General features: G+C 41.7%; 2 protein-coding genes across 3 annotated transcripts; one reads left to right on the top strand and one right to left on the bottom strand.

Moving 5' to 3' along the window:
- The first annotated feature begins 16,080 nt into the window (after positions 1–16,080).
- CYP7B1 (cytochrome P450 family 7 subfamily B member 1) lies at positions 16,081–52,606 on the top strand. 2 transcript variants are annotated; one of them, XM_082280473.1, is made up of 6 exons: positions 16,081–16,229; positions 30,499–30,635; positions 36,916–37,512; positions 37,956–38,162; positions 44,180–44,358; positions 48,361–52,606. In XM_082280473.1, the coding sequence occupies exons 3-6, from the start codon at positions 36,936–36,938 to the stop codon at positions 48,655–48,657; spliced, it is 1,260 nt and encodes a 419-aa protein (XP_082136599.1). In that variant the 5' UTR covers positions 16,081–16,229; positions 30,499–30,635; positions 36,916–36,935; the 3' UTR covers positions 48,658–52,606. The 2 variants fall into 2 exon arrangements, with proteins under 2 accessions (XP_082136599.1, XP_082136600.1); XM_082280474.1 differs by having other exon boundaries at positions 16,081–16,320.
- Positions 52,607–58,922: 6,316 nt separating this feature from the next.
- Positions 58,923–61,191, bottom strand: BHLHE22 (basic helix-loop-helix family member e22). The gene has a single exon (XM_082277094.1). It carries the CDS (start codon positions 61,173–61,175, stop codon positions 60,276–60,278), a length of 900 nt encoding a protein of 299 aa, XP_082133220.1. The 5' UTR covers positions 61,176–61,191; the 3' UTR covers positions 58,923–60,275.
- Between the last annotated feature and the right edge of the window lie 10,349 nt (positions 61,192–71,540).

Raw genomic sequence — 71,540 nt, 5'->3', positions numbered from 1 at the left:
GGAGCACACTGCTCAGCTTTAGCCCCATTTTGACCCTCCTTGAGCATGGAGTGGTAGGTGTGTGCATCCCTCTGGCTTTAGGGAGGAAGGAAGGGAGGCTGGCAGCACAACAGTTTGTAAGGCTAGGGCCACTGGTGCCACACAGGCTCCAGTTGGTGCCACAGGGGCTCCAGTGCACGTTTCACTGCGCTTTCCCCCAAATACTAACAGGCAGTCAAATGGATTTTGGTAAAGCGGTGAGTGATGTTCTCTCTCTTCCTTTTCCTGGTGAGATCAGGAGGGGAGGCTGAGCATACCTTTAAATCACTGTCCTTTTTCTTCAAAAGGACCCCCAAATAATTTCAAAATATGCAAAGGCTTTATTGTAAAATCGACATTAGTGAGGAAGCAGGCATGCATATTTGTTCATCACAGTGGTGGTTTAGCTGTGGAGGTTATGTAATAAAATGAAATTTTAAACAGCATTTAAAATAATTGCATAAATTGTTTAACAGGTTGTTTTATTATTATTTTTAACTCAATAGGACCCCTTTTTCATTCATTTAAAAGTTAACCTTGTTTGATAACGTGCTAGGAAGTGGTACAGAAACCTTTATTCTTCCAGAGGGTTGAATTCTTTTGTGAGATATGATAGACAAAGCTGGCATCCCTTGTAGAAGATATGTAAAGCCTGTCTCCAGACATTGTGACATTGCTACAGACAGAGTTTGTCATCCATAAATTTACAGCTTATTTCAGTCTATTCATAAATTGACTAAATTTTTTTTTGAAAGAAAAAAATATATATAGGTGTATAAAATACCCAGTTACAGGTTGTGTTCTATTTAGCCCTTGATTGAAACGTATTGCTCCTCAGTATCTTTTAGCTATGAAAATTATAATATGGAACAGAGATTAGAATGAAATTATCATGGCTAGAAGGCATTTACTCAGTGGTGGCAGCCACATAAACCTGAGCCCTGAGAATGATGATAATGCATTAGGTTCTGCATGCCCGATATTATTGCTGTACATTATGTATGTTTCATTTATACTATTTCGCACACACCAGCAACGCTGACAGATAGGTAATTACTCTCTGCGCCAATGAACACTTATCAGCCCCGCCGCTGTTTATTGCGGGGATGAAGTGCGCTTGTCAGTCAAGGTCACTTGTTTGTGTGTCCTTTTTAATAGTTCTTTCACAGTTGTTGAACTTTGCGGGCGCTTCTTATGGCAAGCTTTTGGCAGGTTGCTTTACTACATCGCCTGCCTTATTAAAGTAATTTGTATTTACGGCTTTAATTGGTAAACAACCAAGTTGCAGGAAGCAGGACTGGAAGGAGGAAGGAGCATATTTTGCTGGTCAGCTGATCTGCAGGGATGGTGGGTCATGGATGACCTCAAAAGCAGTGTTTTGCAGAGACTCTCAGACCCTGCTGTGCCACCAGCATAAGCTGGTGAAATCTCTTGTGATAAACATGAACTTAAAGGTAATGGATACCAACACAATCTGCAGACTGCTGTAGGGCTGTTCCCTGTGCTTTTTTGGTAGAATATTTTCCAGTTCTGAACAGAGCTCTTATTGTTTGTACCCTCAGGACATGTATGTGAAAGACCAAGCCACTTTGTCTTCAAATCAGGGGTTTCTTTTCTGCAAGAAGCCTCACAGAAGCTCTGTATTCTTGCATAAAGTATGCTTTCCAGGCGATGTGTGTGCCTCTAACATTTTTTTCTCTTCTTCAAACTAATGGTGTCAAAGGTATTTCTTTGGTTGTAAAGAAAAAATTGAGAAGTTTTCTCTTTTTTCTCTTTTTTCTCTTTTTTCTCTTTTTTCTCTTTTTTCTCTTTTTTCTCTTTTTTTCCTTCCTCCCTTCCTCCCTTCCTCCCTTCCTCCCTTCCTCCCTTCCTTCCTTCCGAGTTCCTTCCTTCCGAGTTCCTTCCGAGTTCCTTCCTTCCTTTTTCCTGCTGAAGCTTTATTAGAAAAAACAGAATAACCTCTGGGATATAATAATTTATCCAGTCAAGATAACTGGAGCTATTTCCTTAAGCCTGTACTCACCCCGAGTTTGTGTGTTGTGAGATTTATACTGCAGTTCCTTATTACCAAAGAAACAGTTAAAAAGGATTTATGTAGTCTGTGCAGTGTGTGTGTCTGGAATTTCTGTATGTTCCAACTTCTGCACTCTGGTGCCTCCTTGGTCCATTTTGTAGAGGACACTATTTTGAAGTGGAGACTGAACATTCAATTAAATGCAAATTTTATTCAGGCATTAAAGCAGAATCACATTCATTCATTAAACTCAAATGATGCTTTTATTTAGGAAAATATATCAGCACATGGTAGCACCACATGCTGCTTATAAATAACTATGGTGATCTGGTTGTGCAAAAGTATATAATTTCATTATTAAAGGATTTAAACTCCTTACAAGGTGCATGGTGTCCATGAATGTTTCACTTAATTTGATTACATCCATAGAAAAAGCATTTCACTTACATGGGTAGCAGTGGGTCTCCTGTCTTACAGCACCATTCTAATGCATTATGATCCCATCTCACACTTGTAGGTTCTGACTTGGCTGGATGTGTTTAATATTTTGGGTACATAAATGCAGATTTGAGCAATTCGATTTGTTTCTGAATGTAGCCTACCAAGCTTCCATATTTTCAAGCCACTTCCTTTTCTTAGTTCTTAGTTACCAGAGTGTTACAAAGAAAGGGGTTTGATCTCATGTAGATGCATAGCATTAATTACCCTGACACTAATTAAACTGCATCAAACAAATACCACCGTGTTCCTCAGGGGGACAACAGAAGGCAGTTTAAAATAATTACTGGAGCTTCATGCATGTGTGAAGTTTTCATTACTCTTAGGACACAAGCAAAAGAGATTTGATATCATTAAAATTCCCCCCTTTAGTGTTTGCAAAAAAAATGACTAAAATTTGCTTGAAGCATATTGATGTCTAAATAGTAGTGATTTCAGTTCTTGAGAATAGTAACTTTTCTTTAAGAATTGTAAGCCTGTGAAGCAGGAACAGGTGTTCCAGTCCACATTCTGGTATGATTATGTATTAGCTTATGTTTGTCAGACCATTTCATTAACCACCCACTGCTATCACATATACATATACTTTGTTCTTTCTGAACCATGAAATGAAATGCATATATCTTCACTAATGCTTGCTATCAATGTAAATGAGAAAAGGAGGCTTATTACCAATCACTGCTGCTGTGAAGCACACACCTCTGTACAGTTACAGGTAATAAACATCTTTTTGTAAGTAGGAAGCAAGATATATTGAGTTCTGCGTACAGTAAGAAGCAGACGTGCCTTCCACTGTACTCCAGTGTTAATAGATCGCAATTCCCAGCCGTGTACACATTCAACAGGATGTTAAATGGGTCCTAAAGCACCTTCCTGAACCAGAAGGTGCTATTCCTCTTCATGCTCATTTAGATGTTGCAAATGTTTTGAAGCTAGCGAAACTTTTCTGGCCAGTGGTTAATGGGCATCTTCTCCAAGGAAAATTGGAGCATGTTTGTGTCAGTCAGCAAGTGCCAGTTTCTGGATCAGCTGTCACTCCTGTCAGAGCCAGCAGCAGCTTTATAGGCCCTTTGAAAAAGTGGATGGAAAAATGATGTCCCTAGCTGGGGTGGGGGCTTGGACCAGACAGCTTTTGAAAGGTCCCTTCCAACCCATCCCATTCCATACGGTTCCACGAGCCAGAGACCGGCAAGCAGAGAGGACACCGAGACACTAAAGGTGGACAATGCAGAGTTGCAAACTTGCTGCAAGTTCTGTACTTTGCTAATGCTCGCTTGATCGTGTGCCACTTTCCATTTTCCAAGTTGATGAGTGTGTGTCCTTCGTGCTTCCCAGTGCTCTAAAAGCCACTGAGCCCATTGCTCATTTAGCCTCTTAATTTCTAGAGGTCAATACAGCGTTAGTAAACTTCTTTGAATTTAGTACTGATGGCAGGGGCCTATGGTGAAAGGTATGTGAGACAGAAAGCATTTCTAGATCTGCACTACTCGTAATGGTCTGAGTGTCTGATTCTTTCTCAAAATTTTATTATGTATAACTTGAATATATATAGTCATGTATCGTAACCTGCTTATTTTCTGGAACCTTTGAGGAACAATTTAAAGGATTTTTCTGTAATGGAGGGTCTGATTATGTTGATGGTGCTTCTTTTTTTAAATTAAAGTATTGTCTTGATATTACTAAATCTGCTGCCTGCAATATAACATTGAATTAGGGTTGTGCAATTGACAGACTAAGTAGAGATGATCAAAACTGATCGGAGAGGAAATACAAAATTAATCCAGTTGTAGGATTCTGTGAACCCAACAAACACGCACAGCAGAATACTTTTATTTCTTTGGAGCCAGATGGTTTGTCCTATTTTAAGCTGATAGATTCTTCATGCATTTCTTTTGGATGTCATTGGTTTTAACTGCCAGACAGTATCTACTGTTAGAAGTTTCCTTATTCCTGGATTATTTAAAGAGTATTTTTGGCACATTCAAATGATCATACTGTACACCAAGTTAATTTTTCCTTACACTTAGCTCATACGTGAAAAAAGTGTTTATATAATGAAAAAAACCCTCTAAAATGAACAGTTCTTTTTTTCCTTCTTTTGACATGATGTTGACAGAAGTCGCTTTGATGTAGTTTAGAGTCATGAATTTTCTATCTGTTCTGTTTTTCCTGGGGCTCCATCTATTCAGACATCCTGATCTGTCATTTTGCAACACTTTGTGAAGTGCTTGACAGATAGCGGTTTTGACAAGTGCTGGACATCAGCAGCAATTCAGAATAAGCAGTGTATATTTCTCCAGGTAAAGTGACAAAATGTCTAAAAGCGTAAGAAGAACTGTACAGTCTTCAATCACATTTAATGTTACAAAGCAAGACTTTTTCTGCTTTCTCCATTTATTCTGGTAGCGTGCAGTGGCTCAGACTTCAGTATCTGCTGGAATTTTGGATTGATGACTTTCTCTTTTCCTTTTGTATTTCCTCGTACGTGACTAATTTCTTCAATCGGATTAAAAAATGGAAGGGCTTACTGAGACAGATCTAGAAAATTGAAGCACAGCAAAAGTTTCATGTAATAATAATTTCCAGGGTCTTCTACTATTTGACAAAACCAAAATGTATGTGATCAATTATCTCTGCATTTGTTGTTGTTGCTTTGCTGTTTTTTGGGGGTTTTGTTTTGTAATGCCATTTTAATTCTATAAATATAGTAAGTATGAAGAACATAATTTAAGAAAATCACCATTATGGATTAATTATTCTATTTCCTATTCCACATCCCAAACCCTTTCTTGACAGTGGTTTATATTATATCACCCATAGGTAATCATAGATTATATATTTACATGATGTAGTACATTGAAAATGTAAAACATTTCATATAATTATTCTGCATCTGTATTCACTCAAGAAACAGCTGTTGAAAGTTGAGGGGGATGCAAAATGGCACAGCCTGAAGATGTTCTTGTTCATTCAGCTAACTCCTTTTTGATGTGATACCTACTGGCAGGGTTGTGTGGTGAATTCAACTTCTTTGACAGCCATCAGCCCCACTGACCAGTAGTTTCAGTTTTTATAGTTAGGGGAAAGATGAGAAAAAATATTTCCATAATTTAGATTTTTTTTTTCAGCTGCTGGATCGAAAGCCCCTGCCAACAGCTATCTAAATCAACACCATGCCAACATGTTCTGTAGTCCGAAGGTCACTCAAACATCTGGCCCCACAGTCTTGTTCTTTAAGGTTTGTCACTGGGCAGCATCTGTTTATAGATTCTTTCTCAACCTCTCTTTGATCACTTTGACAGCAAAAAGAAGCTTCTATCACCCTTGATGTGTTAAGATAAAAATATCAGGAACATCAGACCATTGTAAAATTTTGTGCAATTTTACATAATACTGTATCTGCATTTTCAGTTTCTTAAATTCGATTTTTTTTTTTTCCTGACTGAGTTAGAGGGAATTATATATTACTTTCTGCTGTTGAGATTAAAAAAAAATATTGTCAGGGCTGATATGTTCAGTGGGAATGTGAAAATGACTATACTAAGCAGGTCTTGCCCAGCTGAGCTTGGTCAGCACTAAAGAAAAAAGTTTGGAAAGTGAGCAGAGCCGGCATATTTAGCTCTGGTCTATTTTGAGTAACGTGTTAGATAACTCCCTTTACTATGTCCTGTGTACTCCTACAAAGAGCTACCTATTTCGTAAGGTTTATATATGCTCTTACGTGTTTAGATACTTCTCCTATAAATAACTATTGGGGGTATGGAAATATCATCGCTTCCATGCTTCCTTTTACTAAGTTCCAGTTAATTTTTAGGTCTACTGTTTCCAAACAATTTGGAACTTCTTTCTTTTTTCTAGACAAGAATGAGTAAGTGGTCTTTTGCTTTAAAAAAAGTGTTTAGTAGTCTTTGACAATATTAGAATGATCATATTTATGAACATCATTGAAGTCTGGTTTGTACCATAATGGAAAAGATCTTAGGTTACATGTCTTATGGAATCTTATGGTCCTGTCCTCAGCAAGGACACTTCATTTGATGTGTAACCTAGCGACAGACGCAATTGTAATGTAAACACACAAAATTACGGATATGTGAAATTAATTTTTGTTTATGCACCTCCAGCGTTTGTGGCAAATGATGCAGACAGCCCTAGAGGCCTTTGTTACTCCACAGAACTGCTACAGCTTGGTATCAGTTATTCATTCAGACTTACTCATCTTCAGCAGAGGGAGGTCTCTTTATGAGAACCTTATTAAATATGCACATAAAGGCCATAATCCTGTACATCTGCCATGAGTAGTGACCTCAGTTCTGTAATGGTGGGTTTATGGATATATATATATGCATATATATACATATATATATGGGTATATCCATCTGTTAGATAGAAATGAGCTGCAAATCCATTTTGTCTTGGCTAATGACAGCCAATAGGTCACTAAAATTTTTGACCATTATCAGCCAGGAAGATAACCATATGTAGAAAGCAGCAGTGGGCAGATCTTAGTTGGGCTCTGTCTAGCTTTATAAAATGATATGGGAATGGGAATATTGAGTGGCCCAAGTGAGTGGGCTACATCCCCACTGTTCTCTGAGGGGTAACCATCCTGGGCCTTGGGTGCGTGGAGCAGTCTCCTCTCAACTGCTGGTAGCATAATGAGAAAGGGACACCTGAGCAAGGAGGGGTGGTACTGCTGGCAGATTGGAGCTTTAGTTGAAAACTCTGTTTTCCCCAAGAATACAGGAAAGTCATCAAGAATCTTAGTGGAGCAGCTAAGTTTGCACCCAACACAGAGGAGAGAAGAAATCCAAAGAGCAGGTATGGCCTCCTTCCCCACCTCAGAGGTGCTCAGAATGAAGAAGGTAGAAGTTAATCCTTACTAAACCATGTCCAGTAGCTGTGAGAGCCAAGATGACATGGCTACTTGGTGAGATTTCTAGCTGTATGAAAGAAGGGAAAGGTCAGTCTTCAGAGATATTTTTGGGAAGAAGTGACATTTTGTTATAATCTAATATGCAAAGAAGGCCAAGTCTAAGACTGTAGATCTGAAATATACAGAGGGTAGGCGCTTCCATAGTAACTGTGAAAGAGATGTAGGCTTTGAATTTAAATTCCAGCTAGCACATTTAATAGTGTACGAAATGTTTTGGATAGATACTTCAGAGTAATTCTGACCAGGATCTTGCTTTTTATTAGAGCAGTCCTGTGAAATGGGTCCATTGCACAATCCTACAGTTCTCCTATCTCTGACTTCATGTCATGATGCTTTCTTTGCAGTTTCTCTGTAATCTTTCAAGTTCATTTGAAAGTATGAGCCATGCTCCTTTTCATGAGCCTTACTGCTTTTAACTGTACATTGCTCAATCCGCATCATCCTTCCTCCTATAGCTGTCCTTTCCTTTGCAGCAATATGTTATCTATTCTCGTTGTCTGCTCTAAAAAAAGCTCATTGTTGAAGATATGAGTTAGTGAAAACAAGCCTTACAGACAGGATTTGACTCAGGAACTAGCTGAAGGAGATGACGTAAGAAAGCAAAGACTGTTCAGTGGGAATTCTGCCTCATAAACTGTTTTAAAACAGCTGCAGATGGTGTCACCTGCAAGAATCAGAAGGTTCATCCTGTGTTAACATCAGAGAAATTTAGGCACTTTCTGAGAAAAATAATCCAGGTTTGCACAAGAGAAACCTTGCTGTACCTTCTGAGGTGAGTTGTGGAGAGTCATTCTTGGAGGTGGTGCAGATTTGAGCAGCGGGAAGGCTACATGTTAGTGCTAATTGGACCAAAAGATGCTATTAGGTAAAAGAGTCTTTATATAACCCACAATTGCTTAGGTTTAAGATGAACCAATAAATAATTGCACAGAAGCTGTTCAGGAATACAAAAACCTGAAAGAGGTAAACTCAGTTCCTTGTGTAAGGCTCAAATAAGGTTAAAACTTCAGTCAAAACTTGAACTGCTGAAGTAAAAAGCTAGATAGGAATGAGTTCATATAAATAATAACATTGTGAGCAGTGCAGTAAGCACACACATGAAAGCAGCACAGTTTCAGCAACACGGCTGCAAGATGAGACCTCTGCTTCACTAGTTGCAAAAAAGCTTATATTGGCTTGTGCTTTTTTATCTAGTAGTTTTCTTTCACAAGTAGATTTTAAACAATTTATTAATACAGAAGGAGCAATCTTTTGGTCTGGCAGTATATATGAATGAAGACTGTATTCTCTGGTGTCTGCTTCTGGCTTTCTTCCTCCACTCCCCAAATCAGAAACGTGTTTTATTAATATTTCATGTTTGTCATTTTATGTTTAAAGGTATGAATGGTCAAGGTGAGACTGACAGCTCCCATAGCTGGATTTCCTGTTGACTCTAAGGCCAGCAGCAGGTGTATGGCAGGAGAAGTATGCACAGACACATGCCTTTTGTCTCTTGCAGTTTCTGTGAGTTAGAAACTTGAGTTTTCTGGCCTATGAGCAGTATTTTTATAATTTTAAATTTTCCATTGATGGATTTTGCTGCATGGTTAATACTTCAAACTTAGTTTCTACAGTAGTTTCCACAGGCATCCTGCCAGGCTCTAGTTAAAGGACAGCTCTTTAAAAGCTATGAGGTCTGGACCTACTTGATTAAGAAACTGCTGCCTTGTTCCCTGGAGTTCAGCATTTTTCTTTCTCTTGTCTTCTGCCTTTCGGGGTCTTTGGATGACTTCTAAATCCATTCCGTTCTTTTTCAGATTGATGTTCCCCTTTGTTTTGATCTTGATTCTGTTCTCCCTTCTCCCTCTCCTTTTACCTTCTTCCCTCTCCAGGAACTTACCTCAGGCAGCTGAGCCCAGTTGGCTGGCTGGGAATGTCTGCTGTGCTCTCATGCAGTGGAGATAGGACTCACTAGCTGAGCACAGGGTGTTGCAGGCACACCGTGGACAGAGCCAGTGCAACCATTAAGTGTGTCTCTAATGGACCAAGGATGTTCTGGTGGTTAGAAAACAGGCATTTTAGTGGGATTAGCAGCTCCATTTTTGAGTCAAGAAGTGCTTCTAATTAAGAATCATGGGCCTTTAATGTGTCAGTTATGTCTTTAAAATGAGATGCTGGCATTGTTCTGTGTTGTCTGGGAGCACAACCGGTTTAAAGCCCCTAGGAAGACATCCCTGACTCGCTGGCTGCAAGGCAGATTTGAACTGATGGCTGATGTTTGTTTTCTGTGGTGAAACTTCCCACAGATAATATTGAAGGCTAAAGAGCCTTTCCAAGGCAAACTGGAATACTTTATGTAAATAAAGAAGTAGAATGATTTTGGTGCAAGAAAGCATATTACAGAAGCTATAGGTATTTTGCCACATTTCTTGCACAATGTTTATGCCACCTGTGATTAAAAATGAGATAATCCCAGCAATTTGAGAAGTCTTATACGATTAATATCCATTTCCTAGTTGCTTGCTGCAGTGAAAGATAATTAATTGTAAAGACATTTTTAGATGCAGTGCAATAATCTTCTCTAACCAAAAGCAAATGTTTAAAAAGTAAGAAAGTTGATAATGCAATTAATTATGTGGATACAATAATCTAACCTCCTTGGTAGAAATTTGGTGCCTAGGGACAGTATTATCCGCACATTAAATTAAAATGAACAATAACATTCTCTTTATCATTGCAGTCTAGGACATGGCAGATGTAACATAACTGCAGCCCTACAGAGTTGCCTAGGTCGAGATTTCAAAACAGTTTTTGAAAATGCAGATCTGTTCACAGAAGATCTTTCTCTAGATATCCTAAAAGGTTGTTTCAGATAGAGATTTTAAGACTTACCCTAAATGTATTCAAAGGCTTTGCATATAGAATGCTTCCAAATGCTTCCAAATTTCACAGGTGGATTTGTATCTAGATGATGGGTTAATGATGATGTGTCCACCAGTTTTTGAGCTTTAACCTGTGTTTTAAATACATTAGCTCCACAGGTAAGCATTCACTGAATGTGGATTTTTGTTAATTGTAAGCATTATATTTCAAACTTTGCCATATTATTTCCAAAACAAATATTAATGAAGGAAACAATAAACATAAACACTTATTTTTGAAATGCTAATGTACAAGAAAATAAATAAAAGATATTGTTGATAGTTTATATGAAAAATAATACAGAGTTACTGCAAGCTGTTGTGCTGAATGTTTTTTTGAAGAACTGTAAACTCTCAACCAATTGGGTATATGGTTATAATTTACCTACAATATTTTCTTAATATTACAGATGGCAGTAGAAGCTCAAGATTAAATTACTTATCTGGTATTCAATTAGACTTCAACAGGTTGCTTATAATATAACAAGAAAATGAGCATTTAAAGTCATATGAGTTGCCACAGTAAAATGATAATGTACAAGTAGGTAAAATATAGCACTGATAGTAAGGAAAATGTCAGGAGTTGAATTAGCTCTATATAGGTGTGTGTAATAATGTGTTACTTGTAATATGAATGTATGCTTTGTTGTTTCTTCATTATAAAGGAGAGAGGTCAGCATGATCTTTATTAGTAAAAATAAAGAAACTTAATGTATTTGTGCAAGTAGTGGAAAAAAACTTGAAATCATGAAATATAGAGGGATAAAAGGAAGTTTTTGTGTTTGATGTGTTGGTTGTTTATTTGTATTTATATATACATAGACATGTATTTCTCTAATCTTTAGAAGTCCCTACAGCAAACCATGAAGTGTCTGATGTGTGATTCTCATTTCTATGGAGAATCAATATGCTGTTAAGAGGAGCAGCACAATGTGCCAGGTGGTGCCCTGTTGTTGGGATGCAGAGCAGCAGAGGCTCAGAAGCTGAAGACAATATAAAGGAGTGGAGATTTATGAAATAGTTGCTATGTAAGAACTTTGCTGTACAAGTTTGAACTTGATACCTGACTTCTGCTGCCTTCCAGCTGACTTTACCTTGAGGCATGCACAGTATCTCCTGGGCTCTGCCTCTACCTAGGAGAAATACGTATTTTCAGGAGTTCCTGTGGGTTTCAGCACATATTGCTCAAGGGCATCTGTGATTCTTCTTGTTATAAATGGGGTCCAAACTAAAAAAGGGGTAATTTTTTACCCAAATTTAACTTATTTGGAAATTAGTGGTTTAGGTAAATGACATCTAGCTTGTTCTTAGTTTGTATTTCTGGTCTGTATGTGTCCTGGCCCTGGGCTTGAGTCAAGATGACTTGAGCTAACAGAGCTGTAGCAAGACTTGGCGGTGTCAGCAGAGTTCGTGTTTCAGACAATGCTGTCCATCAGTTCCATCAGGAGGTCTTCACCTGCAGCAGGCAGTTCAGAGGTGGCTACATTTCATTTCATTTTATTTTCTGTATAAACACACTAAGAGCAAGAACTCTTGAGGCTACGCAAGCATCAAATCGCATGAAAATACAACTAAAACAACTCCCCCCCAGAACAAAACAAGACCCCACAAACAAAGAAACAAACGCCCCATCCAAATAACAAAAATCCATCTTTGGACTTGCAGATCCATAATCTGTAAACAGCTACACGCTTAATTCTGCAGAGTGGTTTGAAGTAATCATTTGCTTGTGATCTGCAGGGTTTGGAGCCCTGTATTGCATAGGTCTTAAATTTGTTGCTGGCTTGGTAAGACCACGGTATTCTAATGTACGTGTCCTGAATTATATAATACTACTGAGCACCCTTTCTAATTTTCTTAATGCTGTGAGTCATTCAGCTTCTGGGCATTAGTTAACTTGTTACATAGATGATTTCCCTCATAATTATAGAGAATTTTGCTGCCTTGTTTTTCTCTTTTTCTTTGGCAAACAGGATTGTTTCAGTAGTGGTAATAGAGTTGCCTGTTGCTATTGTGAGTTTAGCCAGCTGTGAAGCTGCACTTATGTTTGTTATTACCCTGCACTTCATTATGAAATGCAGCCTATTAATTATTTCACTAAAATGTAGCTGCTGGACCTGTGGGACATTCCCCATTCTCCTGTTGCTTTACATTTCCATTCATTTTAATGGCAGTTCACGCAGTTTCTTTACATTTATATGTAATTTCCCTTGGCTGTCACTGCCTGCTCCTTCTAGATACTTCAGTCAATATTTTCCACTGTTGCTGAAATTCATGTTTCTGCTGTGGAGCTGTCATTGTAACTCCCAGTCCCTTATTTCCTCCTCGATGCTATAGTTGAACACTGAGGCATACAGGGGTGGAGGTCAGGGGTGCAGCACTTCTGATTCACTGTAGAGCAGCTTTCCAGAATAATACCCATTTTTCAACACTAAAACGTTTGACCTGTAACCCTTCTTGGTTGCTGCATTTGACTTAATAGCTCCATTTTTTTCCCCCTTTGGCTCTGTTTGGTATTGCAGTGGACTTGTTGGGAAGTTAATAGCTATCACGACAATTTTTATTTTCTAAATGAAACAATGCCCCCTGGTGCTCTAGGATTTGAGAGGTCTGATTTTATAGTCAAAATAAAAATAAAACCAAATAAAATCTTTTCAGACAGATACTTACTGTTCCTAAATCTGCCAGCTACCACTCAAATGCTGTCACTGTCACTCACAGGGGATGGGGAAGAGCACTTGTCAGCACTGAGCAACAAAGAGAAGTCACCAGGAGAGTAACAGGGAGTAAAAGCAAATTGCAAAAGAGACAAGTCCATTAGGCAGGGTAAAAGCAAATTACAGAAGAGAAAAATAAAATGAAACAGTTAAAACAAGAAATAGTCTAATGAAAGAACAGTTGGAGAAAAGTAAAATTAAAACTGTCTGCTTAATGAAATGTTAAATCTAGATAGTGATAGAGAAGAAGCAATAATATTAAAAAATGGAAGTACTTTTTTATAAAAAGATTTCATTTAATAAAGGTATTACAGAAGAAAAGGACAAAGAGGGTAAGTGTGAAAAATAGGCAATGAAGAGCATTAAATTAAAATGTCAAATATAAAAAGAAAGAGAGTATGGAAGTATATGTAAGTGCATGAATGCTACAGGAATTAGTAGAATAAATGTAGTTTGATATTTTCTGTGCCTAACAAAACAGATTATTGATGCAGAAATTTAATCCAAAATACCATCAGAGTTTAAATGTAAGCAAAGCTGATAAGCAATGAAATGAAACAGTTGATCTCTCTTCTGTTGGGCTTGTCACTAGCATTTGATTCTGTAAAAATTAAGATGCTAAATTACAAAATTATTCTTGATGTGCATGGCATGCATGGGAACCACAAGAATGTTGCTTGTCCTGGTTGCAGACAGCAAACTCCAGCACAGCATGCCTTCCCGCAGCCTTGCAGCTGACGGGCGCCTCAGCTTTGGAAGACCAATCAATAGAGCAGAGACTGCCATAAATCACCGTCTCAGATGGAGTGCAGGGCTATGAACACTACCAGTGCTATCTATAAAGCCAAAACAGACACAAAAAACCCCCCCCAACAAATAAAGGCAGAAGAAAGGCACAGGAAACCACCCCTTGCTGCAGCTGCAAGATGTGTAAACAAGCTGCACTCTCAGGTTTTTTTCAGTCACAGGCAAGGATAAAATAGCACAGCTCAGAAGCAGGGATGACTGAAATGGCTTTAAGGTAGCTTTATGTTCCCACAGTCCTGGAGCAGCAATGAGTCAGTCAAGTCCCTCTCTGTAAGTTAGAATAGCCTGAAGGCTGCTCTAAATCATTCTGGCTGCCAGTGACCCTGCAACAGCAGAGAGGGGTTGCTGGGGCATAGCAAAGTCTTGGCTGCACTTCCCTTCCTTTGGCCATGTCCTCTAGCCCATCCAGAGGAGCTGTTGGGAGGGGGGTGAGGGGGTGTCAGGGGAGAAGAAGAGAAGGAAAAGCATGGAAATGGCTGTGATGCCTGTTCTGCTGGAAGACCCCTGCTTCTGCTGTGGCTGGCAGAGGTCCAGTGGCTGGCTGTGGTCGGAACTGATCCCAGCACAGGCAAGAAGAATTCTCTGATTGGGCCATGGCCAGGTGCAGTGGTAGGGTTTGGTTTTATTAACCTGATTTTCAAAGGCATTTTTTGAGAGTTCTTCAGATTATATGGAGTCCCTTTTCCATGGGAATCTCATCTGTTAGTGACTGGTTTGTAGGTCCTACACACGTGCAAGTGTTCATATTCTGTGACCACCACGGTCAGTTTTGTATCAGTGTTAATGAGATATTGTCTCTACCCAGTACTATCTGGCCTAGCAGTAGCAGTATTTAAGTTAATACTGCTATGTGGATTTATGCCATTAAGTGTAGCTCATGATTTTAATTTTGTTTTTATTTACCTGCTCTTATAAACTAAAAATATTCCCCAATTTGTGAGAAAAACATGAGGCTGTGATTTAATTTGCTTACTTCTTTTTTTTTTTTTAAGAGGAATATTCTAAATAATATTAAGAACAAATAACAGCAATCAATAATCCCAACTCCAGATACTTGCATTTTATATTGTGATGGTTTGATGCTGTTGTCAGTCACCTCTGAATGATACTACATGTGATGGAAGCTAGTTAAGAGTGTAATTTGTTTCCAAACTCTTCTGTAAATGTATCAATCTCACTACTTCAGTGTGAGCAAAATGCTTGTGGCTTAAAAGAAGACCATGACCGTCTTAAAAGAAGACCTTCTCAAGCCAAAGGGCATACATTCTGAAACCTTCCCTTTCTCTCACTAAACAGTGAACAGCCCAACCTTACTAGTGGGTAGTCAGAACTGAAATTTACCAAACTGGTTAGTCACATCAGGTTACTGAGTGGACTGTTAGAGGCGATCCTGCAGCAGAGGAAAAATTATTATCCCTTTAAAAAGTTCCTCAAAAGCATTCCCAAAATTTTGTTTTCAGTCAACTGGGTATTTCATGATGTGCAACAGAAGTAGAGTGATGTTTTGAAGTACTGAGCAAAACCATTGGTCTTATAAGTAGTAGACATCTCCATAAGTTATGCAGAGACATATTCTTAACCTGCACATGTACTGTGTAAAGGTTTTAGCTTGTACTTGAAGATCTATTTTAGCAAAAGTGTGAGGTGCTACCTTCCCTGCTGACTAAACCTCCATTAAGGTCGAAGTGGAAGGTCATGGAAATTCCGTACACTGCCTGTAACCTGAGACAAAAGGATATGATCTCTTTATGAGCAAATGGTAGAAGAACGGTAGTTTGTACCCACAGGTGTGGTGTGCATGTGAGGGAGCACAGAAGCTATAATGAAATGTAATGCCCTTGATACTATAGCTTATAATGTCTTGGCTTTTTCTGATAGTTTAGAACAGAAATTTTTTAAGGAAAAAAAGGAAATATGCATGTGTTGGTTGGATGTATGTCAACACTGGTTGACACAGTCAGCAGCTGAAGACTAAATCTTCAGGGTGTAAATTCTTTTAGCTCAGTTGATGCCAGGAGAGTTGTGTCAGACTGCAGTACTTTAAGCTCTGTCCTGAGGACACCCAGTACCGTCAGCAGGAACTGCATACATGGAATCAGTAGAGTTCCTTGGAAAGGATTCAGTGCTTTCCTGCCAGGAGCTCAGCACCAGTAGTGGTCTTGAAGATCTGGTGCTGCCAGAAGAGACACATAACCTCTGTCTGCTGCCTTTGATCACAACTGAGGGGAAAACTGTTCTGTGTTATCTTCAAGTCTGAAAACTGCTAACATCCCAAAACGTTGAAGGTCATCTGACTCTGTGGGATTTCCCTGTTGCTCTCTTCTCCCTGGCCTTTTTAGGTAGGACAGATTGCAACAATTCATGGTGGTGTGTGGGAGATGCTTTCAGAGTTACCTGTGACAATCCAAACATAAAGACCTTCCTACAATGGTGAGCATTTCATCCCATCCACAGTATTTTCTTAAAAGAGCCTACTGGGTAGGTACCTCTGTTTTAGCAGCAGGATGGAGCTGAAATCATGTCCTGACATGCAAGCATTTTGGATTATTTAATAACTTAATTTTTCCTTGAGCATTGATAGCTTAGTCTGTCATTTATTTGTTTGATATTTTATGATCTGATGATTTCTTCTCACATATTTTAGTCAGGCATATTATGTATCACTTTTGCTTTATGTTTTCTATTACTGGGAATTAATTTTTCACAGAGTATCTCCATTTAATTATATAATACAATCACATGTGCATTTGCATGAATAGGAAGAATCTGTTCTAATTTAGCCATTATATATTATGCTATCTTGGGTTTTCCAGTAAAAATTCCCAAGTTTTTTGTTTTAGCATAACAATAGTCATATTCATTGCTTCTTACATTTTAACAAAAGCACTCAGATGCCAGTTCATAGATTGACATAATCAGCTTTGTCTCTTAATTAGAAAAGAGAATAAAGCTGTTTAAGGGTGTCAATAAAATGACAGATGCATCATTAACAGAAGGCTACATTGGATCAGAATGGTGCAAATAGTTGGAATTGAAATGTTAAAAATTTTTACTGGTAACCTTTTGTTTCTAATTTTCATTTTCTTGGGATTCTTTCATAATTGAAAAATAGCAAAGGTACATAATATATATATATGGAATGCTTGTTGGTGATGGAGAACTCAAGTTTATAATTAGAGTAGAGCTATAGCTAGGAAAACTTACTACTCAGGATTTCTGCCTACCCTCAAAACAAAATTCAGCATGGCCAATGCACCCTTTGGCCATGCCTTTGGTAAGCTCCTCATCACCCCTAAGATGTCACCAGTTGTGTATGAGCAATGGGATAGCATGTAGATTACAAAATTCAGGACTAACCCTATGCCTGACTTCCTGGTGCAGCACAGGGTATGAAATCTTTCCACTGAATATTCAGTTTAATATTGACTTCAGTGACTCCATATTTCTCCAGCAGTTTATGATGCTGTTGATACCCACATATCCTTTGGAATAAAGGACGTTTTTGTACTGCACTCATAAGACACAATAGCTTTCAGTCAGAACAAACAAAAATTACAGAATCTGACAAAATTGGAAATATTTAAACACTGGGACAATGGGAATGCATGTTTTGGGATTCAAGTATACAGGTGGAGATAAGATTGCATGCTGCATCTATGATCTGTCAGAGGTGGCTCATCCAGCAGGGTCTGATATCCCGGGCATCCACAAGACCCAGCATTTCATATCAGCTTTACTGGCAACCTGCGCTAGAGGATTTTCAGGTTTCCTACCAATCCAACTGTCTTCTGGCAAGCAATACTGAGGTCCTTCCTAGGAAGAAATCGGCACAGTTTTGTCTATTTGGCACCAGTCATATGATACAATTCGGGGTGCAAATGGTCTGGCTGCTAGGTCACATAGCAAGACACGTGAGAGTCCATCTCTGAATGTACTCTAGAACACCCACACCTACAGCCTTCTGTGCTAGATGAGTGCTGTGCAGCCAGTCTTGAAACCCTTTCAGCATGGGGAATGATGAATGGGTGAGTCACCAGCCTATAGTCCTGAGTTCACATGCATGGATTAATGTCGAAGAGGTGTTCTAAGTCTTAGTCTCCTTCCCATATGAATCCACATTCTTTTCATTAGAACCTCTAAAGCTCATTATCTCTTCAACAGAAATGTTTTTAACTTTCAGGATTTCATGAAGTTTTGACACTTCTGTGAGTTTTATGTCTCTTGTATAGACAGCTGCCTCATCTGCTGTTTGGGAATCAGCATTTAATTATGTGGGGCTCCAAAACAGTTGTAATGGTACCCAGTTGAAGTAGCTGGTTGAAAAATATTGAACACTTCATTAATAAAATTTCTAATTTTCAAATTAGAATGGGATGGGGGTGAGCAGGTTGAGGAGCATCAGGTAGTTTGATAGACAAACAAACAGACATACAGACTACTGAAATCTTATCCTGTCTTCCCTGAGACAGGCCCAACAGACAACAGCCCATGTGATATGGAGGATTCCCTGTCCTCTCTGAACACAGGGACTGAACTAAACACAGTGACTTACAGGATAGGGAGCAATGGGAATAAGTTCCTGCCCGGTGCAGCAGGAACATCACCTGTGTGACCACCTCACCTCCTCAGGTGTCTGGCGTAACAGGGGTGAGGCTCTGTGAGTGTAACTGGACAATAGTGAGGACGCAGGTTCATCTAGCATGCACGGGTCACTAAGGTTAAGTCAGCCTACACCCTCTGTCAAAACCGCTTCCAGACAGAAAGAAGACAGGTCATTGTCATAGGAAACTCTTCTGATGGGAACAGAAGGCCCAACATGCAGACTGGACACACTTATTCGGGAAGTCTGCTGCCTCCTGGGGCCCAGCTTAAACATGTCAAGAGAAACCTTCCTACTCTGTTATGGCCTTCAGATTATCATCCACTGCTGTTTTTTCAGGTGGTAGCCTGAAAGTCTCAACAAGAAATCTGAGGGCAGTCGAGAGACCTCAGGGCTTGGGACAACTGGCTAACGCATCAGGTGCACAAGTAGTGTTCTCTGTTTGCAGGGAATGATGGGGGAAAAACAGGAAGAGCCAGCAGATCAATACCTGTTTCACCCATTTTTCATCATGGGTTGGCTGAGTTTTGGGCTCTTGTATTTAGTTTGCAGGAAAGACATGGAGGCAGTGGAGCATGTCCAGAGAAGGACAAGGAAGCTGGTGAAGGTTCTGGAGCACAAGTCCTGTGAGGAGAGGCTGAAGGAGCTAAGGTGGTTCAACCTGGAGAAATGGAGGCTCAGGAATGACCTAATTGCTCTCTACAACTCCCTGAAAGGAGGTTGTAGCCAGGTGGGGGTCAATCTATTCTCCCTAGTAACAATAGGTAGGACAAGAGGAAATGGCCTCAAGTTCCACAAGGGAGTTATAGATTGGATGTCAGGAAAATTTCTTTATCAAAAGGGCAGTCAAGCATTGGAACAGGCTGCCTAGAAAAGTGGTTGAGTCACAGTCCCTGGAAATACTTGTGTAGAAGTGACACTTGGGGGCATGGTTTAGTAGTAGACTTGTCAGTGCTAGGGCAGTAGTTGGACTTGATGATCTTAAAGGTCTTTTCCAGCCTAAATTACTCCATTATTCTATGAAATTACTCAGTTGGACAGTATCTGGTTTTGAAAAAAGAAAATAAAAAGATAAAATATTTTCATAAATAGCCAAGTCTTGGATTCTTCAGAAAGATGATCCTTTATAACCTAAATATTATTTTGTGCAGGAAACAGCTAAGGAAAAAAATGAAACAAGTATTCATTTGCAATTCTAATGTCTCTGATTACAGTCCCCAAGTTGACATTTGCTCACTTTAATTAAAAAAATTGAGAATTTTATTTTTGTTTTCTACTCCATATTTCATAGCAAAGGGATTTAAAACATGTTCAGACCTACACTGTCCCAGTTACTGTTCCATCTTATGATCTTCAGTTAAAAATATTTTACTTTCTTTGACAACAGAATGAAAATTTATTCTTGATTTACCTAAAACTGAAATTAGTTAGTTTGCCTAAAACTGACAAGGTTTGCATTTGAGAGAACTCACACAAATACAAGGCTAGAAGCTTCATTTAGGTTTAACCCTTGTGCCCTTGAACACAATAGAGTTTACATAAATATTTAAGAAGGGCAGCCACAGACCAATTAAAGGAATATATTTTCCAAGCATCAAACCATTGTTTTCCGGCAGTGCACTGATGCTCTTAAATTAATACATATTAAATCTGTTATGGGCTTAGCAGAGTTTTAGGGTCTGGAGAGGGAAAAGCAGATGAGAGCACCCCAGGGGGAGGTCGGGCAGAGATTGCCTGTGAGACACACGACCCACTGCGCAGCTCACAGTGTCTGTGTGGCTGAGGATGGCTGCAGGCTGCTCTGCAAATCTGCCTGAGGAGGACAGGGCACCACCATCCCTCTTGTTAAGTCCTTCTCAGCATCCTTGGAAAAGCTGTGGGCAAGTTGAGAAGGCTGTGACTGGCTTCATTTTGATATTTGCTAAATAAAATTGAGGAGCAGCTGTTTTGTGGGAAATATATTTAAGGGCTTTTTTTTTTTTTTTTAATTTAAAAATAAAAATGTTTTCAGATACTTCAGAATTCCCCTTGTACTGAGAGATCTAGTTTCAGGCTACTCCTTCCCAAGATTGCTTAGTAAAAGTGTGCACTTTTCATATCCACTCACTTCAGACCCGGGAGTCCATCAGATTGCTGTTTCGTGGTGTGTAGTATGAATTATAGAAAGGTGCTCCTCATACGTACATTTATGTGAAAAGTATTTATTTTCCTGGGTTCCCAGACCTAGGAAAATAAATTTGCAAGTAATCGCATTTGTTGCTCCCTAATTGTGGCAGCTTGTTAAGTTCAGTATGGACTATGAGAAAGTGTGATTTGAAAAAGACCCATATGCTTTTGAATGCAGGGGTAGAGCCAGAGCAGACCTCAGGGTGAGAGAAGGAGGGAAAGGTACAAGTGAAATAAATAACAGAGATGAGAAGTTTTGGAAGACGAGTAAAAAAGCACATCTAGGAAGGGGGAAAAAAGGAGAGACTTGTTGCAGCTAGTGAAAAGCCAAAGATAAAGAGTGCAGATTGCAGCATGCTTTCTGCTGAAATAGATCACCTGCAGTTTCTGCTGTGAGAACTAAAATAGTTCAGATGGAGAAACAGAGATGTTAATCTAGGCTGGTGGCAGAAGGAGATGAGGCAGAAGAGAATGAATGTTTGTGGGGAATCCTGTTACAAGACTGTTTCTCTTAACATGTGCAATACACTTGTAGCACTGGAAGGAAAAGAGGGAAAAGAAGTATCTGGAAAGCAAATATGAATAGCTGAATAATCTTTGAAAGAGAAGAACACCTGCTAATACTGTGTTCATCTTACAGACTTTAAAGCTTTTGAAACGTTGACCTAAGTACCATATTCAAATTCTGCTTTCCTATGATATATGCCTTACTGACAGGATTAGTTACCTTCTCTCATTATATCAACTTCAAGTTTTATTTGCAAATAAGTGAACTAAATAAGGTACCTGGGGCATTTTTGTGTTTATCCAACTGTTGAGACTATACTTTGGAATTTTTCAATACATTTTTGAGCAAAATATGTCCTGACTGTTAATTCTGTAATACAATTTGTGAAATGTGTGACATCTGAAGCTCATGGGGGAGAGGAGGGAAATTGCTTGCAGATCACCATGTGCTTCTGTGTGTCCACTTGGGGAATGTATGGCCATAATGGTGGGAGTCAAGAAATTGTTAATTAAAAGTCTTCTCAGCTGTATTGCATCTTTTTTTTTAAAGATAAAATGCAAAATCTCTTCTTCTTCTAAAGCTATGCACATGGAGATTTTTAGGCAGAGTAAGTGGCCACGTTTTTCTAGTTAATTACCTCAATAAATCAGGAGTGGGTTGCTGGTGTTTGAAAATTCTGTGCATGGTAGACAGAGTGAGGGAGGGAGCAGTTTTCTGCAGTGTTCTGTTGCTGGTCTGTAATGGTATATAATGCACTCAGGTCAGAAAGGTGGTACGGATACTCACAATGCCATCATGGCTATAACATCCGAAGCTTACTGGGGAAAAAAATTACAGTTAAAACCCCCCAAAATATTACAATAAAACTGTTTGTGTTATATGTTATATGTTACAGCATATAAGGTGTTTGTGTTACTGCTACCAAAAAAAAAAAAAATTGCAGCACCACTCAGTTCTTCCCATGATAAATAGGATTGCATAAATGCACGTGTGTGCATATAGAAATAAGTATGCTTATATACACATAATCTGTGTTGATGAATGCATGTGTACACACACACATGCATCTGAATGAAGTGTATTTGCTTCTTGAAAATGGCTAATACTCCCTGAAGGGGGAAGTGGAGAGAGGGAGGGATTTTATCAGTACTAGTTGATCTCACAGTTGAGGGTGAATTTTGCAGTGAACAATGCAGACATGCACTGTAGAAAGGCTGTTCCTGTCTCTGCCTAAGACAGCAGACAACAGATGGGTGTGGGAAGACAGGAGAGCACGGTGAGGAAACTGGACAAGACTCACCAACAGCCTTACTTGTTCTCTATGCCAGTGTGGTATGGCTGTGGTTCACTGTGGTGGCTGTGGTGGCCAGGATTCAGGAAGGGGTTTGACTGAGGATGAAGTGGAAGTGAAAGCAATACCCAGACTAAGAACATATTGCAGGAGATGAGAGCAGAGGCTTCCCAGATGTGAACAGGAGCTTGGTTTGAGAAGAAAGTTGACAGTGGGTGGGCAAAGGGGCTGAATGGTGGTGGCAGGTCCATGGAGGCATCCCAAGAGGGATGGGCAGTCAGGGTGGAAGTATGCAGAAGAATCAGGGCCAGGAGAAAAACATTTTAATCTGGGTGGGTCATAAAAACTGACATCAAAAAACAAATGTGAGAAGAGAAAAGACAGAGTTAGGGGAAATCTAGGGGAGTCATCATCTTGGCTACCTAAGTGAGCAATTCTAATCTATCTGTATCATTAATAAAGACCAATACTTCCAAAAGGCTCCTTTTCTCTTGGTGATTATAGAGAACTTAAAAGATGTCTGGTTAACCAAGATTCCAAACTTCTGGATGGCTCAGTTATATTAAATGAAGGCTCTATTTTCATTACCCTTTTTGTTCTAATGATCATCCTGCATTATTTAGCTTTTGTGCAGTTCTATAGAAAACAATACTTGATTTTTGCAATAATTTTTTTTCCTTCTGAAATTATATACTGCATTCTCAAAGAAAACACTGTTGCTGCATACAGAAGCAGCAATATCTTTTCATCTAGCATTCTCCTCTCTTTCCTTGTTACCAGGGTTTTTAAAATGTGATAATGTCCCACCACTGTTTCTGAGATTTCCTGAATTTATTTGTTTGCTCTTTATTACGTAAGGAATGATTTCTGCCTGTTTGAATATATTTCTGTGGGGAGTGCTGACATTCTTATCCACACTTCACTTGTCACTTCCAGGCCAGACGGTTAATATGATTTCCTACTATGAGCTACTTACTGTGTACAGTTTTAACATGTGTTGCAGCAAAGCAGTATACTGAAGTGCAGAAATGACTTATGAAAGAGGGGGATATCAGATAAAAGTCATCGGGTTCTCTTTGGTAAATTCATAAGTATGTGCAGCATAAATACGTTCCTAATAGGAGTAAAAGGAAATACAGGTGGATTTTATATTCTCATCCCATCCTTCTCACATGAATACGAGGGAAAAAATTGTTTATGTTTGTGGATAATACCTAAAGAGGAGTGTCTGCAAGCCTGCAAAGGAGGGATTAGCATTCCAAATGGTGAACTGGAAAACACAGAGGACTAATCAACAGCATCTGGATGGGAGCACAGTCTTTTCTCTGGGAAAAGGCTGAGGGCTGTAATGGTTCCCAAGTTGGATTTTTATTAACATGGTGGTGATTTTGCGCAGAAAGCTGAGGTAATGCTGGGAGGCAAAGGGTGTCACCCTTGAGATGGAATAGGTGATTGCGCTGCTGTGCTCAGTGCAGGACACTGCCATAGAGAAAGGTGTGGGTTAATGCTAGAAAATCAAGACAGAAGTGACACAAGTATGTAGAGGTCTAGAAAACAGTTATCAGGAAATACTGAAAGAAATTGAGGTTGTTTAACCTAAAGAAGACTAAATGAGAACGTAATAAGTACCTTTAAATACATTAAGTGTTCCTGCAGAAGTGAAGGGAATCATTTATTCTCTTATCCTTTGCAGGCAGAATGAGAAGTAGTGGGCTTGAGGTACAGCATGAAGATAAAGGTTAGATGTGAGGAGAAAGAGATTGCTTGGGGAGACTGTAGAGACTGTTACTGAGTATCTTCAAGAAGGGCATAGAATAATATAAGAAAGACACCAGTGCATAGCACCCTACCTGGGGTACAAGGTATGAAATAAGTAACCTCTTGTCATCTCTTCTAAGCCTATTTTTCTTTGATTAAGGCTGAATTAAGAAAGGAAAAGTCCTTGGCTGGACAAATAGCCTCAAATGTAAAATGTAATAGAATAACCTTGGGCTTGGTCAGGGAAAGTGTTGAGTAGTCATGGCTGCTCTCACTGCCCTCACCCAGAGAAGAAGCAAAGTGGGATTGCAAAATGAAGGCTATGAGCACTAAATCTGTATTAATTTTTAATGCTGATGAATTATTGTCACATTGGCCAGGTCTTGTCTTCACCATGACTCCTATCCTGGCTGTTATGAAAATTTACATTACATTTGGTAATGTAAAATTTCTCAGAATTTTCAGCCTCTAATAAAGCCTGAGCCACAAGCTCTTTTTTGGTGGGTTTCCATTTTAAAACTGTTCAGATTACTTTCCCGTGATGGCATTTACTTGCCTTTTGGCTTTTTAGGCAATGTCCCAACTGGTAACTACAAGTAGAGGTAGAATTTACAGTTGTCCTTCAACACAGTTTGAAGTGTGAAGAATTGTTATGTACAATGTCAATGTACGATTCTCGAGATAATTTAGCCTAAACTGCAAAGGAATAAGATTTCTTAGAGAGTGATATTTCAGAGTTACTGAATGAGTTATTGAGTTTTGGTATTTTTTTGATATTTGGGGTTTACCTTAATGAAATTACTAGAAGAGAGAGAAAAGAAGATTCTCCTGTGGTGAATGATTACAGCACAAGTTGAAGATCTTAGCAACAAAACCTTGTATGGTTTTAAAGGAGAAAAAATGTATTTTTATTAAAATCACTGAAGTTTTTGACATGAAAAACTTTCAACAAAAGGATTGCATTTTTCTGTGGAAAAAAAAAAAATCACTGTAAAAGTTCTCTGTTTGGTTGAGTTGCTTTTGTCAGCATTTCTCCCAGTTTGTCTCACATTAGCACTAGAGTCTGTTTTGCTGTACTGCTCTTTTTGGGAGCACAGATAAATTCTCCTCTCCCTGTTGTACTCGAAAGTGTATTCACTACTTTTTCCTTAGTCTTTTCTCCTTTTCTTTTACCAGTGATCTTTATCCTGATGAAAAGGAGATGGTTATCAGTACTGCAGCATGAAACCACTTTACCTAGGCATAAGTATAGACAGTGGCAGTGTGAGGTTTTTTCTATCCAGGACTCTCACTTTTTCATTGACTCAATCCATGTCTCTCTCAAGATGATGCATCCATTTACTCCCCACAAGCCTGAAAACAGTGATCAGGTTGGAGCAATGTCTTTACCTCCACTGGAAGTATTTAAGCTGAGAATTCAAGGGTAGAAGACTGTATATTGCTAAACCTCTCATCTGGCTTGTTCTGCAGGGAATGCTTTTTCATACTGCATGTATTTGACCTGGAAAATTTAGAGTTCCAGGAGATCACTGAGTCAGATAATTAAGGTGAGGATTTAAGACACACATAATTTTATAAATGTCAAATATTGCACTGTGGCCAAATATTTGAAAGAAAATTTTATTTTCTCTCCTCTTAGGTGTAAAGCACCTAGGTCTGGGGGAAAACTGCTAAATTAAAAAAAAAAAAAAAAAATAGGGAGATAGACTCACTGGCTTTCTCCTGTCCTAAGTTTCCTGTGTTCTCTCTCTCATAATACAAGAAGACATTCCAGACACCACATTTCTGGGGATTACCTTTCTTGGGGTTGAAGCCTTTGGCCTCATTCTTTTCCTCACAGTTAGAGTGTTCCTAAGCCCCTGGAAAGACACTGTCTGTCATGTCTTGTTGCTTAAATATTGTGATCGAGCCTGTGAATAATCTCTAACTGCTCTGACATGTTCATAATAGCTTTTGTTCTACTCTGTATCTATCCATTTCCATTCCTTAAAGTCCCCTGACGTGGTGTGTTCCAGTTTGGACATGGTATGTGATGGTTTGTCCGGAGATACTATGGAAAAATCAGAGCACTACCTTGAGCTTTTGTGGATGGTAACGATGGTTTGGAAAGTGAAAATGACCCCTCTGTGGCAAGTGATATTGTTAGACCTTTTTCTCCTCGGCTTGTGGGGTTTTTTCTGCCTTTGGTGAAAGTTGTTGTGAAAAGCGGTCAGCTGAACCGGCGTTACCCTGCAGAGTGACGTGTTCGTGTCGGGCTTCTTCAGCTGTGCTGTGTGCAGTGAAGGCTGCGTTAACACCAGATGCCAATCATACACCACCAGTGGATTTGCAAGATTATAGGACAGGAAAAAAGATGAAGGTTAAGCATGGGGCACAATAGAGATTACTTATGGTAATGAATTGTATAATTTTTCTAGACAGATCTGGATTAATGTTTATCCCAGGCAAGAGATTACTGTATGTCTGATTCTAGTTGTAAACAGACATTATTAAACAGAAGGTTTATGTTCATGAAATGCGACTATGGGTGTTAAAGCACTTATGATTTATTATGTGCAAAAAGAAAAATTAACCTGTTCATCTGCTATAGTACAAGATGCGCTATGGGTTTTTGCATAATTTGAAAGGCATCTGCTCCTTTGGAATACAAATAACCAGTGAGATGAGAAAGATTCTCCTCTCATTTACACAGGTCCAATGCCTCACAGTGCAGTGATGTTGAAATGGTGTAACCAAGAAAAGAATAGTCTTGTGTGCTTTTATAAAGCAATAATATTTCCTTGAAAGATCCTGTTGCCAAAGTCTGTTTGTTTGTGAATCTTTAGAGTATTTTCTTTATAACTAAAAAAAAAAAAGTAATTTTCAGAGACCTTTACAAATGACTGCATTGGGGTTTCCGAAATAATTCCCTTTCACTATGTGTAAACACAGTGTTTAGAGACATTGAATTTAATAATTTTTTTAATTGAATATTTTTCAAAATACTTACGTTGAAGCCCATTTTTCTCCTGCTTTATTGTATCACTTCTGCTTAGCATAAGTGAAACATAGATACAGCTTCCATATCTTTAGTATTGCCTTACCTCAGCAGCTAAATAATCACACCTGACTCAGTGCCTTCTGTGTTTTAGGTGAGCTGAAAAATATTCCCTTAAGGAAACTGTAAACAAACTCTCAAACTTCGCTTTTTTTTGGTGAAGTAGATGTTGCAACTCTATTACTTGCTAACAAGGAATTATCTTTTCTCTGTAAGAGCAAAGAAAAATTACAGTTATCAAAATCTGTTCATTCTATTTATGGGCTGTATTTGTAGCCAGCTGATTTTTGCATAATGCCATTTGAAGTTATCCATTTAACAATGATGGATGATACAACTGTGTTGCTCTCCCTCCACTTTGTAACTGATCCGTCTACTTATAGATTGCATTGGACATGTTGCTGATGCTTTATTTGTAAAATTCACTCACATATGTGAGAAATTTGTTCGTTAAGTCTTACTGGCTTCACAGAGGCTTCTCAGACAAGTAAAGATATTCCTTTGTATAAGCAAAACCAGCCCAGTATGTGGAGTGAAAAGACCTGGGAATGTCATGAGGTTTGTTAAGTGAGTTAGAATTTAAGCAGCTAGACTAGACCTGAATAAAATATAAGGCGTTCTGAATGTTTCACTTAGAAAAGTTGCAGTCTTAAATTTCCATCAAAACACTTTATAGTGTTCTTTTACGTTTCTTAGCTATATTTTGCATTTGGTACAACAATATATATTCGCCATGAGAAAAATATAACTTCAATGCTTGTAATATCTTGCCTAATTATCAAATTTTACAACTTCTGTGAAGTGTGAGTCCAGAGTTAAAGTTCATGAGCAAATTAATTAAGCAGTAAAAGTTTCTGTGGGCTTTGTTAATAGTTCCGTTTAGCATCCGAAGTTGACAATGACTTGTGGAGATACCCTGGATGCAGGTAAGAGTCCCTCAGGAAATGGGGTTAGCTCTGCTTGAAAGTTTGTGCAGAGAAGCTCTGGATTTGGGGAGGCGCTAAAATACAAGCACCGCTCTTTTCTTCACCGTGTGTTAGCAGCCATCGATAAGTCGTGGAGACGACCTCCATCTTCCAAAGAGACAGAAAGCTAGAAATGAAGACACATTTCTGTTATCAGTCTGCTGTGGGTCGTAAGTTGAACTGGTGTTATATTTTCCTCTGAAAGCCGCGTAGCCTTGACACAGTGTTTAACAGTGTTAAGCTTATTGCTGCTGAGCTGAACGTGTCTGAAGTGAACGATGACCCTCACGTCTTTGCAATAGCAAAATGTCTCCCTGATGTGATCCCGAAGACTTGGAGCATTAAGTTAATTTACCCCTGGATTTCTGAGCTGCCTTCTTTTTACCCGGCAGAGAGCTTGTGAAGAATACAGCTTCTGACCGAATGACAGAACATGGAGGGTGAAATTAGATGCATTCAATTAGAAGATGACAAAAAGCCTATCTAAATATTTGTCAGGATGCTACTTACAGGAGGTAGTGTCCAGCCGGGGAAGTGAAAGGCAGACACTCTCGGGACTTAATAGTCTGGGGGGAAAAAAATGGGTAAATCATCCAGATTCTTTACAGGCTTGGAAGGGATAATTGAGGGTATCAAGTTGGCTGCTATGCTTCCAGGGCTAGTGACCCTTCTCATGTAATCTCAGATTAGTTCTTTGCTTTTATTCACTTAATACAGAATTAAACATTACGAGTTTTCTGGACCACTTGAGTAAATAATAATGTTATTTGACCACTAGAGGATGATTAATGCAGTGGTTTCTGGGAGGTATTGAAGAAAGAGGGGTTCTACTTTCTCCTCAATATAAAAAAAACACACCACAAAACAGCCAAACAAAACCCCAAAGCCACAAAACTTAAGGAAATGAAAAAGGCACAGCAAACTGTTGTCTGTGAGACTGTCGGACAAGAAGATTTACTGGTTTTCCAGAGGACAAAAGGATGTTCTTGGAAACTAAAATCTGAAATTAGTAGTCAGTTAAACAGAAAGAGATCAAAATATGCAGCTTGATTTAGCCACATCTCTTTATCTGTAAATTAAATTTATAACTGCTTTTCTAAAGTAAGTGAGCAAATCTCTGGCTTGTATTTTCCTGCTCAAAAAGTTTTAATTATGAAAGCAAAATAAAAAGTAAATACAGCATAGCATGGTAATTTTTTTTTATTTGTGTTACAGCAGTTCAAGGAAGAATGTGACTATGATAGGGTTAATCCAGCTACATAAAAATCCATGCTGTGTATGATAGTAGTAAAGCTTGTGATCCCTTGATCTTTGATTAGATCCAAGCTAGTAAATATCTTGTGTTTAATCAGAATGAGTTGTTCTGCATGTAGTATAAGTCACCTTCACAGATGGGATGTAGCAGCAGAGTTGTTCGCGAATATTTGTTTTAATCCCTTCCAGAACAAGCACGCTTTATGTTTCTTTGTTGTAAATCAGATTCAAGCAACTAAAGACCAGCATGAACGAAAGATATTTACTTGCAGTCAGGAGTAGGACAGTGTGGGAAGCTTTTTTCCTTTTAAAGAAAAATATAACTTAGTAGATTCTTAAAAGGTATTTTATGCTGTTCTGTAAAGATAACTAATGTTCACTGTGGCTGCTTTTTTAGACTGGGATGCAAACATCAGTACCTGGAATTTCTTCTTAAACTGTTCATACACTTTCCTATCTTAGACTATAAATATGAAGAGACTAAGATTTATTATAGTTAATGTTCAGCCTGTATTATTATCCCATATTTTAAAGATATTTAGTTAGAATGGCTGTTCTCTTTGCCGGTAAGCTGAAATTACTAAAACGTTGTCTGTAAAGATACTTGTTTTGTGTGGTGTGTCAGCGTCCTATTTACCTAAATCTGTCATAATTGCCTTCCAATACATCTTCCTCTGACATGCCAAATATTGAAAATGAGATAACTCTTTGCTGGGAGATTTTCTACCGAATGTCATTTTTCTGTGTTCATAACTTGATGGTAATAACTGGACGACCTGTAGTTAAATGCATCTCAATTTCTCTCACTTATTTTTCCTAATCACCACACGGAGCCCTCAGTGCTCAGAGGTGTGATTAGATTTAACCTGCCATCATATCTGAAGAACTTTCTGTACAACATATTATACATTGCAGAAATTATATATGTAAATGGCGGGTCTAAGTGTAACATATAAATAGATATAAAGATGAGTTGCTCTCATGCCAAAGTTAACTCCTGTTTATTTTTTTTTTTTCTGTTTTTAACAGAAAGACTGGAGAGCCCCCACTAATAAATGGCTGGATTCCTTACCTTGGGAAAGCTTTGATTTTTAGAAAAGATGCTTACAAATTCTTACTGGATCAGCAAAAGAAATTTGGAGATATTTTCACTGTACATATTGCTGGTGAGAAATATTTTAGTATATATCTTGATTTTTTCCCTCAGTGAGGTTAAATACTAATCCAAATGTTTAGTTTAGAATCTTCCTTACCCAAAACATTTATCTCTAGCATAGACCCATAAAAATCCCTCAGATTTACATGTACTGTAATCATAATAATTATCCATAAAATATCACTATCAACGTGTGGATTTATTTACATCTATAAGTATATATGTATTTTGACAGATTTTGTAGGTATGTACTGTATGAACATAGATTTTGCCAGCACATTTAATTGCATATTGTTGGGTTTTTTCCTAAAGAAGGGAGAACTAACATCATCTTGACACTGCACAGAAAAATATCAGATTAAATTTAGAAAACACTTAAGAAAAAAAGTGCAGAATTTGTTCTCACACATTTTACAACTGGTTGACAGGAACACAAGGGAATGAATGACACATTGACTCAGTGATACAATCGGGACTGGAACACAGAAACTTCCCGTTGCCAGCCTCTTACTCTGATCATGCTTGCTGAAAATAACAATATAATAAAGTATGATATAACCTTGCTGCTTCCTGTATTTATAACTGTATTACTAAGCTAGATTGGATACAAACATTTGAGTGATTTCACATAGACACTTAGCTATGGAAGACAAACAGAATAAAACTGGAATCCTGAATGAAAGTGAAATATATAAATTTACAACTATCTATCTATCCATAGAGATCTACTTTTTACTAAAGTCAATATAAAATCCAGTATTTTCTTGTGTTCAGAAAGGCAAGCTCTTATTAATATAGGTGTGTGTAATCATCTTCTGCAGCTTTAGATGCTGATATCCTTGTTCAAATGATCAACTTTAGTCTATCTAATTTTTAGTTATTCCTGCAGTTTTAGGGAGTTTGAAACAAAAATGTTACATGTAAAGTACAAAGTTTGCTTTGTAATTCTGGGGCAGTAGAATTAGCTTTATATTTCCATAGAAGCAATATTTTGCAATGCAAATTATTTTTTCTTCAAATGTCAATTAATTTAATTGCAAGCTGAGTGTTTAATTAATAAAATTTTTCTTCATTTAAAAAAATCTGTCCTTTTGTTCCTTTGGAAGAGAATTTTTACTGTATTAAATATGTGATTTTTTAAAATTCATTTAGAAGGGGTTTTTTTTGGAAACTGGTATGATCAGATTTTTTTGCAACTTGAAAGTGAGTTTGGCACAGTATAACACCAACTTTTGTTGAAATACAGTCTTTTTTATTGTTAATGTGAATTCACACTACAATACAGTTTTGGCTTCTTACAGATTAATAACTACAATTCAGATATTATCTTAGTACATTCGTAAAACCAGATACAGTCATACGTCAGATTCTTAAAAGTGTTTAATCAAATATTTCCTTATTTTGCCTCTTTATTATTTTATGCAAGACTGTGTTTAGAAATTTGTGTTTAAGCAATCTGTGAGTGTAGTTTCAGAAATTTCTATTTGCATGATAAACCAAATTCCATCTCAGATAATCCCCCTATGTTCAAGTGTTTTGAGCCAAGCTTCCCTTGATAAAGACTGAGGTAAATGGAGTTAGTTCTGGGTATCACTTCAGTCTTGTGCAGGGAAATGTTTGATTTTGTGAATCCGTCATAACAGAGACACCACTTGAAGTTCTCTTTTTCAGTATAAAATTGCTGACCGTCAGGACTTCATTAAAGAGAAACAGTTTGTCATCCGCAAGTCAGGGAAGAAACCAAAGCTAGTTAGTACCTCCTGTCGTGTCCTGATCTGAAGCCATGCAGGATTTCTGTATGTCTTACTGATTTGACAAAGATGATGTTTCTGTGCTCGGCAAACATAGCGTAGCCAGCTGTATGTGGACTATCATTACTTTACCCCCCGGTGGATGTCTAAAGGTCCTGTCAAAAAATTCTATCAATATATATTGTTCTAATTATTGGGTCTCAAACTAGCTCATTTGGAAAATGTGGAACGATGCTTGGAGTTTCTGGCGTTGCCCCGTACTGGTAATGCGATTTTGCTGATTGTACTTTCCCATGTGATGAGCAAATGATTGTCATCCCTAAAAGTCTCAAGGGACATGGATGTCATCTTAATAAAGAAATTAAAAAGCACATCTTTCTATGAGAAACAATGTAAATTCCTGACCTGTCGCAGAAAATAGTTCTCTAATTGGTTTTGTGTGGTGGTGCAGCAGAATCGTTTTCCCCAAACGTCATGCCAGCGCAGCACCACTGTACATCATTGTCAGCAGTTCAGCAGAATCTCCCTAATAAGAGGACGATTACATAAATGCGATAGTCTTGGGGGAAAAAAGAAGGAACAGAAAAGAAAAGAATAAGGAGGGGAAAGAGAGAGAGTCTGTGGCATTGAGATGATCATACTTCCCAAGCCTCTCTGCTTGTTAAGGGTCAGCAGCATAGGCAGAAGGCTAGGTAACAACTTAAAAAGCTTGAAACAGTTTTGCCATTGTTTCTTGGGATTAAACTTTGTGTCCTTTCCCTCTCAAGTTGAAATGAGTGATAATGAACTCTGCAACATTCTCTCTGAAACTAACTAATCTTTTAATAAAATTGTCTTAGTGGTTTTGACTAAGCACATTTGCCTTTTCAAAGGTCTAAGGACTGCTGCTAAGTCATTCTTTTCTTTAAAGCAAGATACACCTACAGTAACGTATCACATTTTTCTCTCCTAGGCAAAGGTAATTTACATTAACTCCTTACCAGGCTGAAGCCTGCTGCAAGCATTACTGAAATAACATCCATCATTAGATGCCATCTGAAATGCTTGTCTTTCATCATTAGCATTAAAAAGCTCCAGAATGCATTATTAGAGTAATTTCTTAACTATCATACAAATACTGGCTTCTCTGCTCAGATTTACCAAAGTTGACAATTTTCATATTTTCCACATCAATCTTCTATTTCTAGGAGACTGTAGAAACTAAATGGAGATAACCAAGCTATTTGCAGCATGGGTGTAATGGAGGCTGAAGGACTGGATAGTGAAGTATGAATTCTCTGTAGCCATTAAAAAAATAAATCCAGTGTTTTGCGGAAACAGTGATAAATCTCTTGTTTTGACTTGTTTCTACTGTATTAAATAAAATAGCTCAGTGACTTCAGGTATTCAGAGTTGGAATGTGACATTTCTGTATGTACATGTCTACTTAGTTTTTGGTGTTGAAGGGTTTTTTTACAAACTAACAGGGAAAGGCTTAGTCTCTAGTGGTTTCTATATAAATACCTTCAATATTTAAGGCGACCTGATTTGTGGAGATTGTAGTATGCCTCCATTTTTGGCTGATTTGGCATTACCTTTTCTAGTACACTGATGGAAACTCATGAGTATCAAGATTTTGGGTTGGTTTCAGAAAAGGTTACTTTCCAAAGATAGTCTTGGTATTAGCTGCAATGGAAGGACATGGGAGTACAGGGGAAAGCTGCATTTTAAAATACCAAATAATAACTGAAAACTTTAGGAAAGGTTTTAATTTATTGGTCTACAACATCACGAGGGACAATCAGTGGGAAGCACCCTCACTGGGGACAACAACAGGATTTAAAAGGCAAAACTAAGGACCATAATGGCACTTTAAAATTTAAAATCATAACTTGAGGTGAGAAAGTTTGTTCCACTTCGGATGTTTGCTGCTCAGGGTGTAGAGGAGGTGTTGGGGCACGGTTTTGTAATTAGCAATCTGTTCCTGTATGGAGGAGACTGGGGTAAGCAGTGTAGCCATGTAGTGCATCTGTGTGCAGGGATGACTGTAATTGTTAAAGGTTCCCATACCCACTCTCACAACTTTCTAACTGCCATTAATTAGCCCTAGGTTTTAGTTCCTTTCTAATTAAGAGATCTAAAATTAGATTCTCGATGGCATATGTAAACAAGCTGCCTTTGTTATAGAGGGGTTCCACTTTTCTGATTATCTAGGCCTTTACTAAATGCAGCAACAAGAAATATTTTGGTTTATGTGTTTATATATGCTGTTGACTTGCAGTGGTGTGGTCTGGAGCCTGAATTGATTCTACAAAATGAATTATATTTTGGTACATACTTACTTTTTGCTACCAGGAACCTGATGAGAATAATAAAAACAGGATCTGTAATATTCTTTTTCTCAGGGACTTTTTTTCCAAAGTATGTGCTAGTGTTGAGTGAGTTTTGATTTAAAATTATTACTAAAATAGTTTGTTTGTCTGAAAACTCATTTGCTGAAAATCATTTTCTTACTTAAAAATGATAAGAATTGATGTGCGTTTGCTAAGTGTCTGATTAAAGATCACAAAGAAACTCATATTTTGCATCAGAAATAAGCAGATGGTGGACAGATGGTTTAAATTAATATTAATTAAAAATCTTAACTTAAATTGTTTACCCTGTAAATGCAAAGTTAAGAAGCCAGCTTTCTTCTTTAGGGTTAATAACACTCCAAATCTATTTATTAAAAATTGCTCCAATGGGCATTCTTTCCAAGCTTTGATCACAAAGATGGTAGCCTCAATAAAGAGCATGAACGTGGGTGAAAGCTGGAGAGAGTCATTCTAGGACTCTTAACAAAGATCCTGCAGAGGTCAAGATGAAAAATTCCTGTTAGCCTCTGTACTCTGGAAGGAAAGAAATGGTCAAAAAGGGACTGAGAATTCAGGCTCTCTCGTTAATGCTGGTTTCTCAATATACTTACTCTTTAAAATTAAATTTACAGCTATGGTTGATTATGATACAGTAAAACAAAATCCATGAGTATCTTAAAAACCTTCACACACTGTTGACAAAAAAGAAAAAGGGTCATATTCTGTGTCGATATATCCCTTATGTTTCCTTACTGGTTCACTGGGGTTGCAGTTGATGTAATTGGGAGGGAAATTACGGCAGCTGGTAATTGTAGAGAAAGTCCAGAGTGTAGCCAAATACCATAGAGCACTGTGTGTGTATAAATCAGAATATGAAATAACTATGATAATTCAAATATCACTATATGGTAACCATGGATACTTGACATTTTTAGTGGTAGTGACTACTTATCTCTGGACATCTGTCACAGAGCCAAATTTGGTCCTCAGTTAAGCATGTAGTGTTCCCATTAAAATCAAAGGAGATTTGTCCCTTTAGTGAGACAGAATTAGACTGTAAGTGCTGGAAGCTTCGCTCTTTCCTTGAGTTTGTAACTGGGATATTTCGCAGAGGAAGTGTGCATTTTAAAAAGTACCCTTTTTCCCTAATGTACCTCTTCGTTCAAGGTAAGAATCAGGAACTCTAAATTTAGAATCATCTATAAAGAGCTAAAACTTAATTGAGCTTTGGGAGTGTTAGCGTTTTGATTCATGGTAGTTCTTCTAAATGCTTTTCTTCAGCAGTTGACTTGAAGTTTAGGGAGAAATTGCAGGATTTCTCTGGCAGGGACAGTTTGAAAAAGCATCTAACTTGATGCAATCCTATCCCTCTGTACAAGGAACTGAAGGTATCACTGTGTCACCTCATTAAGTACCCTGGGAAGGGTAGGAGTTTGGCAGTACACTCTGACACAATGGATGCTGGCACTGGGACAGTGTGTACCCCAAAGTAGAACCCATGCTAAAAATGGTGCCTGCTACAGCGTAAGCTATGACTTCACATCCATAAACTAAGGTAGTCATGTTACGGATACTAAGCACATTCTTAACAAAGAGTTAGCAAAGCTTCAGGGAAAAAGAACCAGATGTGAGAGAAGCTTTAAATGTTGGGGGTTTGCAGCATGCAGTTAAAGCTGTAACTGACAGATTACGAGTTCCTGTGTCATCGGCTTGGAAAAAAGCTGCCTAGGTGGCGTGTTTTCCACTCCCGCCCCTGTCATTCACTTTCCTCTCTGCAGGTGAAAGGTGTGTGTTTCTCTCTTTCTGCTGGTGAAAACCTACAGTTTCCAAATGTTGCTACGACTCCACATTGTATTTTCATGAATTAGACCAGCGTAGTAAATTATTTATTTCAGACCACCACAATTGCAGGGATCACACACAACTCTTGACACAAACTGTCTACGTGGAAATGGCTTCATGCGGATTTTAAAAGAGCCTGCGAAGTGTACACAGGCAGAATCTGCATCCTGACAAAGAAAATTCAAATAAAATTTGTTTTATCTTTTTTTTTCCTTCTTTGCAGATTTCTTCGCGTATCTTTGCTTTGGGGTTTTTTTCTGCAGGCTTTTTTCACAACTTGGGTTTATTTTCAGTTATTGTTTCTGAAAGTGTCACCGGATCATAAAAGTGCACATCTCTTATTATTTTCTTTTCTTCTATTCAGGTAGATATATTACCTTTATCATGGACCCATTTCAATATGTCTATGTCATCCGAAATAGCAAGCAACTTGAATTTCATGAATTTGCTAATAAAATGGCATCTAAAACTTTTGACTACCCAGCCTTGTCAAAAGGAAAATTCCCTGAACTCAAGGAAAACCTGCACAGAATCTACCAGTATCTACAAGGCAAGCCTTTGGATATCATTTCTGACCACATGATGAAAAATCTCCAGGATATATTTGAATGGAAATGCTCACAAGCAACAGATTGGGAAACAGAAAAAATGTACAAATTCTGCTGCTCTGTAATGTTTGAAGCCAGTTTTGTAACACTATATGGAAGAGTTCCTGCTGCAGATGGCCACAAAGTTATTAGTGAAATCAGAGACAAATTTATCAAGTTTGATGCCAGCTTTCCCTATTTAGCTGCAAACATACCAATTGAGTTGCTAGGAGCTACCAAGAAGGTTCGGAAGGAGCTTATACATCATTTTTTACTTCAGAACATGACAAAATGGCTGGGAGGGTCAAAAGTGGTCCAAGCCAGACAAGATATATTTGAGAAATATGAGCTGCTTGGAGATTATGACAAAGCAGGTAGGAAACTTATGAATGATTGCTTGTCTAAAATAAAATAATTTACTATAGACCTTTGAAATAAAAAGGCAAAATGGCGACCTTGAAATTTTTTTATGTTCATTCTAATTGGCTAATGATAAAATGTTTTACTCTGAAACAACCCTCTATGATAATTGATTTTTTTTTTGTGCTGAGGTGGTAAAACAAGATACTTAATGGTGATAATGAGAAAGATTATAACTGAGCTGCATTTCCTCCCCTTATTCCCCCCACCCCCCCGACATTACATTTCAAACTATTCTCATTAAGCAGAAAATTAGACTTCAGAAGCCTATTGGTCCTCATTAGCATTCACTGATCCTTGGCTGGGTCTGTGTCCTAACATCTTTTAATTAGCACACTGCAAATCTAATCAGTGTAATAAACGCTATTAATCTTCCTTTTCACTTATTTTCTCCCAGCACATCATTTTGCCTTCCTGTGGGCCTCTGTGGGAAACACGATTCCAGCTACATTCTGGGCCATGTATTATCTTCTGCGGCACCCAGAAGCTCTTGCAGCGGTGCGTGACGAGATTGACCATTTGCTGCAGTCAACAGGTCAAAAGAGAGGGCCCACATATAACATCCACCTCACCAGAGAACAATTGGACAACCTGGTCTACCTAGGTAATTTATTTTTATCTGTTAGGAAGAGAAGAGGGGCTCTCCCGGCAAACTCGGTTTATCACTCATTTCTGTTTACTGAGAAGGTGGAGGACACAGCTGCCTAATTGACATAATAACACCCATTTACATCAATTATAAATTATGTAGTTTATAGCTGTAGATACTCTCATTGCATGTAAACATTAAAGCCTAGGTAATTAACTATGCAAGGTATGCAAAAGGCTAAATCGAAGCTTTGCAATTATTTGGAAAAAAGTTGATGCCTATTAAGTTGTTTGATTCTGAGCATCTGCCGAAGTGTTAATGCATTTCAAATACTTCTGTATGGTACTGCCAAGAAAGACCCTTTTCTGAAATTAAAGGGGGATAGCGTATTTAAACCGCAAATGTATTTTTTTCTGCAAGCAATTTCTTTCTTTCTCTCTTCAACCAAACAAAAAAGGCTTCTAAAGCAGGCTTCTGTTGGGCAATGCTTCCAAATAAAATATAAGAAGATAAAAATTTGCAGAGCAGAAATGGTGTTTTCAGTACTTTATTCAAAAGAGGGAGCTTTAAGGGAGCTACACGTCTTCCAGTTCTGGATCAGGGGTTCAGAAGGAGACCCTTACCAGTGGTCATTGGAAGTTGTTTGAATCAGGAGCTGTATAGGCCTTCAGAGCATCAGCTCTTGGTTTCACTTCATTTGGTGGTGCACAGACACTGGCAAGAGAAATGGTGAAAATAGCCCAAGGGAGGAAAGAGGGTGTAGCACATAGGTACCTAACCTTTAAGCATCTGAAAGTCCCCACAAGTAGCGTTACAAGGTTAGACAACAGCTGAATAAAAGATTAAATGTTCAATAATCCTCTGTTGTTAAATATCAAAACCAATCCCATGTTCAAAACAAGCTCATGTCTATAGATCTTGGTAGCTCATGACCTGAACTGATGCTCCACTCTTAAACAAAACTGTGTCAAGAGGTGGTGGTGGAGCAGTGCATTCTGGGCCTGGTTTGGATCCTTGTAATTGTTGCCGTTCTCCAGGATCATCCAGTGTGGCATGTCTCAAGAGTCTCTGTGCAAACTTGATTTGATTAGTACAAATATAAAATTGAGGCCGATTAATTTCCTTTGTGTTAGAGCATTAATATTAATCTTATATATCATAAGTCTACTAATTTGGTTACATCTGGAGTCATAGCTGTTTTGATGCAGATTTATCTCTAACAAATGGAGAATGCTTTTGAAGTAGAGGAGATATTGGATGACAATTCTGATGAGTAACATGACTTTCTAAGCATTTAATGGACTTTTAAGGAACACAAGTAAAACTACTTCACACCAGAGCTAGCATACACCAATAAATAAGTTACCAAGCATCAAGAAGATCAAAAGAGAATTTGGTTTGTATTTATAGACTGAGATGGGAATGGCAATGAAAAAAAGGGGGGAAAAGGCTCCCCAAAAGTGTAGGACTAAGGAAAATAAAAGCATGTAGTTTGCTAAAACCATCTGGTGCAAAACAGTATGAACCGTTTAAAAACATTAACTGTGTCATTCCTCTGCTTCTTGAAATCTTGAAGTACCTTGGTAGCATTTGATTTATGTGTTAAGAGGGAAGTGCCACATCCTACTTTGTAGTATTCTTGTAACACTTTTGTTAAATTTTATAATCATGTCAAACATAATGTGATATGAACAGAAGCTAGATTTCAATTCTTCTGGCACTTTAAGTCATAAACGGCTCAATACTGTCCCATAAAATAATAATATAGAAAAAAATCTGTACCATAGGAGAATTAGAGTCGTGCTTCAGCGGAAAGGGATGTTTTGTTAATAAGTGTGTAGGAGGGATGAAGGTCCCAAATTACATTGCTTGCACACCAAAAACTCCCCTGTTGCAGGAAGGCCACTGACCCCAAACCTCCAAGAGCTTTTCCTCTTTCCGTTCCCTCTGTGCCAACCCGGAGCGTAGGAAACTGGGATTGTGTCCCTGCTCTCGAGTGAGGCAGACCAGGTGGGATGCTTGCATGTTCATCACCTTGTCATCTCATTCTCCTGTTTTAAGCGCTCTGATTCTCCATCCTCTTTTTGGCCTACTATAACAAGAGACTTTTTTTGGTTCTTCATGCTATGGAGAAGAAGCACAATTGGTAAAAGTCTGTCTCAGGAAGTAGCATTGTTATTATGGTCAGATTCTTTGGGTCTAGGGAACAACATGGTCGGATTTACTTCTAAATTCTAAGCACAGGTATGTGATTATTTTATTTAAAAAAAAAAAAAAACAAAATAAACCAAAAACCAAAACACATTCAACCCAAAATAAGCTAGCAAATGTTGGCCCTGATTATCTTTTTCTGATGGTATTTCTGGGCAAGGACTCTTTGTATTGTCTACATAAAACAATATAATCCCAAAATCCAAACGTGTATTTGTGCACACAGAGTAACATACATTATTAGACATTGTAGATCACAACAGAACTCTCATATGGTAAAGGACACGTGAAAATGGTCTGTCAATTAAACTGGTTATAATGGAAATGCCAAGGGTAAAGCAGAGATGTACTTAGTGCATGTTTAATGCTAGGCATGTTTAGTCAGTTCGTTTGTTTAATATTAGTCCATTCATTTATATGGTGAAGTATTCTTGCCCCAGGTCATTGCTGAATCCCAGATATTCCTGCAAAAAGAGCACAGCTTGAAAAATTGTTTCGTGCACAAGAAAGGGTAGGCACCCAAAAAGACCTAATACAGAGTATGTAGTCGTAACACAAATGCTAAGCATTAAAATTATTGGTTGAATTGAAAGAAATAAATATATTTTTCTGGAATGGTCTGGGCAGTGCCATTTAGTTCTTAGTAAGATGCAAATGTACTTGTTTCAGATTATCGTTTGTGTTGGCACACCGTGATGCCCGTGGGTAAATGACCCCCCCAAATATTTGCATACTCAATAGCTATTTTCCTACAATACACTCTAATAATTATTGTACCCTATTACCTGCTCTGTATTAGTGTAAAATTAACAATCCATTATTACACAATAAGTTTTATAAAACATTTACAGATAGAGATCATGTTTAATTAAAATTAACTTGCCTACTAAAGCCAAATGCACTTATGATTCGCAATGACCTTTTATTACCTGCAGTCCCTTGTTTTGGCTGGATGATTGACAGCTTGCTGTTTGGCTACCATGTTGTATTTCAGCTGACAAGACTTTTCATTTTAACTCAATTTGCCTGCCTATCACAAGCTGGTGGCAGGCCAGGCTCAAGTCACCCAGCTTTGCCTCAGCAGCTTGCTCTATTTCTCATTAGTACGCATTTATTCAGTGGAAATTGGAAGACAAATGCTTGAAGGCATGTGAACTAAGTATAGCAAATTAGGGTTTAAAGACTGAATATTTATAAGTATATTGAAACAGTTTTTTAAAAAAAAAGTCTAGAATGAATTGGAAGCTGAGTGCTAGCTTTAGTATAAGAGAAATGAAGAGAGAAGTGGGAGGATTCTAAGAATAACAATACTATGAGAGATATCTCTCTCTTCCCCCCTCCTTCTCTCTCTCTAGAAAATATGTAAAATCTCTCTGACAACACCTTATCAAACAACAGCCTGGCTTCTTTATGTAGCGCTTGCACAGTGAAGTTTAGCATCTCATGTGTGTAAGAAGGGGGGAAAAAAATGAGGGTCATGTTCATTTGCTGCTTGGTTATCCCTTGGTATGCTTTAAATTGCCTTGTTTGTTCGGCACAAGCACAGAAACAGATGTTGCTCTACCGTGCTGGATAATTTACTGTACCTCACAGTGCAGAATGGAAGGCCTCCCAGGCTACCCAGCTGGTCTGTCAGCAGCGATGGCTGGTGTCTGCTGAACTATGACAACTGCAAGTAAAGGCTGCAGTTTTATTGTGCAGTTGTCATTCCTCTCAATGTATAGCTCTGGCATTTGTGGAAAGCTGACTGTCTATTTTTTTAATGTGAGCCTGCAAAGCCATATAAGCTCCATTCTCCTTTGTTGATCATAATGTGACTCATTACTTTTGTCATCTAATGATTATCGGCATGATCGCTCAGAGCGAGAGCCAAGCTCGCCTTCCACACATAACTGGTACTGGAAGGTAAAACAGATTTGTCATTTATGATCTGACCGCTAAGCCACACTTTGTGCTCCATTATTGTGATTAACTTCTGCATAAGATATGCTGCCCAATTGTCATTTGAGATCCGGCAGCAGGCAGGGACTGCTGCGCTTTCTGGGAGGATGTCCACCGATAGGATGTGACCGCATTGCTTGGGTGGTTAAATGTAAACCTGCTATTTTGCCATGGCACTTCCATAATTATTACTCTTTTTTTTTTCCCTCCTTCCCTCTTCCTCATTTGATTTCTGCTGTCTCTACATATGTCACCACCATTTCCAAATGGTGGACTGGTATGAAGCTACCAGCTTCATTTTCCGCGGGTTGAAGGCAGGCTGGAGTGGAGGCTGGACCCTTCCTTTGTACCGCGTAAAGTTTTGTTGCCAGAGCACTGCCAGTTGAAATCTATCGTGTCAGGTGCCTTGTGGCTATCCGCAGTAGAGGCCATCTTCTGGAACCAGGGTTCTTTTCTGGCTTCGTCACCAACAAGCCGATTTGACTCTGCCTGATTATAGTAACGAAGGCAGTCCAAAAGAATATGCACAGACTCACTGTACGTCACATTGAATCACGGCGCTGGCCACACAAAGCTGACCGCAGCCTCATTTCTTTAGACAAATGCATGCTTAAGGAAAAACCTCCTGCAAGAAAGCATCCAGGGCCACTTTATTTGCTATGCATGCTGCACCAGATTTAATTTTTAGTGAAAGAACGTTTGTTATTATTTTTTTCAGAGGCATCTGCACTGGGTAGCTACTGTCTCTAATAAACTAACCTTTTGGGTGCAGCAATTGCAGTGCCTTGGTGAACACTTAGAGAAGGCTTATTTGATATCACAAAACATAAATGAAGACACAAATGGATTATTACATGCAAATGAAACCCTATTTTAGGCTATTTTTCACACTAATGATTAGAAGGAATCAAGTCACATATAACAGTGCCCATACACGCTGGTGGAAAAATAGTCAGTTTTGATTACAAAGTGAGAGATGCAGCCCTAGACAGGAGCTACATGCTGATATACATGCTATCAGAATGATTTATGCAAATTATGCATATTATTCCCAAAGGAATTCCTCCTCAAACTGCCAGGATAAATTGCCGGAAATTAGCCATAAAATCTGTCGTGCTAGGAGCAAAAGGTGAAGGCCACTGGGAAAGCAAGGACATTCAGCTTCTGGAGCCTTCCAGGATGTGATGGTGGAGACAGAAATCTTGCTTTCCCCAAACCTGAAAGGACTATGTTTTGTTTCCTCTAGGCCAATTAGAAGTGTCTTTCTCTCTTAAAATTACCAGGCAAATAATGAATTGCTTTCATTCACTCTGACCACAACAGACACTATCATTTGGCAGCATAGTGCATTGAAAAGAAAATACATTTGAAAATTCTCAGAATAACTACAGAATTAACAAGCAGAATGATTTCTAATGTACATTAGAAATCCATTACCTCCAACAGCTTTCAAAAGGCAAGCTAAACAGCTCCATGGATGCTCTCGCTGATATTTGTTTGCAACCACCAAAATATATGTAAATGCATAAAGCGTTCATGTCTTTTGATTGTGTTGTTTTCAACATGATGCCTGAATAGTGACTTTCCACCCAAAACTTGGTGCTCCTTACAACTGACAGGATTTCTCATCACCATCAGTGAGAATCACACCGGGAGGTTCAGCATCCCGACTGGCCCACCCCAACCCTGCGGGGTTGTTTATTGCCTCCTCCTGGTCTCTGCTTTTTGTTTGGCTTTGTTTGTGTTTTTTTCCTTTTTTTTTTTCCTTTAGCCTGCCCTACTAAACTCCTGGAGAATCAGCAGCTGTAGCCATGTATAACTTCCAGTCATCTCCCATATTTCTGATGCCTCCCCCCCTCCCCCGTTTTGTTTAATCGCAGAGAGTGCCTTAAACGAGAGTTTAAGAATGTGCTCGTCCTCCATGAACATCCGCATCAGCCAAGAGGATTTTGTTCTCAAGCTTGAAGGGAATCAAGAAGTCGTTTTGAGGAAAGGAGACTGGATAGCCCTTTACCCGCAGATTTTGCACATGGACCCTGAGGTCTATGAAGATCCTAAGGTAAACATTCAGCTGGTGCTACTCTTCCTACTCCAGGCACTTCGAAGCAGCCAAGCCTTTTGTGATCTGTGGGTTGTTGTTTTTTTTTTTTTTTACTGCTGTTCCTTCTTGTGGAACAAATCTTCCTAGTTTCAGATGTATTTTCTAGGGCCCTGCAGGTCAAAGGATTCATGGCCTGAAGAGAGAAATATGGTGATGAGACTGACTGGGACTGCTTTCAAAGGAATTGACAGTTGCACATTGACTACCATAAACTTTAGGCTAAATGTGGGCTTTGTTTGGCAGTGGATCATTTGATACCCAAGGAGGGCTGAATAATAGAAGGTGGTTTAAATAGCAAATAATGTGGGCCATTTAGCTAAGTGCCCGCAAAGCATCATTGACTCTCTGAAGCCCTATAATAGCAGTGTCTTACTTGAGCCTTATGCTTTTTCACCTCCCTTCGTAGGGATTCACCCCTTCTTGATCAATTAGAGTGTTGTGAACTTGAGACTGTAAAGCTGTTGCTCTGCAGCGAAGCTCGGAGGGTAATTGTGTCATCTCCTTGTATTTTTCTCTGACGCTCAAGTTAATGAATATCAAAGACTCGAAATTAATCCACCCTGCCTCAGCTGTAATACTGCTTCAGAAGTTCACCACCTGAATGCAAATTGAATAGTCCTCTTCTCGGCTAGGTTGCTCCCCAGATTGCTGTCCCCAGCCCAGGGTGGCACAGAGGAAGAGCAAGAAAGAGCAAGGGTGCGCGCTGACGCTATTAAATGGCTCGTCTGCCTGAGAGGCAAGAGCTTTTTACCTCATCCATTCCTCACCCCTATTTTTCTAAGCAAATGGCTGTCTCCCAGCCATACTGATTTCCATCCTTGGCATTTGAGGCAAAGAAGAAAGGAACTGGATTTTTTTACATGTTTATAGAAAGCCCGTGTTAGAGACATTGCTCTCTGAAGCTCTCCCTTCCAGGAATTTAAAGACGAGAGGTTGCAAAGAAAAGATGAGATTCAAGTGTCTCCTTGGTGCAGGACAGCATTTCGTTGTGTAGGAGCTCTGCCAGCCTCAGTGAGAGGAGGTGTGGAGCATGTTGGAGTCAGCAGGAGTAAGGTATAGTCACTGGGATGAACGCTGGAGCCGTGGGAATGAAAATTACATTCAGGGGAGCTCTGCTGGCTGTCCCCACCCAAAAATGAAGATGAAGCCTGCAGAGAAAATTAGGGTTTTAAAAATAATTAATCTCCTGGCAAATAGTTGATTAATATTTTTATCCTTAAAAAGGACAGATAACAGCTAACAAATAAGCTCTCTTTTTTTCATTTTATCCTTAACACTTTATTTTGGAGAATGTTATTGATTTGTCAAAAGTCCATCTGTTTGTTTAGGTCCTAGACCAAAAGCATCAGTGTGGAAACTGATCTCCTCCCTTATCCAATAATTGCCGGAATATATTACCATATTTCCATTGCTTGGATATATCTGCTTAGTATCAGCTCTGTTCAGCTTTCACAGTACAGCTTTAGTTCATATATTTTATCTTTTTGATAGTGAATGAGCAATCCACACATTGCAGTACATTGATTTCAGCACATGGGCCCTCTCGAAAAGTGGGGAAATCACTGTTCTGTTTGGTTCTTAAAATATGCAGTGTGCTTTCAACAATAACTACTGAGGATCAGATAGAGATGGAGAATGAATTTTTTGAAAGGTGCAGTCTTGAGCTTGTCATGTATTTAGGGAAAACTTTTCCTGGGAAAACAGGCAGCTTGACGAGATAATTTTGTAGCAATGCTTTTTCTCCTGGATACATAAATTTAAGTTCAAGCTATCTTCTGCTTTGGCACCATATTGTGTAAGTGTAAGCATGTATTTCTGACCTCTTTCTCCATCCATTAAGGCCTAAATAAATTAGTCAGTTTTCTATAAAGTGTATAAGTGAACCCCTAAATTCCAACTCAGCTAGTTATAGAGCTCAGTAAATGAACTCTGAAAAACCCATAGAGTAAATATCAGGAAACCCTGCAGGAAACCCTCTATGGTGACATCCCAAACAAAGCTAAATACAGTATGTGACAGAAAGGGACTTATATCAATCGCAGGAGATTGCTCAGTTTTCATGATACTTGCAGCAGCCCATCCACACAGAACTTCATTACCTGTTTTTGCTCAGTATCTTGACCTTTTCCTTGCTGTCAGCCACCATGTCTCATTCAGGAGCCTTTGCACATGGCTGAAAGTTCCTTCATTTTTAAAAATTAGGCTTTATTTAGCCAGTAAACTAGCTTGTAAGGAAACACTACTCAACCCAAGGGGCTTCAGCAGCACAAGCCTGAGTTCGATGTCACTGTCATTGGCTACATTCCTGTCTCGCACTTGTTTTCTGTTTTCCCTATTCCTTAGACAGCAATTTATTTTTTGTTAAAAGCAATTACAAGTCTCAGAAAGCTCTTAATATGACAAAGAAAGCATAAGGTTTGACCCAGTGTGTCTGTGTGTTCAATAACACAGCTCTTAATTGCTCCAGACACCAGAAGTGCACCGTGTGAAAATGTTTGCGCAAAGTGAAGAGCTCTGGGTTGGGTTTTTAAGCTATTGCAGTTCATACTTAGAGATGCTTTTTTAGACCAGAAGGACTTAGAATTCAGGAAGTAAATCTTACGGTATTCTGGCCTTTCATTTGTTACTGTGCTGCTTCAAATGAAGCAATAACTTCCTGGCGGAAAAAATAAAGGCATGCTTCCTTTTGGCTGGGGTGTTCAAAGAAACTGAAAATAATTACTTGTCAGTGGATACAGACATAGAATCACCTTTATATTTGCGGAAAATCCAGGCCTCTGCCATTTAGTGAAACAAGCTCCTGTTCTTTAGCACCCAAACTTACATCCCACTGCACCTAGTACTCGTTCTCTTTCTCACTGACCACCTCCCCTGACACTTGCTTCTCAACAGCAAGACCTGGAGTGCATGATTTTCAGAGCCTTTAATCTAACGGGTAGATCACTATCAGTGTATTTTTAATGGTGGTGTGGGGTTTTTAATCAGTTGAGGTCGATTTCTGTCTGACTGACTTGTTCCCAGGCAGCTCCAAATGGCTGCTGCTATAGCAGATGTATGCAAAGCAGGACAAATGCTAATGAGTGACCATAAGCAAGAAGTGCTTGTCATTTTTATTCAAAGCATGCAGGAGGGTTTTGTAAGTGGTTAATTTGCCATTGACTGAGTGAGGATGCCAGATCTCCTCCATTCAAAAACACAAATTATCTCTAAACAGGGATCCTGCTACTCAAAAATAGTTAGAAATATGTTCAATTTATGGAATGTAGGTTACAAGTGTGAACTCAAGCCTTACTTGAAAGCACCCTCTTTATAATGGTCAGTCACTGGCAGTTGTCCTGCTTTTTTCCCAGCTTCTAGAGCAAAATATTTGAAGGTAAGATGTGGCAAATTAAGCAGCAACCATCTCCAACTGAAAGGAAAATTGACTGCAAAGCACTGGAGTTTTCAAACAATCTGCACCATTCGGTGCAAGAGAAGGGTGGATTTTGCTCTAGCTTGCAGGAGCAAAATTGGTGCAATGCATTAATTTATTCATAGGCATTTGCAGAATTTAGCAGATTATCCTTATTCATGATGTATGTATCACACTGAGTGCGTATGATGCTTTACAAGAAAATTGTCCTTCCACTAAGGTTCATTGTCCCTGCTGCAAAGCGGTCAAAATCTAATTACAATCAATATAGGCCAGACACTCGCTGGATGAGATGTGGAAGTTGAAGGAGCTTGATGTAAAAGGACTAAGCTAAATAAGTGGATTTAAAGAGTGTTCTTTGCAGGCAAGATAATGTGAGTTAATGAAACTTGAGGGAACCAACTAAAAAGAAGAAGCTGTCAGCTCCTTGTCTTCGTCTTTATCTTATTTTCTGGGTTTCAGGCGTGTTACCATTGTGCAAAGAAAGCAGCTCATGTAACTGCCTTGTTACATATCATGCTGTCTCTCTCTTTCTCTTTCATTTTCAGGAGTATAAGTTCGATCGATACATAGAGAATGGCAAGAAGAAAACCACATTCTACAAGGCAGGAAGAAAACTGAAGTATTTCCTAATGCCCTTTGGCTCTGGGATCAGCATGTGTCCAGGGAGGTTCCTCGCAATGAATGAGATGAAGATGTTTCTTTTCATACTATTGTCTCATTTTGATGTAGAACTAGCAGAAAACAAATCTGTCAGACTTGATAACAGTCGCATGGGCCTTGGTATCCTCCTGCCAGACGTTGATATTGCCTTTCGTTACAAGCTAAGGTCCTTAAGAAATTGAGCAGCTGCTTTTATGCCTTCCACTAATCTCCATGTTTGCTCTGTTTCATCACTCAGCTTTATATTTTTGGAAACATTTGCTTTTCCCTCTCTGCTTTTACCTCCTTCCTCTTTGTTTCTAAGGAGAAAAGCCATTGGGCTGGAGGTAGAGACCAGATGCAAGGATGTGCAACCTCAATTTGTCCTGCCTGAGTTGTGAGAAGTGAGGTGACATGACAAGAGTCTGGCCAAGTAAATAGCCCAGCATCTCTACAAGGTGCATCCCCCCATGCTCTTGGCGGTGAGATGAGAAGGATTTAGAGGAAGGATGAATCCAGGCCACTTGCATGGGAAATGGGCTCAGCAGCCCTCTGTCACAGGGTTAGATTGGGAGGTCCCATACACCCATCATCTAGAGGAATATCAGCATCTGCTCATAGAAGCATAATAACAAGAAAGGGGGAGCTTATTTCTAGATGATGAAAGAATTTCTAGTTATAATTATCCTAACTTTATATTTACTTTATTTCTTTAATGGTCTTGAGAGTCTTAGCCTTCTATTTGGGAGAGGTGATGGAAGTTGTGTGGGGTGGTGGAGGATGATTTGCAAGAATGTCTTACTGACAACACATTTCTAACTTCAGGTTTATGTGCTGAGGGTGAATGCTTTGCTTTCTTGCTCCTTTTTTTTTTTTTCGTGCAGTGCAAAAAAAATAAAATATGTGATTTCTTTCCTGCAATCATTTAAAGTCAGAAGGGGAGTTCTGTTGATTTTAATAGGCTCTCAATCAAGCCTAAATTATCTATTTTGGCTTTTGAGCACCCCCCCCCCCCCAAAGAAGCACATTGTTCAGGGAGAAAATATACAAGCCTGTTTGAAATTATTTTATCACCTCAAAAATTAGCTTCTCTTTCTCTCACTGTTTTTCAGTAACATGTTCGTGCATTTATTTTGACCGTTTCTTATATTTCTTCATTTCTCCAAAAAGGCAAAAAGGAAGAGGGTTTCAAGGGCAAGTGTGGTATCTAAAACTGCTTTTTGATGTTGTTTTACTTTGCCCACGTTATGCATAGGCAGAGTAGTGTGACCTGTGTTTGGAAACAGAATTGTCCATCTGCAAACTGGAAAATAGGCTCTTCCCTGGGGCCAAAATCTGAGCAAGTGAAAACCCTGGGCAGCCACAGAAGTTTATACTGGCTGCCCAGCCTGCTTCACTGGGTGCCCAGCTCTTGTTTGGAAAATAATTTCCTAGTGCACAAGATCTGAGATTTTAGACCCTGTCTCTCTTCCCAGCCGTCACTTCAGAGACTGATGAGGGTTCCCGTGCCTGTCCAGTCTCAATTTGCCAAGATGATAATTGTGATGGGAGAATAGCCATGTCTGTGGGCCTTGCCTTGTGTTCCTAAAAAACGTCTCTCTTTGGGATGTGCCAGAGTAAGTCTTCCAAAATCAGAAATTCTACTCATCTGTAGAGCACTTGATGGCCTATGGATGAAAACTACTACCTACATATTAAGAATTATTTATTCAGTTCAGTTATTTGTGTAAAGCATATACCCTAAATAAGCACCAGCATCAGTAGAAAGGCTTTCGGAGATTGGCACAGCCACCTTCCAAATCCTCCAAGAAGAAAATTTTGATTTTGTGGGATATACTGGAGAAACATTTTCTCTTCATATATAGTATTGATAATGTCTACAAATTTGGAGTACACTTACGTTAAATGGGCTTTGCAGTTGATTAAATGTTTTAACTTTACTTCAACATTTAATCAGCAGCAAAAGCTGATTACTGCTTTGTGCCGCAGAATAAAATTGGTTTTTATGGAGACATTCTTGTAGTCAGGTTACTTACTCCTGTAGTTACTCTGTAGAAGTACTCAGCTGTAGCTCACAATCCAGTTTGGACATTAGAGCCTGGTTTATTGAGAGGGGGAATGTTGATATCATTACACTGTTAACTGTATTCCATTATTGCTTAAATGTAAGCTGTAAAATGTCTCATACCACAATTATGATGAATCCTTCTTTGGCATCCAACTTTAAAACAAACCTGAAGCAACTGTGAAAATAACAGTGGGTATTTGTTTTAAACAGAAGCCTCTTTTTTATAATTGTATTCTATTTATAGGATTTTGAATTAGAGTGTCACTGGCTGCTGCAGAATTTGATAGGGCATAATAGGACTGTGCCAAAAGTACATGCAAATCATTAGTAGTTTCAGATTAATTGCTGATCAATTTGTATAGTATTTTTCTGAAATTAAAAAAAGAACTAGATTGTCTCCAAAGTAGCAAATTAAATCTGTAGGGTATGCTCAACTGAAAAAAAAGAAAATGGTCAGAAACTTTCCCAGGAGTTGCAGGAAACCTCTATGAAGGCACTTGGAGGCCTTGCATCAGAGTTAGAGAGCACCACACAAGAGGCCAGCATTCTGCTAGGATAAAAGTTGCTTGCTGGTTTTGCTCAGGAATCAAAATAATCAAACGCAAAGCAGGATCTGTCCAGCCTGGCCTGGAATTGTGTCCCTGGTAACCCATACTCCTGGTAGATTAGTTTTGCTGGTATGCAATGCATCACTACATTGGCATACCTCGGCTGCAGAGGAAGTAAACCTCACCCCCATGTAAAGTCATGAGAGCTGGAGCAGGACAGAGGAGAGGTTAAGCCCTTCTGGTCTGTGCATTCAGCAGCTGAGGAGGTGACATATTGAGAGCCAGCAGCTGGTCTGAGCAGGAGTGACTCCGTCTCCTGGATCAGGATTGAAAGGACCCTGGTGTTGGTATTCCTGGTCAATAAGCTGAGACAGCACAACACGGTAAGGGTGCATCATCCCCAAAAGTCCCAGCTGAGCCAAGCTGGCTGCAGGGTGCTGTGCCAAGAAGAGCATGTTTCATTACATAGGGCACAACACCGTTTTTGATGATCTCTGCTGCAGGACCCAGGAGTGTGCAGCTCTGAGTGTCTGTCACTGGAGCACGAAGAGGCAAAATCATCTAAGCAGAAACAGCAGTGCTGTTTACAAGCATTCAGGTGCTGGTGGGGCTGCAGGGCAGGGCAGGGGGAGGCAGTCAGACCTGTGCTTCCCTCTCCCACCTCTCCATTTCTGCAGGGGGGTCTGCCCTGCCAGCCCAGCGGTGTCTGCTGGGGGCATCCACAGGGCTGGCCAGGGGCAAGATGAGGCAGGAGGAGTACAGAGCTACCCCCTGATTTCTCTGCTGTTCCTCGATGAAATGGTGCACTAACCCATCAGTTTGAGATGTGACTTGGCTGGTCACTACTAGCCTCTGACTGTAAGTTATTGATATCTATGGCTGTATCAATAGCATCTTCTGCTATTAAAAAAAAAATATATATAAGCACCTTTTTTCCTCATAAAAAAAATAGGTTTCAGTCAATATGGCCCATTATAGCACCCAAGAAGAAAGTTAATTTATCATGAACTAATGTGAATGCTAAAATGTAGTTTTTAATTACTATTCTTATTTTAATTTACAGATCGTATGTTCTCCATTTTCATGCCGATGCTTAGTACTGCTAGATGCTATTGTAAACTTTTTAAATGTTCCATTATTTAGGAAAGCATCTAGTATATGTTTACCTGTTTGCGAATTAGATTTTCGTATCTTTGTCAATATGTCCTAATGTAATAATATAACCATGGTAAGACTTGTTCTTTAGTTTATGCTTTGAAGCTAGCTGCATGTCACTACTTTTGGCACTGCTATTTTTATGTATAATTCCTGGTGTGTGAATTTCTCTTGTAGAATTATACACGATCTTTTATTTTGTCATTATTGAACTTTCTGTCGTTTGAGAGATTGTGAAGTGCTCTTAATTGTGCAAACTGACAATTTGTATATAGATGAACAACAGCTAGGTTCTGCTTTAACAGTTAATATCCAGGGTTCAGGCTCCTAGATCCACTAAGGTACTTCTAAGCAAGAAAATCAAAATGTCATTATTTTAGTAATCTAACATCTTAAGGGAATTTTGTATTTCAAGGACACAATAAAAAGGAATATATCTATTTTAATATTGAATGATTGTCCATGGTATTTTTTCCAGCTTATGTTTATACTTCTCTCACAGATTCATAACTATTGCTTTATTTTTTTAATTATTATTTCAACATACTGCATTTTTCTATTACTTGATCTTGACAGATATTTCTGTAATAAAAAAAATAAAAAACCCATTTAAATTCAGCAGTGGAATGCAGAAAGTCCTCTGAATATTGGAAATGATCATGTCTTTTTTACCACAGGCCCCCCCCCCCCATGAAACATAAGCCAGTTCTCATCAGATGAGGTAAAAAAGTGGTGTTTCTGACATTCTTAGAACATTATTCAGAATTAGTATAAAGATCTGCAGTCCACTAGTGATTCCTAAGTACAGCTCCTAAGCTTTTGCTTTTGCAAACCTCCATGTAGTACAAGATGTAGTACCTAGTGTAAAATATTCTGTCTTCACAGATCATTCATTTTAAAGGGGGATATGAATGAAATTGTTACAATACACAGCACTGCACCAGCAAAGCACAACTTGGATTTTCTAGGTATCACTGTAGCTGTTGAGTTCTACAAGTAGATATTTAATATGAAGGTTGTACCCTAAAGACATCGGTGTTTCTCCATTCCTTCACGCAGAAATGCTTGTCAGGTACGTCTGCGAGGGTTATTGAAGATACTTCCTAGAGAAGACAGACCTGCAGCATTTTCTGGATTTGATAAATATGTGTGTAGCTGTGCAATTGTTTTAACTCCAGGCTATATTAGAAGTTACTGAAATTATAAATTAAAAAGTGGCATTGTTTGAGATTTCTTGAAGGACACTTTTCTGAGTGAGCTTGCCATAATGGTCTGAAAGATAGCTTGAAAGGAAGGAATTAGTAAGACCCCCTAACACTGTATTTTATTTAGTATTTGATGCCAGCTACTCTCTTGATCTTACTTGTATAGCTCTGTATTTTAAAACTGTTCAAGGTAGCAATTTATGAATATGCTTAACTCACATGAATAGAGCTATTCTAACTTCCAGACCAGAGAAAGTGAAGTAATTTTCCTGTCTACTATCTAAACCAGCCTATGTTCCCTGGCTAGTCATGTCCCCATACCCACAATATATCAGAAAAATGATCTCACTACAAAAACACACCTTAAAGCTATGCTTATGAAAGTATAGTGATCCTTAAGTTATTGTCTATGTTTATAATTAACAATGAATATGAAGAAATGGTTGCTGCATATATAAAAGTGTATTTTTAAAAGTAGACAGTGTTCCATTTTAAATTGAAAGCAAGGAAGCTGTAGTGGGATCTTGGTCATCATATAAACCAGTACTGTGTTTATTCTATGCATCAGGTTTTCCTGGGATCTCGTGTACTGAAGTTGTAAGAGTACATCATTTGTAATAGTAGAAATGTGCTTGTCTTCAAAACTATTCACACCAAAATAAATAATCAAAAGAAGCCTAAGCTTCAGCTGTTCTTACTAGAAGCCTTGCAGGATTCTATCTTCAGAGATTTGTTAAACCGATTTTGACACTAATGTGTTGGTTTATTTTACTCTTCCTCAAAACCAGCAGCTATGACTACAGAAAAGTTGAATAAAAATCTAAGTTCTGGCTACAGGGAGAGTAAAAGTCAGTAAGCAAACACCCTGTGATGACTTTTGACAGTGACTTCTTCCCCATCAGCTCATCTTTCCAACTACCTCTTTCTTCCAAACAGTTTAGTCACTCGCTAACCTCCTACAGGCAGCGAGTCTTTTCCTGTCTAATTTCCATCTTGTGAGCAAATGAATCGCCTCTCTTCACAACGTATCTTTCAGTTGCCTTTTTAAAATGAGTTCTTTACTGCAGCCTCTTGCAAAACCGGATTCGCAGGTGGCTGCAGCTGGGAGAAGTGCCGCCTCGCTAAAGCTTTGAACCTGAAAAGCGGATGCGCGTTAGTTGAGCTCATGCCGAAGCACCGGGGGATGCTGCCGTTCCGGGATGGCTCCTCTCCGGGATGCCCCCGGCCCGCGGCGGTGGCAGGGACCCGCACCCTCGCCCGCCCGCTGCCCGCCGGGCTCCCGGCGCCGGCTTGCGCTCCCTGCCTTCCCACCTTGCCCGGCCCGCGACAAAAATCAGGGGAGAGGGGGGTGGGGAAAGACTCCTGCAGCCCCTTCCTGAAAGCATCACGAGCTTCCAGGGATGCTGCAGTGGGACAAGGGGACGGGACCCCCGAGGAGGTTCCATGGGAAACGGTCTGGGTGTTCGGTGAGTTTGGAGGGCTTCGGCTGGTGGAGAGGAGTTTTACTCTGGAAAGGCGATTGTTTTTCCCTAATCCTCAATTAGGAAGATTTAAAAATAGTATTAAAGGGGCAATCTGTTCTGCAACTTCTCGGAAGAAATAATTGTTGATTTAGATAAGCACTGATCCCTTCAGTGTTTGATGAAGACGTTAATTTATGGCTGTCTAGCAGTTTATGGCTGTCATTAGATTTTCAGCTTTGTCTCTCTTCGAAATGTATCTTTATTTTTTTATTTTAATCCGAGACAATTATGTAAGAAAACGGTTATGTTTGATCTAAAATACATCATTTTCCTATAGCATTTCAAATTATTCACAGATCATAGTTCTTATATGTGCATATATGAATTTAAAAATACAGCAGTAAAGTGCTTGAAACAGACCATAAATTTGCTTCCTCTTTTATTACACGTCTCTGAATCAGGTTGAGAGGACAAGGGCAACTAGGGGCTTGGGGAAGGATTTAACCCTTCCCGAGGCTGGAGAACCAGCCGAACCAGACCAAATTCCCCTCCGGAGCGCTTCGGGGGCGGGTGTGGGCGGGCTGGGTGACACCGAGCTGATGAGTGACCACGGGGAAACTGGGCTGGCTGCAGCTCTGTGCTCATTTAGCAGATGTCCCTTCTGCGACGTCGTCGCCTGCTAGGAGCCCGCGAGTGGGGCTGGGGGCCGGGGCAGCCAAGCCGGCGCCCGCTCCCGGCAGCGGCTCCCGCCTTCGCCCCTGCCCCGGCGGGATGGCAGGGTAGGAGCGGGCACCATCGGCTTAACCCCTGCGGCGCCTGCCTAAGCCATGCGCAACACTTCAGGGAGAACCTGCCCTACGCCCTCCATGGGCTCCGCCAGTGCCGGAGCCTTCCCAGGCGGGGGCCGGGCCCCGAGGGGCAGCAGCGACCCCGCGGAGCGGGCGGGCGGCGGGGCCGGGGCCGGCGCGGAGCCCAGAGCGACTTCCTCAAACTTTTGTCCCGCTCCGCAAGGAGCTTTTCTGCCGTTTGCTTAGAGCCTCAGGATCCCTCTGGCCTGTAGGCAGGGGCGATACGATCACAGTTACAAATGATCCTGGAGAGAGTCGCGGAGTCCCGGTTCGTTTGTTTTACCCCCCAATAGCCTCCCTCCGCCGCCGCCACCACCACCACCACCAAGAAAAAAAAAAAAGGTGTTAATTGCTGTAAAGTTTCCGAGCACGTGGATAATTTACTTTGACTGCTGCGGTTTAATTAAAAGCAAACTTATTTATGTTTCTGATGTTTATATTACGCGATTTAATTACGTTTAGAGGCAGCGTCGCACTTTTTTTTCCCCCTTCCACCCTAAATCACATTTTCATTAAAGGTTTTAATAAGAAAACTCACTTGACCACTATTCATTATCTAGTCCCCTCCATGCACACAAGTTCACTTACCCATTCATTTATTCACTTACTCATTCCAGCAGATCCGCTGCAACTGCTGCTAGCAGGGATGTGAACACTCATAATTATTTGTCAAAGTCTGGAAAGTGTATTATCCCTTCTTCTAGTGGTAATTAGTTACCATAGCATCTAATACGTAAATGTGCCCAGAGCACACCATTAACAGTTAAGCGGAGGATTCAATTTAACACATGATTATATCTTTCATAAGTCATTACATTAGGAAAGCCAATGTCACTCATGCTGGGACAATCTCAGGCTCCGAGCCGGGGTAAGGGGCCGGGGAAGGGAGCCGGACTGGGCGGCGGGGGCAGAGGGAGCTCCGGATGAGGCTGAGGGAGATCCCGGTTCGGCGGGGCAGTTGTGAACGGGGAAGAAGCTCTTTTGAAAGGGTACATGTTCATTTCTGGCTAAGTCATCTGTCAAGCTTTAAGGGGGGGCGGGGGAGCCTCTCTCCTCCCCCCAGCCCGGCACACATTACGCTTGCATTGGCAAGACCTGCTCAGGGACTGGCCCAGTGGCTTCGCGCCGTTTCCCAGGGAGGATGCTCGGTGCAGCGCGACAGGGGAGTGGTAGCACCTCTACCCGGCACGGACCCCTCGCCCCGCTACGAAGCAAGAGAAGAGGAAGCAAGAGAGCCCTAAATCGGGCGGCAGCGGTAGCCACGGGTGACAAAGATTTTCATTCCGCTGTCCCGTCGCTCCGAAGCAGAGGCAGGCGAGAGAGCGGTGAACGGAGAAACCGCTCCGTGTGCCATAGAGGGCGGCGGCCGCCCTCGCTCCCCAGAGCTGGCGGGGAGCATTCCAGGCCCGGCCGCAACATTTCGGACCCTGCCCAGGGGAGCAGCGTGGCAGGGCGTGGGCCTCCTCCAGCCCCTTGCCTTCCCCAACCTTAGGTACCGGTCGCTCCAGGAGTTTGCTGGGACATGGCTCGTCTTCCCCCGCCCCACGGCCGGGTAAAGCCGAGCAGCGCCCGCTCCTTCCAAGGGAACCTCTCCGGGAAGGAAGCCCGCTCGGTAGCCAGAGACATTAAGCGGTAAATATTGCAGCCAATGTGTCCTGCGATGTTAAATGCACGAACACACACTCACACGGACACACATACGCACACACACAGGCACGCACCACGCCAAGCTGGTGGCGGTGGTTAATTCCTAATCAGAATGATGGACAGCAGAGACAGAACAATACAAACTAATGGCTGTGTTGCTGATCACTTTACCCCTTGATTAAAGACACCCAATTATGGCGCAGAACAGTGTCGTAATTATGTTCCTTAATCACATCCAGGAGGTTTAATTGCCTTAACGATGTGTTTCATTAAATGAATTTAGGTATTATAGTCGACAGTTTTCATACACAGTTGTTTTCAAATTAACATAATATTAGACATCGTCATGGAAATTGTTTTAATAATCATAATTAGACGCACCCAGCCTTTGTCTAGTAAATGCTGAGAGACGCTTCTCCTTGCGCCTGGGGGCTGATCTGCCCACCCTCTCTGGGCTGCCTTCCCACAGCTCCGTGGCACTTTACAGTTATGTTTCCTGAAAAGTTACAGGTTCTGATTAATCTTTTTTGATGGGAAGTGGAGCAGAAAATATTTATCCCCTTCCCCCGCCCGTGGTGTTGCCGTTGGGAGAGGCGGCTCCGCGGACACCCGGAGCCGGCCCGGGCCGCCCGAGGGGAGGGGGGAGCCGCAGGACCGGGACCCCTGGCCCGGGCTTAGCGCCGGGCAGGCAGCTTGTGGGGGGCCGCCTGCTCCCCCTGCCCTCGGGTTTGGGGCAGGGCGGAGGGTCCACGAGGGGAGGGGCGGCTCCAGAACTCGGGGGGTAGGGAGGAGGGGGGGCGGTCCTGCAGCTTACCCCGGGGCGCCTGCAGCCCCACGGCTCGAGGCGGGCGTGGAGCCGCTGGACGGGCGGGCAGGGCCCGGCGCTGCCCCACGGCTGCCCCGCAGCGCCGGGAGCCGCCTGCCACGGGAGCGGGAGGAACGCAGCGCGGGAGGAACTCTCGCCACCCGGCCTGGGACACGCGGAGCCGGGAGTGGGGTGACGGGGAGGGTACTGGGGCGCACTCAGAGCAAGGCAAAGGAGGCAAAGAAAACTACCCACCCCCACCATCCACCTCCTTAAATCTGGATAGATATGCTTAACAAAGCACAGCACAATACAAGCGTTTGTTCAAAATATTTTAATAAAGATTCTTTCCGACATAGATACACATACAAACGATCGTACATTGCTGTCATAATCTGATTGACCTATTTAATATATATCACTCTTTACACATCCGTGACCTGCCAACAGATCCATCATGGCTCCTATTTTGCCATCCAACCTGACAGTCCGAATTTGTATTATCTGCAAGTAGTGGAAAATAGCAGGACTCGTTTTTTGAAAAAAAAAAAAAAAAAAAAGAAAATAATAATAAAAAAATCTTGATTTACAAATGGCAGAGAGACAGCCACCCAGCCATGCAAACTCAAACTGAAGGCTCACTTTGGGTAAATAGCTACTTCTTGCTTTTCATCTCTCATTTTTCTTTCAAAAAAAAAAAAACCAACAAAAAACCAAAAAAACCCCAAAACCTCAAACCAAAAACCCACCTCCCACATCCCCTGAAAAAGGAAGAGAAGAATTCCGCGCGTCTGTAAATCAGCCTAAAGTATTTTAAAGTATTTCAACTTAAATAATCATCCACAGTCAGAATAATTTACATACACATTAAAAGCGGTTTAAATTATACCTTTGAAAACACAGCGCCTGGGAAAACATTGGCTTGGCAAGTGTTCTTGTAGCAGCTATTGCTCTGTTGCCTTGTAAAAGTAAATAGTTATTACCTGTTATAATGCAAAGAATACCCTTTCAAAAATCAGTTGGTTGAGCAATTAAGAATACACTTTTCCTGTAATTTTTGGACTGAAGCAATTTATTAAAGCTCAATTTAAATACAGGGATGATGCAACTTAAAATCCAGATGACCTTTCATAAACCTAAGCAGCTCGGATACATCAACATTTCTGGTTATATGTTGTTGGCAAATTAATGTTTTAAACACTTGGCACACAGTTTAAGTTAATCCATAAACAGAATTTTAGAAGCATTTAAAGTAACTGCACATAAGACCCATGACCTCAACACATGATAAATATTGTTGGCGTGGAAGGGTCATTTTAAAGAATAACAAATAAATAGCATGTCTTGTTTATACATCATTGCAAAGTGGAAAGAAACAAGGTGCACATAAATATTTCTTTTAAAAATGCGATACTTTCAGCCACACGGAGTAAGGGTTTTGATCGGTTTTTTTTTCTTTTTTCTTTTTTTAGCTCTCTCTTTTTTTTTTTTTTTAAATCACTCTCACCAAACTTTGCGCATTTTCACAGGATCAAAGTTTAGAGACCATAAAAAATACAAAGTCTTCCATAGCAATGGTCCAGTCTCTTTGTTTCTGCGAGTCACTTAAATAATAAGTTTACACTTCAAGTTTGTTTCCTGGCTCAGAATAATAATAATAATACTGCTAATAATAATTAATTAAAAAAAAAAAAATCTATGTTCAAGTGCCCTCTCTGATTTGTCCCCGGCGATAGCCCCGGCTCCCAGCCCGGCCTGCTATTTCCCGGCCTCTCCTTTGTCCGGACGCGCAGCGAGCCCCCCCGGCCCCCCCCCGGGCCGGGCCTTCCTTCCTCCCCGCGGCACCCCCGGCCCCTCGCCCCGTCCCCGCCGCCGCACGCACGCTGGCTCCCGTCGCCGTCTCGTCTCGGCGGCACCCGAGGAGAAGAGCGAGGCGAGGCGAGTCCGGGCGGAGGGCGGCGGGGGCCGGGCAGCGGTCAGTCCCTCCGCCGCCTCCGCGCCCCCCGGCCCGGGACCGGACCGCCGGCTGTCGCCGCTCCCCGGGGCCACGGCGGCGGCGGGGGGCGGCCACGGCGGCGGCGCTTAAGGCTTCTCCGTGCACTGTTTGCAGAGGCTGGAGGAGACGCTGTTGAAGATGGCACATTTCTCCGGGCAGGAGGTGGCGGGGGGCAGCCCGGCGCTGAAGGGGTAACCGGCCGCCTGCTCGTAGGCGCCGAGGGCGGGGTGCAGCGCCGCCGCCGCTGCAGCCGCCGCCGCGGCGGAGCTGGGCAGGGAGGCGGCCGAGATGGCCTGGCCCTGGTTGAGATAAGCCACCAGGCGCCGCATCTCCTCCAGGGCCTGCGCCTGCATCAGGATGTAGTTCTTGGCCAGGAGGAGCGTGGCGATCTTGGAGAGCTTCCGCACCGAGGGACTGTGCGCGTAGGGGATGACCGCCCGCAGCTCGTCCAGCGCGTCGTTCAGGTCGTGCATCCGCCGCCGCTCCCGCGCGTTGATGTTGAGCCGCAGCGCCTTCTGCTCCTTGGACTTCTTGCTGCCGCCGTGCCCGTGGCTGTTGGAGCAGCTGCCCTCGGCCGCCTTCAGCCCCCCGCCCCCCCCTCCGCCGCCGCCCGCCGCCGGCGAGGCGACGCGCGGGTCCCCCCCGGCGCCGCGCAGCACCAGCTCGCAGCGGCCGTCGCTGTCGTCGTCGGGGCTCTGCTCGCCGCCGCTGCTCTCGGCCACCGAGCTGCGGCTGGCGCTCTCGCCGTACTTGACGCAGACGGAACCCGGCGGCAGCGCCAGCGGGTCGCCGCCGACTCCGGGCTGCAGCAGCGCCTCGGGCTCCGACGCCTCGTAGCAGGCGAGCGGCGAGGGCTGGCGGTCGCGGGGGTGGGAGAGGTCGAGCCCCGGGGGCGAGCGGAAGGCGGACTCCATGCGCTTGGCCGAGGCGGCGAGGCTCTTGTGGAAGAGGTCCTCTTCTGCGGGCAGCCCCAGCGCCCGCTCCATCGGCGCCCCGCTCGCCTCCGCCTCCTCCGCCCCCCTCAGCTCCCGGCCCGCTCCTCCAAGGCTCCGCGCCGCGGCGGGCGGCTCCCCGGCGTCCCGCTGGCAGAAATCGTTCCCCGGCTCCCGCCGGGGCTGCGCCGTGCCCGGCGCCGCGGCTGCCCCTTCTCTGGCTCCGGCGGCGGCTCGGACTGCGGCTCCGGCTGCGGCTCCGGCTGTGGCTCCGGCGCGGGCGGCGGCTCCGGCGGCGGCTGTGGCTCGGGCTGTGGCTGTGGCTCCGGCTGCGGCTCCGGCTCGCCCTCAGCAGGCGCCGCGCTGGGGCATTGTGCGCTGCCAGTGGAGCCGCTTCCACCGTTTATCTTGCTTGGATTCACCTTCAAGAGATTTCCGGACCCATCAACCAGCAGCCGCCGCAGACGGGGGAGTCTTTTACATCATTATCTCTGAGAGTAGGTTATTATGAAGAAGACTCGCCTGTTGGGACAGAGCTTTCTACCCAATCAGGTTAACGTTTTAATTAATAGGATTAAAACGGTAACAAACAATCCCAGGCGCTATCTGGCCCTGAGTCTGAATAGTTTCTTTTCCCAGGTCTGAAGACAGGCAGCAGCTAGAGCTTTATAAGAGGCGCCTGCTCCATTATTCTCCCTGCCATCTGTATACACAGCTTAACGCATATGTTTGCAAGACGTTGTGTCCTGTTAGTAACCCAACAACTGCCTTTAGCTTGACATGTGTGGCGACTTTCACTCATCAATGAGCACACTAAAAGCCCTACTTAGATCGAAGGATGTTCTTTGCCTCCTTCAGCAAATTACAGCCCTGCACTGCAGAAAAGCCCACTTCAACACTTCTTCTTCCGAGTGCTGCCAGCAGACTTCTGCTAACTTAGCCGTGGAGTCAGGAGTGACACCCTCTCCCCCACCCCAGCCCACCCACCCCCTGCATTTACATTAACTTATAGCTCCCTCCCACCCCCACCCGTCTTCCCGAAAAGCATCGCCTGGGAAAGAAAAAATAAAATTAAAAACCCCCGGAGCAGCCCCAGCCGTCGTGCCCACTCCTGCCCACCGCCAAAGTCCACCTTGCTTCCTTGGGAGGCGGGTGGTCCCCAGTCCTCCCTCTCCCCACCCCCCATCCAACAAACGGAGACCAAACTACGGGGAGGTTCCCCTCCTCCTTCCCTTATTCCTTTTCAAGTAGCAGATTGCTGCTTGCGAGTGATTATCCCCCGTGTCCCTATAAAAAACATAAAGTCCCATCAGTTACCTTGAAAATGAACGGATCTGGAGAGGAGAGAGGGTGGGAAGAGAAAGGGCTAAACCCACCAAACTTTTAAAAATTGATTTTTTATTGTGACTGACCAACTCTTTGCAGGTCCGTGCTCTCCTGCCTCCCTCCAGCGAGCCCGACTCGGCGGGAGCACCCCCGCTCTTCTCCCCAACGCCGGGATGCCGCCGCCGGTGTCAGGGCGAGGCGGCCTCAGCCATCCGGTTACCCCGACCCCCTGCTCCTCTCCCGGGGCTTCTCCTCGGAGCCGGGCACACTTCTCCTCTGCACTCTTCCAAAAGCTGAAGTGGAAACCCGAGGGTCGGTCTGAATTTTGTCCCACTACTCCTCTGATGCTTGAGGCGAGCAGCTCGCTCTCGCCTTTCTGTTAGCACTCAGAGTATTTAGTGGCAGGTTTTCATTCTTATGACATCAGTAAAAACAATATTTCCCAACACTTCCAAATCATTCTTATGTGGCAGGATTACTGAAGGCTATGAAATTTTTTGGTTTCTCTGGTTTCATTAAAAACCTTTTAATTGTGTCTTTCGGAGTTGGCCCCAGGTGTTGGACTCTTTTCATTACATTTTGCTCTAATGTGATGAAATTCTAATTCTCTCCTTACCATATGGTTAAATTTCCCCACTGAGAATTAGTTGAAAAAGGAGAAATAATCTATTAATCTCTGTAATAGATTCACAAATGAGGTTTGCCACAGAACCCGTTTTTGAATGGTAATATCAGAACAGTTGGGTGCCTTGTTTCAGGAAAGAAAGGACCAGGCGACAACAGAAAACGTTTGAATTTTCACCTGGAAAGAATGAAAAGAAGCCAAGCTGCAGATTTCAGAGTAATTGACTGAGATTTCATCAGCGAGGACATGACTACAATACAGACCTTCCTCACCTCGTGTCTCCGGATCAGAGGCGAACATACAAGCCGAGCCCTCCGAAGAGGGAGGGTCTCACCCCCCGCCCCCCAGCCCCATTTGGCTGCTGTGCTTGTCCCTGGTCGCCGTCCAAGCGCACAGTCACCGAGCGCCTCGCTCCCCTCCCCCTTTCCAAGGGAGGGATGTCACCGTTAACCTCTATCATTATTAATCCAAAGGCATTTTAGGTTTATTGTTTTTCAATTAGCAACTTCATTTTCCCCGGGATCATAAACAAAGGGCTTTATATTCGCGACAGGGGTTTGGGTTTTCTTTATTATTATTATTTAATCTGTTTAATATCCAACTTGTAAAACTCGTGTGGTCACTTAAGGATGACGGATACTGTTATTATAATTTGATGGCTAGTGAGAACATTTCATTCCCCTCATTTCTTCCGAAAACAGAGGGCTCCGGCTTGATGTCTCCCGCTGATCTGTGGGTTCACTAGCACTGTCTCCCTTGTTTTTTCTGCAGCTTCGGAGACGATGTACACTGCCTCTCCGCGGGCAGCGGGGCCCCTTGCCCCGGGGCTGCGGCCGCCGCGGTTGCCCCGAGAGGCGAGGGGTGCTGCCAGGCCGCGCCGTCGGGGCGGGGGAACGGGGGCACCGCGGCGACTTCCACGGCAGCCTCCTTTCCTCCTCGGCTGCGTTCGCTTAGATTTGCCCTCTGCGCCTGAAATCTCCCTCTCCGTCTAAGCTTTTTCTGCTCTTCCCTGTCCACCTGTCAGTCTGCATGATCTGCCCCTGGATCTGTTCGTATACTTGCACCTGCTTCAGCCCGTCTTTTCAACCACCTCTCTTTTCCTTTTATTGCTTTTCATTCTTTCCTTCCCCTTTCTTTCTGGGTCTGTCCCCTATTCTTGAGACATGAATGTATCCCTTCATCTTCCTGATGCGCTCATCTGTGACTTGTCGATCTCTAAAGATGCCAACTTTCTTTCAAACTTTACTTTGTGGGAGGTGTGGGAGGGAGCTGGGAGAGCAAAGTGGAGGAGGCTAAAAGAGAGCCCCTCTTGCCTTCCCTGGACCCGCCTGTTGTGATCTACCTCTCCCCACCTCACGAAGAAGTGGCTGTTTAATAGTCTACGGGAACTTTAGTTTGGAAGCAAGCAGAAGAATTTATAGAAGCTTTAAATGCGGCGCTTATAAAAATACCGAGGAATGGTCTTTGAGGTTTATGCACTCGTAAACTTTTGCTGATTGCTTCTGGGAAGTTGTCAGGCATTTAACACTGCGTTTATCTTACAGCGCAATGAAAACACATCTGCCCAGCGTCTCGTTACCTGGTTTAATTGTACCGCAGCCCTCTGCCACCAGCTCCTCCACACTTGGGTCATTATTTCGGGAAATGAGCAGCCCGGAGCCGAGCTGCAGAAGGGCTGAGCCGGCCGCCCCGGAGCATCCCCCAGGCTCCGCTGTGAGCGGCCGGGCACGGGCCGTCCCGGGAGGGGCGGGAGGCAGGGACAGGGGGGCAAGGACGCTGGAAGGTCCCAGGATACAGATGAGAGCAGACAGCACGGCGATTGCTGATTTTCTGTGGCGTCTCTTGCAAGATCTGCTCGAGAGTTATTTTGTTCCGCTCCCCACCTGTGAGAGAAGTAAAATCCCATTTTCCCTCTCCCCAAGGTTGGATTTGCAGAAAAGTTTCCTTGATAAAAGACACTTTCCAGTTTTTCCCGCCAGACGCCCAAGAGCTGAATGCAGACAGGTTTTAGTCAGGTGAAGTTAGCCTCTCCCTGCCTGCTCTGAGCAGAGGTACGGCGTGTGCCTGCTGCAGCAGGACGGCCCCGAAGCAAGAGGAGGGCTTGGGATCTTCCGCAACTTCCCGGTCCTTCTTCCAGTGGTTGAGCCCCACGTCTCTTCTGCCTCCTACACGCTGAGCCTGGTGGAGATCAGAGCCGAGCGCCGAGTGCAGCAGGGGCAGCCCCCCATTCAAGGTCTTCCCGGCTTTTCCAGCACTAAGTCAAGCTTCAGAGAGCGCTTTCGTTCGCCGTAACTGCAGCTGTGTTGTCTTCTCTGTGAAGAAAACTTTATTTAAGTTCAAGGTGTAGAAAAAACACAGTAAAAATAAATAAAATTACCCTCTCCACTGCATCCGCTCCTAGTGCAAACATCCTCAGAGGTGTGTCTGCTCAGAGGCAGCCCCAGGAGGCCGGTGGACTCCAAGCCTGGGAGCTGTTCCCAGCTGCAGGCAGGGGCCCGGCAGGGCGCCGGGGGCTCCGGGTCGCGGGGAGGAGGCCTGTAGGGGATGAGAAGGGGGCGATGCTCTCAGTACCCGGGGCGCCCGGCGCAGCATCCTGCTCCTTGGTGCCAGGGGGAGCGGGCAGGGCGGGGGGACGTGGCGGGTGCGTGTGTACAGCCGGGCTTGGGGGACTCTAGTGTGACGAGGGGCTGCAAAACGGAGGCAAGCACTCCCTCCGCTCCTGGTCCTTAGCGGGGGGACAAAAACGGCGTTGGTGAACTTGACCCCCAGCGCAGCGGAATTGAGGCTTCTTGGGGTGAGGAATGCCACCCTGATATCCCGGCCCTGCGTCTCTGGGGCAACGGCTAGAGGTGTAAAGGAAGTTCTGGAGAGCTGCAGAGAGATCAAGGGCACCTGAAGATTCCCGCGGAGACCCTCCAGGTGTCCGCGGGGTCTCCTTCGGGCTCCGCGGGGACCTATCGGCCCCGGCCCCAGCCTCGGTCGCTGAGCTCCCGATCCAAAATCCACAGCACCATCTGCTGGGCATCGGGAGAAGTGCATGGCCCTCCTCGGAGGCGGCGGAGCTGGTGGCAGTGGTGGAGGGAAGGGATGAAGCCATAGAAAACTACATGAAAATGTAAAAAGAAATTACATTGAAAAGTAAAATACCCTTTAAGCATGTTTTGGCATGGGGAGAGAACTAATTATTCCTTTGGTGTCCCTTTTGAAGCTGAAACCGGTGGGCTGATATTTGTGCTTGGACAGGAGTCAGCAGGCTCTCAGAGGGTGTTTTCTATTCAATTGCATAGACACACTAGGAAATCCATGTACTTGAAACCGATTAAGGATGGAAGAGTCTGATGCTGTTGCATTTTCAGGGATAACACAGGGTATATAGGCAGTGACAAGCTCACTGAGTCATTACACTGAGGCTTGTGGAGAAAGACAGGAAGATCCTACCTTAACACAAGATGCTCTGCTTTCATTTGGGGACGTTGGAGATCCTTCCTTCCTTCCTTCCTTCCTGCCTTCTTGCCTTCCTGCCTCCCTCCCTCCCTCCCTCCCTCCCTCCCTCCCCTCCTCCACCCCCTCTTTTTTTCTTTCCCTTCCCCTCATTGCTTTTCTTCTTTTCTGTCCTGTCCCCAGAGGAGCTCCCTTAGGCCCTCAAAGCCATTGCTCTCCTCATGAACACAGTCCCCCATTCTACACTTCCGCACCCCAATAAATGTCTGGCTGAGTTTCAGCAGGAGCAGGGGCCAAAGCTCTGGCCATGTACAGTTAATATTTACTACGTGCCCAGCTTTCCCTTTCAGTCCTGACCCTATTTTCTTTGTACTGGAAACCTTCCACTGTAAGGAACATGCCACTGAGCTTATTCTTCCCACCCTTGTTTGACTAGGCTACAGATGTCTAATTTCAGTTAATATTTCATCACCAAACAGTTTCTATAGGCTTTTGCTTTTCCTTCCATGCTTCTTGAACTCCATCCAGTTCACTTTTATTGGTACTGAAAGTACTTAAATCTGAAAGCAGTAGTCGAGATGCTATCTCATCAGTATTGTATACTGAGAGAGACATCTATCATTTCTCAGGTACATGACACAATGCCTCTGTGTTAGAAGCCCAAAAATTACATTGGATTTTTTTTTGGTCACACTGCTAGATCCTATTTAATTTACTGAAGCCCATACATACAAATCTGTATGTTAGTAGGCACGTATATTATACCTACTGTATTCCCTTCAGTCACCACTTTGCAATTACAGGAAGAAAAAAATACTTTTGCGTGCTTTCTTTCCATTCCTTATAAATCCATGCTGTTTATTGCTTGTGGATCCATTCTCCCCTAAGTGCTTAAGATTTTTACCTTTTAATATTTTTTCCACTATATTACTGCAGACTGAAGTTAGGCTTACCAGATGGTAGATGACAGGTTCACTCTTTCTCTTCCTCTTCCCCTGCCATTTTAAAAGACCAGTAACCTGCTCCTCTTTTCAGACATCTTAGAGCTCACTAATTCTCCAGGAACACTAAAATATTGTCAGTATTTTGGATGCACTCATTAGTAAATTCCCTTTCTTCCCCATGCTGTGCGTCAGAAGGATATGCTCAGTTTCACATCTTATTTTTCTCTCCCTCAACCTTCCCTATGACATTCTCTCAACAATCCTGACTATGAAGTTGTTTTGCCTAACTGGACTTCCTTTTTCATAAAAATTGCAAATAGTTCTTTTGTTAATTTAGAATCATTGCTCCTTTTCCCCCCTTTTTTGTAGAATAACAAATCTCTTTTATTCCTAGCAATTCCCTTCTTCCTCTCATAATTAAAAGATCATTTAGTATCTATACACATCTAAGTAGTTGCTACATTGAAAAATGGAGGCACTATGACTTGCAATGCTCTTATACACTATAAATAAGGCAATTTTATATGTTTAATAACTTATCAAGGGCATAAAATAAAAAAGTGTGTTGAAATACAGTTCAGTAAGAGTCAAAATCCGTATATTTAACAGGGAAAAATTCTTTTGTTCTCAAACTCTTCCTATATTTAAAATATTTCTGAAGTAAAGTGTAAGCTCATTTCCCATTGTATCCCTTTAGTTGCCATGATAAGTAACAAGAAAGAACAAAGAATTTCCTTCCTGGATTACTTTGCTAAATTCATACTTTAATCTTTCAGTAGATGATGTTTTTCAAACACACTCAGATGTCTGATTGTCAGCTTTATGTCTCAGCAAGTATTCCCAGCAATTCAGGTACAGTAAAGTATCTACCTCTAGCAAGCCTCTGTGTACTATATAACTTTTATAGTCATTATAAAAAGTAATTTATTGAAAAAACTTAAACCTTTTCCAACTCAACTGACTTTTGATTTAAAGGTGTGTGATCCTGGTTATGGTAATCAGGTGTGGTAGGTGCTTTTTTCAGAATTAGGTTTGCTGTTTATGTCACAAAGTTTAGAAGCTCTGAGAGTAACATCCTCTAAAACATAGCATGTTCAGAGAAACAGAGATATCAGCTCATGTTTCACTGTTACAGTGCCTGGAATTGCACATAATACAAGGTAGGAGAACTTTCCCCATTTTTAGAGCACATTTTTTTTTCTCCTGGGCATTATTTCTCTTTGCCTTCACTGAAGTACAATACCATACTGACTACAGACTGGCTCTGGGGAAACAGCTTGTAATAAAAAAGGGGAAGTAACATTGCTCTTTTTCTTTTTCTTTTCCTTCCTTCCTTCCTTCCTTCCTTCCTTCCTTCCTTCCTTCCTTCCTTCCTTCCTTCCTTCCTTCCTTCCTTCCTTCCTTCCTTCCTTCCTTCCTTCCTTCCTTCCTTCCTTCCTTCCTTCCTTCCTTCCTTCCTTCCTTCCTTCCTTCCTTCCTTCCTTCCTTCCTTCCTTCCTTCCTTCCTTCCTTCCTTCCTTCCTTCCTTCCTTCCTTCCTTCCTTCCTTCCTTCCTTCCTTCCTTCCTTCCTTCCTTCCTTCCTTCCTTCCTTCCTTCCTTCCTTCCTTCCTTCCTTCCTTCCTTCCTTCCTTCCTTCCTTCCTTCCTTCCTTCCTTCCTTCCTTCCTTCCTTCCTTCCTTCCTTCCTTCCTTCCTTCCTTCCTTCCTTCCTTCCTTCCTTCCTTCCTTCCTTCCTTCCTTCCTTCCTTCCTTCCTTCCTTCCTTCCTTCCTTCCTTCCTTCCTTCCTTCCTTCCTTCCTTCCTTCCTTCCTTCCTTCCTTCCTTCCTTCCTTCCTTCCTTCCTTCCTTCCTTCCTTCCTTCCTTCCTTCCTTCCTTCCTTCCTTCCTTCCTTCCTTCCTTCCTTCCTTCCTTCCTTCCTTCCTTCCTTCCTTCCTTCCTTCCTTCCTTCCTTCCTTCCTTCCTTCCTTCCTTCCTTCCTTCCTTCCTTCCTTCCTTCCTTCCTTCCTTCCTTCCTTCCTTCCTTCCTTCCTTCCTTCCTTCCTTCCTTCCTTCCTTCCTTCCTTCCTTCCTTCCTTCCTTCCTTCCTTCCTTCCTTCCTTCCTTCCTTCCTTCCTTCCTTCCTTCCTTCCTTCCTTCCTTCCTTCCTTCCTTCCTTCCTTCCTTCCTTCCTTCCTTCCTTCCTTCCTTCCTTCCTTCCTTCCTTCCTTCCTTCCTTCCTTCCTTCCTTCCTTCCTTCCTTCCTTCCTTCCTTCCTTCCTTCCTTCCTTCCTTCCTTCCTTCCTTCCTTCCTTCCTTCCTTCCTTCCTTCCTTCCTTCCTTCCTTCCTTCCTTCCTTCCTTCCTTCCTTCCTTCCTTCCTTCCTTCCTTCCTTCCTTCCTTCCTTCCTTCCTTCCTTCCTTCCTTCCTTCCTTCCTTCCTTCCTTCCTTCCTTCCTTCCTTCCTTCCTTCCTTCCTTCCTTCCTTCCTTCCTTCCTTCCTTCCTTCCTTCCTTCCTTCCTTCCTTCCTTCCTTCCTTCCTTCCTTCCTTCCTTCCTTCCTTCCTTCCTTCCTTCCTTCCTTCCTTCCTTCCTTCCTTCCTTCCTTCCTTCCTTCCTTCCTTCCTTCCTTCCTTCCTTCCTTCCTTCCTTCCTTCCTTCCTTCCTTCCTTCCTTCCTTCCTTCCTTCCTTCCTTCCTTCCTTCCTTCCTTCCTTCCTTCCTTCCTTCCTTCCTTCCTTCCTTCCTTCCTTCCTTCCTTCCTTCCTTCCTTCCTTCCTTCCTTCCTTCCTTCCTTCCTTCCTTCCTTCCTTCCTTCCTTCCTTCCTTCCTTCCTTCCTTCCTTCCTTCCTTCCTTCCTTCCTTCCTTCCTTCCTTCCTTCCTTCCTTCCTTCCTTCCTTCCTTCCTTCCTTCCTTCCTTCCTTCCTTCCTTCCTTCCTTCCTTCCTTCCTTCCTTCCTTCCCTTCCTTCCCTTCCTTCCTTCCTTCCCTTCTTTCCTTTCTTTCCTTTCTTTCCTTTCTTTCCTTTCTTTCCTTTCCTTTCTTCCTTTCTCTCTCTCTCTCTCTCTCTTTCATTTTTCTCTTTTCCTCTCTTTCTCATTGGCTGCCTGGCTTGCTGGCTTTCTTTCTGTCTTTTTCTTTATTATCTTTTTTTTCTCTTTCTCTTGCTTTCTTACTTTTGGTTGCTTGGTTGCTTGCTTTCTTGCTTCATATACCATATGGCCTTGCTTCATTTTAAAAGTGACAGGATCCTTTAATGACAAAAATGATCATGACCAACAGGAAAGCTCCTTGTAACAGTGCCTAGGTCTGATTAGCACTGTGACACTCACAATATTTTTGAGCCAGATCATTGCAACAGAGTTTGAACTCGTTTTTCCATCCAGAGAGGAGAATGCTGCCAGCTGTGGTCCCAGCACTTCAATGACTGTGTGGGCAGAGGCCTGCTGGTGCAAGCTAAAGGAGTCTACTTCACTGCATCATCAAGGACCAGGGAAGAAAAATCAGGGAAGCATCAGCAGGTGAGGTGCAGACCCTGCTGAGCTCCTGAGAGGTCCAGCTGCTGAACTCTGACATCTGGGGCAGCCTTGGTGTTGCTCAGTTAGTCCTTTATTCAAACCCAGGCATGGCACACCCACTGAAGAGCTGAGCCAGATACCAAGGTGGGGTAAAGACAGAGGCCATATGCTATCCAAGGAGAAAAACCCCATACAGTTCAGTTTTGTGAGGAACTTGGCTTTCAGAGTATTTTGCAACACAGTCTCAGTTGCCAAGAACAGTCCAGGTACCACTAAGCTTACACACAACTTCCTTCTTGAGGGTAAGGTTGAGTGACCACAGAATGCTTGAGGGCTGACAAAAGCTTTTAGCATCCTTAGTCCTGTCTTAGGCTGTCACAGAGATTTACCAATGCTTCCTTTTCAGAGTAATTTGATTATTCCAGGAGAGGACTGCTGGAGGCAAGGAATTCCACACACCTGCAGGCTGAATCCACCAAGGTGACAGTCAGTTGTCCAAAGGCACGTTTGCATGGAGAACTGAACATATTTCAAACTGATTTACTTCATAATTGTCCCATTTCTCTCACTGGTGAACCACTTGGACAACA

The sequence above is a fragment of the Coloeus monedula genome, assembly GCF_965178545.1.
Source record: "Coloeus monedula genome assembly, chromosome: 1".
NCBI lineage: Eukaryota > Metazoa > Chordata > Aves > Passeriformes > Corvidae > Coloeus > Coloeus monedula.
The sequence above is the reverse complement of the archived record's forward strand: the minus strand, read 5'-3'. Positions and strand labels throughout refer to the sequence as shown.

Bases quoted from the DNA above. Each gene is read 5' to 3' on its own strand.
- BHLHE22 (XM_082277094.1), bottom strand. From the start codon at position 61,175: ATGGAGCGGGCGCTGGGGCTGCCCGCAGAAGAGGACCTCTTCCACAAG.
- CYP7B1 (XM_082280473.1), top strand. From the start codon at position 36,936: ATGGACCCATTTCAATATGTCTATGTCATCCGAAATAGCAAGCAACTT. The intron at 37,513-37,955 runs GTAGGAAACTTA...ATTTTCTCCCAG, and splicing joins TGGAGATTATGACAAAGCAG to CACATCATTTTGCCTTCCTG. The intron at 38,163-44,179 runs GTAATTTATTTT...GTTTAATCGCAG, and splicing joins GGACAACCTGGTCTACCTAG to AGAGTGCCTTAAACGAGAGT.